The sequence below is a fragment of the Mytilus galloprovincialis genome, chromosome 8 (assembly GCF_965363235.1).
Source record: "Mytilus galloprovincialis chromosome 8, xbMytGall1.hap1.1, whole genome shotgun sequence".
NCBI lineage: Eukaryota > Metazoa > Mollusca > Bivalvia > Mytilida > Mytilidae > Mytilus > Mytilus galloprovincialis.
The window spans coordinates 14,305,707-14,377,795 of NC_134845.1; the positions used below are offsets into that span (position 1 = coordinate 14,305,707).

The following is a 72,089-nucleotide window of genomic DNA, read 5'->3' on the forward strand; positions in this document are numbered from 1 at the left end:
AGATTTTATCCGTGTACAGTGAATTTAAAATTTTAAGTTAGTTGGGGATTTTTTTTATTTTTTTTTAGTGTATAAATTTTAATTAACTCCCGTCTGGATGATATCCGCTGAGGAAGTGTTCCATAACTGGAAGGATTTACGTATAGAAGAAGAAGAAGATTAAGAAGATTATATTTTTTATCAAAAGACATTATTTGCCTACCATCCGCAGGCAATTGTTTCTGACAATGGGGTGGGAGTGGGGAGTGGGAAGGGGGTGGTTTCCATCAACACTTCTACGAAAATTTTAAAATCACGTACGAGTGTGGATACTAACCCCACCACACCACCCCCGCCCCCCCCCCCCAAATTGACATTAACAAGTATATGTGCTGCCACCTTAACCTCTTAATCTTATAGAAATACGTGCTCTTATGTGGTGCCATTGTCAACTTTTAAGCTCGGTCGGGGTGTAATTTATTATTTGGTAAAGATAATGATTTCATGTCATTGATTATAGTTTTTTTTTTAAATTCAGTTACCAGTATCGTTTTATCAGGTAATTGATTAAGAAAATCCATTTTATGAAGAAATTTACACATTTTGAATCAGGCCGTTAGTTTTTTCGTTTGAATTGTTTTACATTTGTCATTTCGAAGTCTTTTATAGCTGACTGTGAGGTATGGATTTTGCTCATTGTGCAAGGCCCTAAGATGTCCCATAGAATTTTTTTACTTCTATGTCATCTGGTCTTTGATGGAAATTTGTCTCGTTGGCAATCATACGGTCACATCTTCTTAACTTTTGATAATAACAATAAATTGATCTATTTTGTGATTTAGCGTGAAAACAAGAACGGTGATTTTTAGTGTAAATTGTTATCGTGTGAACTAGAAAGCTGAAAATCAGATTTAACAAGTTGGTCTGGTACAAAGCAGGGTTCATTTTATTATCATGCATACATGTATCAACATCTATATATCAACATGTTTTCGTCTTTATGATCGTTTAATTTGTCTCTGAATGGTAAATAGTAATCATCATCTTCTTCGTCGTTGTCGTCTTCGTCGTCATCGTCATCTTCGTCGTTGTCTGACAGTCATCATCTTCTTCGTCGTCATCATCTTCGTCGTCGTCATCATCTTCGTCGTCGTTATCATCTTCGTCGTCGTTATCATCTTCTTCGTCGTTAATCATCTTCGTCGTTATCATCTTCGTCTTCGTTATCATCTTCGTCGTCGTTATCGTCTTCGTCGTCGTTGTCTCTTCATCATCGTTATCTGATATCGTTGTAATATATATTACTAATATTTACAATATATGTAAGGCGAAGTATATTTTTATGAAATTTCCTGAATGTGACGGAAGTAAACTGATCGCTCATTCTTTTATATTATAAATGTAAATGATATATTTTAGCTAATTTTAGAGACCAATTGAAATGATGGACTGGTTGTATTTGATATTCTTGTTTATGCTGACATGGTTCGTCATAGCTCTGATAATGATAGTCTTGGGAGACTGTGATCTTTTACTTCAAATCGCTGAAAAATTCGGAAAATCACCAAGTAAGTGCTTGGAGACTGAAAATATCGATCATATAACAATATTGTATTCCATTGTCCATGTATTTACGTAACGTATACACTTGTAAGTGTGTAATTAGATTATAATATATTTTCTAGTGTAAAAAATGTTGAACTTACGCAAGGGGATTCAAGCACTGCTCTTTTAAAATACAACAGTTTTATGTACATAATATCAATCCTTATCATGTATTTTTTTACAGTCTATCTGTCGTTTATAGTGATCAAAACTCTTTGCATAATTTCATGTATACCTGTAATTATACTTTATATCTCCAGCGCTTGACTTTACATCTTCAGCGCTGGACTTTACATCTCCAGCGCTTGATGTTACATCTCCCGCGCTTGACTTTACATCTCCAGCGCTTGATTTTACATCTCCAGCGCTAGATTTTACATCTCCAGCGCTGGACTTTACATCTCCAGCGCTAGACTTTGCATATCTCCAGCGCTAGATTTTACACATCTCCAGCGCTAGACTTTACATCCCCAGCGCTAGACTTTACATCTTCAGCGCTTGACTTTACATCTCCAGCGCTAGACTTTAGATCTCCAGCGCTGGACTTTACATCTCCAGCGCTAGACTTTACATCTTCAGCGCAGGACTTTACATCTCCAGCGCTAGACTTTACATCTCTAGCGCTAGACTTTACATCTCCAGCGCTAGACTTTACACATCTTCAGCGCAGGACTTTAAAGGACACTTTATAATCTGTGTGAGACCAACAGGGCTCCGTAAGATTGAGACAGCTCTCCACAAGAATTAAACTGTTAGCATTTACTAGAATTTCATACTTTTCATGCTTTTGTAATGAACATATTCAAGTATTGAAAAATTGTTTACTAAAATCTGTCGGGTTCTTGTTTATGTGCATTTATGAGCTTTGTTTCATAGGCTTTTCTGTGATTAAAATAAAATGCTATCTTACAAGAAAGGCGAATTAATTCATCAACTCTTATATAACAATGTTAAGAATAAGGAATACTAAATAGTAAAATAAAAAAAAATACTCAAAGGAAAATTCAAATCGGAGAGTCCGCTACCAAATGGCAAAATCAAAAGATCAAACGAAAGGAAAACAACTGTCAAATTCAGATCTCTGACATAGTACAGACATTTCCGTATGTAGAAAATGGTGGAACCAGTTGCATCTTAAGTATGTTTGAAATGCCGCATTTACTATCAGACGACTGTTCTGGCACTAAACTATATAAGACTGCTTAGCATTTCGCCAGTTGTGACAATATCAACCAAATCATAATGGTTACCATACAACATAGGTCGTGTCGATTTCAGTTGTTTTTCCTCGTAACTCTGTTAGAGTAAATGTTTGCGTAAGGAGCACAGTCAACCCTGTTTACTCTGGTAACTGTTGTCTTTTCAAAAAATAATTTGATCTAACATTAAGATATTTATGCATAAGGAGAGATGTGGGGTAAACACCTATAAGATAGCTACTCGGCGACTTAAATTTCCAAATATCATAAACCGATCGAGTTGGGTTTTTGTTGAAGGAAGGCGTCCTTGCAAGAATTTGCATTGCCTTCCAAAGCGTCATAATTATTTTGACTAACAAATTATCAATCATGTTTTCAGTTTTGTGTTCATAAAATGCACATATTGTATAAAGAGTATGTATTTTAGGCTCTTTAAAGAATAAAGTAGTTTGGATAACTGGGTCATCTAGTGGTATCGGCGAATGTTTAGCTTATGAATTGTCTAAAGTGGGATGCAAACTGATTCTATCTGCTCGGCGAAAAGACGAATTAGAGCGAGTCAGAGGACAATGTATTGGTAAGGTTTAAATGTCAATTGTATAGGACAAGAAGTAGAAGGTTAGTGATACAGTCGAGCAACTTTTGGGAGAAGTTTTTTAACCATATTATTTCTTTCGATTTTGTTAAGCTTTTTACAGTAAATATTGGCATGAAAACATCATATGTTAAATTTAAAAGACAAACAGGGCGGTGGACTTGGATATATAGAATACACTTCTCCCATCGGTAAACTCCTGAAGTCCGTTTGATTATTAGGGATGTAAAAATACGCAGCCACGTTCGAATTACAAATAAAAAGATTTAACACAACATATTACTTGCATAAATATAGCAAATCAACTCAACATTCAAGACACAAGTAGCTCGTCCTACGTGTAAATAAAACTGAATCAAATCTCAATCTTAAAACAAGCACACTATTAAACGCTAAATTAAAGAACAAAGCGACACATTAATTGAACGCATAACTATTATATAAGGCACAGTTTTAAATTAAAAGTATATGTATTGCAACCACAATAGATTGTCGATCAACAGAAAACCATTTTTTTTCGTTACAATACAATTATCACAATTTTTATATCAAACTTCGTATTTAATACTTGCATGTTTCTACATTAAATCTTTAGAGAAATGGGGTGTGAAGGCGGATGATATCTTAGTGGTACCGTTAGATATGGTAGAATTTGATACTCATGCAGCAGCTGTCGAGAAAGTCATTAATAAATTTGGGCAGGTGAGTGAAATGTATTAATTTTCAAAATATTGACATCCACACCCATATGTACATTGTTTAAGATCTTACATCGTGTATTTAAGTTGCGTTTATTATGTGGTTTGTATTGTTCTTTTGTTTATAAACTTTTCTTATTTTATTTTGTTTTAATGCTGTTTTTTTTTGTTTTGTTTATCTGAACACGTTTCAGTATATGTTTGTAGATTTTCAGTTGTGTTTATTAATTCTATCACTGTATTCTGACCGCCCAGTGACAAACATGCCATGATGACGAGAACAATTATTGCGAAGAGAAGGTTTTGCAAAGAGAATCTACTAGAATGAACGGTGAAATGAGTGTGTAAAGGATAAGGGAAATCAATTGTGCCATGCAACAGGTCACATACGGACCGTTGCACCTTCGTTACGCATCGATTTTAATGCCCCAAATCCAACTGGACGTAACTATGTATTCATACATCCATCCTCTTCTGCTTTAATGAAAAAATAGCTACCGGGCATGATGGCCATGTTTCTATACTTCAGTTATCTATAAGAGTTCGTTCTTTGTTCTTTTGTCATACTTCCGTGCATACCATAGCGAGAACAACTCTTGTACAGAGGAGACTATTATGCTAACAGTTTTTATGACAAAAGTTATGCCACACTTACTTTCATACATACATTGTAACTGTGAATAACTATACTACTTATTGTTTTATATCAGACATTTATTATGACCACAACAGTTTTTAGTGAACAAATAACTTTAACTTTAACAGAAGTCATGGTGATATGGTGAACACAACAACTGTTCCTATTATGTATAAAAAAGATGTGGTATGATTGCCAATGAGGCCAATAATCAAGATACCAAATGACAATGAAATTAACAACTATAGGTAACCGTACGGCCTTCGACAATGAGCAAAACCCATACCACATATTCAGCTATAAAAGTCCCCGAAATGACAAATGTAAAACAGTTCAAACGAGAAAACTAACGGCCTAGTTCATGTACACTAAATGAGCAAACTACAAATATGTAACACATCAACAAACGACAACCACCGAATTAAAGTGCTTGTTCGAACAAAAAGGATTTCATTTTCGACAATTGACGTATACTTTTAGTGATGATTCTGGTAGGACCTGTGTTTCAGAATCGCTTACACTGTGTTTCTCATGATTGACATTAAAGTCAACAACAATGGGCAATCGCTGGGTTTTTGAATAGTTTCCTTTTTATTTCGGTAGGTTGACATTTTAGTCAACAATGCTGGACGATCACAGAGAGCTGAATGGATAAAGACATCATTAGAAGTGGACCAACAAGTTTTGAATGTAAATGTACTTGGAGTGCTCTCCCTTACAAAGCTTGTTTTACCGTACATGCTCAAAAGGAATGAAGGACATATTGTAAACATGAGCAGTATTGCTGGAAAAATAGGTACATTCACAATACAATTTTCAAACGATGGATGAAACAAAATTAAAACAATTTAAATTACATTAAATTTATTGTTTAAAGTTTATTTTACTGATTTATTGTATGGACACTTTTTTTAACTGTTTGAACATTATATGTCTTCATTAGCTTATCTCTAAAAGAACAATTCTAGATTTACATTTGCTGATAACCGAGCTTGGAAAAAAAATGATAGCAAATTGAATATGTAATGGCAATTTCGAATAACCTTAACGACTAATTTTAAAAATTATGTAGTAGGATTTTACAATTTTAAAATGTTACCAAAACATATTAAAAGCTGTTACAAAATGTGATACTTAGTGAGCCATGACTATAAACATGCAACTGAAAATTGACGACATGATTTTAAAATGTAAAAAGGTATAACAAAAATACTGAACTCCAATTGAGCACTTAATGTGAAAATGATATTTTGACATTCATTCAAAAAGCCAACAGCTTACCTAAGCATTGGGATGCAAAATCTTTCTAAGATAAGTTTTTGAAATCTTTGAAAATGTACATACTCTGAAAAATATGATTTGTAAGGGAAGTTTTATCTCATAACTATTGTTCATTACAATATATGTATATAGAGCTTGTACGAAACATATTGAATGAAATCTGAAGAATCATTGATTACCGTTTCCATTTTACAGGGGCACCGTTTTCTGGATCTTACACTGGAGCTAAACATGCAATTCAGGTAATTAATTCCATATCTACTCAAATGAGGTATCTATTTGCCTGTTTTGATTTGATACATTTTTTTTTATTTTAGTAGCTCTAAAAAGTATCTCTAATCCAAATGTGTTTGTACTCTTATATAATAGACAAAAAACACCATGATAGTGTTAAAATGTCTTCTTTATTTAAAGTCGTTTCTGATAAAGATATGCAAAAATTATCTTGATTATTTTTCTTACTCTAAATAATTTGTTCAATTCATCAATTTAATACATTTTACAGGGTTGGTTTGATGCCTTGAGAATTGAGGTTCTCGAAAACAACATAGCAGTCACAAATCTGTGCCCAGGACCAGTATTTTCAAATCTTTTGGATATTGCTTTCGTAGGGGAAGCTGGAAAGGTAAATATAATTATTGTTCACTGATTAATACTCCCTGTAACCTTTGAACCTTTTGAATTTTACATTTTATTTTCTGCGTGTGAAATGAGAACATGGAGTTAATTGACACTGTATATTGTTATGTTATATATTATAAACACTGGGCTGAAGTGTGGCTTTAAAAAACTTAATACAAATATTTAAGAGGCAACATTTAAATTGCTTGACATTTGATCACATGATGTTACTGTGTTTACACAAATAGGTTATTTTTCTTTTCAAATCACACTGTTTATTCAAAAAGGTATTTGCCATTGTACAAAACTCTGGAAATATATATACAGACATTTTGAGTTATACGTCAACGGGTAGAACAAAAGACATACAGAGGGCAGCGCAGAGTCTTCAACAAAAGACAAATATCCTTATATCATCCCAATTATCGAAGTTACAATATTAAACATCATTGCATTGTAAAATATGTCTTTTAATTGGCCAATGATTGATTGTCCCATTTTTGCTACACATTTCATGTTTAACATTCTAAATTATTTACAATTCTGAGTATGTGTAGATGATACAAACACAGGTTAATTCGTATATAATTCAACATTAAACGATCTGCATTTTATTTGCTGTATAATTGTTATATGTTGTGTCAGAATAACTTTTGTGACCTGTAGGGGAACATTGATATGATCTACAAGCTTAACATTTATCATACTGATAAATAGGTACTGAAGCAGAAAATGGAGCCTACTGACAAACGGATGAAAACAACACGTTGTGCAGAATTAAGTGCCATAGCAATAGCCAATAAACTTGATGAATGCTGGATTGCCTTGAATCCTGTCCTTTTTCTTACATATGCAAATCAATACTCCCCAGTGTTGGGGAAATTGTAAGTATACTATTGGAATCTTGGAAGATGCTTTGTAGGAAAAAACATCACGTACACTATAACATAATTCAAAGATTAAAACTGAAACCAAGGATATTCCAACAATTCACGGAATTTGATGCGACTGTCCTACAAGCGAGAGGTAAAGCTAGCTATAAAACCAGTTTTAATCCACGATTTCCTACATAAAAGAATGCCTGTACCAAATCACCAATTCGTTTGTTGTGTTTGACCTTTTGATTTTGTCATTTGATTGCAGACTTTCCATATTGAGTTTTCTTTGGAGTTCGTTTTTTTGTTATTTTATTTTTTTTGACATGATCACAAGTCCATGTTCACTGAACAGTACAATCTTGGTCAAAACACTCATTTTGGCATATACCTGAATATCAAACAGTTAACTTGATAATGAACATGTGTACAAAGTTTCTGGTTGCTGTGACTTCACAGTACCTTCATCGTTACATTTCTATGATTTGTGAGCTGTGAGAGCTGCGTCAATACTCTTACTTTGTATATATATGTTAAAAAGTTTACTTCATAATGAACATAACAACTGAAATTCAAGATGATCTGATTTACCTTGATAAAAAAAACTTTAAACTGATATTGACTGATGGAAGGCACAGACCGAAAAAAACAATCCCCCATCAACAAGTTTAGCTATGAGCATTATAATACACACACTGTTCCTAGCTGCTAGAAAAGTGGTATGGTTTTAATTTGTGTTATAAAAAAATTAAGATTAACGAAGTAAGCCTTTTTTATGTATATATGTGTAGGTTAAGATGCAGCTTCAAAATCGAATTGCATATAGTTATGAGTAAATACAAATTCCTTATATAATATATTCAAATATATAAGTGACAAACTTTCTTTCTTTTTAGTGTATCTTCTAGTTTGATGTATGAATTTATTGTAGAATTAGGTTTTGTTCAATTTATTTATTTTATTGACTTTTACTTTGTCATATTTATGTTTTAGTGTTGGAAAGAAGTTTGGTTTGAAAATAATGAAGAGATTGAGAGAAGGTCGTTAAATAAAAGAAATGTGTTCGTTACAAACATACAATTCTTGAAAGACTTCAAATTATTTATAAGGGTTATTTCCTATTTTTGTATTTATTCTATTAAATGCATAATAAAAAAAGAAAATTAGAAATTACCTATTCAAGGATTGTTGTGAATCATATGCGGAAATAGAAATATTCCAAAGATCAGCGTACATGAAACCTAAGTGTCTTTTTTTTTGCAATAGCCAAAACGTAAAGGCAATATTAGATAAACAAAAACCGGGAAAAACTAGTATGAGATGAAAACAACAGAATAACAGAAACAATGAAATACAGCAAAAACAAACGCCAACATACATATGCCGTACTTGGTGCTTAGAAAAATTGTAGTTTGAATCTGGTTTTAAAACATGTTGAATGCATCTTTCCAATTGGACTTGAAATAACAAATTCAAAAGGTTATTAGGTCAGCCTCATGTCTTGACTTACTTAATAATAAAATTAACAATAAGGGTCGGTTTAGAACAAACATTTGCAACCTGATGGACGAGGTAAGCCTTCCAATTATGAACTTTCCATTTATCTGAAGCACATTTAGCATCTCCAAGTTGAAACGATATTTCAGAGCGGGTTTCCTACAATGAGTTATTTTTATAACTATTTGTTACAGAAGTAATTGCCTCAAATAATTTCATCCATTCCAACAAATATCAAGGAAGAGTTAAATGAATAATTCATATTTCAACTAGTATTTGCGTCAGATTACCTGTGATATCCTCCAGCTATACAATCCTGTTCTCATTTTCTTGTTTATGATAGCATGTGACTAAACCATGGAGGTTTACTGGCACTAAACACCAATACGGTTGAAACTGGCCGAGAAGATGCAAGTGTATCTCTGAGTTTGTTTTGAGAATTTTGTATGGATATTGCATTAGTGTTCGGTGCTTAATTTTGGAGTATTTTATTCCTTATTAGCTTAGTTTTCATTGTTCTCTGTATTTTATGTATTTTTCTTGGCTAAAACAGTCTTACATTTCAAAACTTTTCCGTTATACTTTATACCTTCAGGGTCTTATGGACCGATGGTTTATGAATTTGTTGATGTCTTAAGTGTTTTACAACATATTTCAACAGTTTTGATGCTTTTCAAAGAATATGATTGTCAACGGATGATATCAGGAGTATCGTTAATCGTCCCAGGTTTTCAGTAGATTTGAAAAGCCAATTTTCACGTACGAAATATTTCTAATGAATTCCAAGAATTCCCTTAAACATTATAAGTGCAATTCTTACGCAAAACATTGTTCTTGTTATCATTGTGAGACAAAAGACAATCTCTCATCAACATCCGATGTTGTGTTTCCCTGTAAGGGCAGAGGATATCGTGGCAAACAATAACACCTGATTTCAGTGAGATTGAGACATAGGGATTAACGGATTGGATAAATAAACTAGAGACTCTAAAGAGCCTGTGTCGCTCACCTTGGTATATGTGAATATTAAACAAAGGAAGCAGATGGATTCATGACAAAATGGTGTTTTGGTGATGGTGATGTGTTTGTACGTCTTACTTTACTGAACATTTTTGCTGCTTACAGATATCTCTATCTATAATGAACTTGGCCCAGTAGTTTCAGTGGAAAATGTTGGTAAAAATTTACAAATTTTATGAAAATTGTTAAAAATTTACTATAAAGGACAATAACTCCTAAAGGGGTCAATTGACCATTTCAGTCATGTTGACTTATTTGTAAATCTTACTTTTCTGTACATTATTGCTGATTAAAGTTTATCTCTATCTATAATAATATTCAAGATAATAACCAAAAACAGTAAAATTTCCTTAAAATTACCAATTTAGGGGCATCAACCCAACAACAGGTTGTCCGATTCATCTGAAAATTTCAGGGCAGATAGGTCTTAATCTGTTAAACAATTTTACCCCTATGTCAGATTTGCTCTAAATGCTTTGGTTTTTGAGTTATAAGCCAAAAACTGCATTTTACTCCTATGTTCTATTTTAAACCATGGCGGCCATCTTGGTTTGATGATCGGGTCACCGGACACATTTTTAAAACTAAATACTCCAAAGATGATTGTGGCCAAGTTTGGATTAATTTGGCTTAGTAGTTTCAGAGGAGAATATTTTTGTAATAAATTACTAAGATTTACGAAAAATGGTTAAAAATTGACTATAAAGGACAATAACTCCTAAAGGGTCAACTGACCATTTCGGTCATGTTGACTTATTTGTAAATCTTACTTTGCTGAACATTATTGCCGTTTACAGTTTATCTCTATCTATAATAATATTCAAAATAATAACCAAAAACAGTAAAATTTCCTTAAAATTACCAATTTAGGGGCATAAACCCGACAACGGGTTGTCCGATTCATCTGAAATTTTCAGGGCAGATAGATCTTGATCTGATAAACAATTTTACCCCCATGTCAGATTTGCTCTAAATGCTTTGGTTTTTGAGTTATAAGCCAAAAACTGCATTTTACCCCTATGTTCTATTTTTAGCCATGGTGGCCATCTTGGTTGGTTGCCCGGGTCACCGGACACGTTTTCTTAAACTAGATACCCCAATGATGATTGTGGCCAAGTTTGGTTTAATTTGGCCCAGTAGTTTCAGAGGAGCAGATTTTTGTAAAAGTTAACGACGACGGACGACGACGGACGCCGGACGCAAAGTGATGGGAAAAGCTCACTTTGCCCTGTGGGCCAGGTGAGCTAAATAGAGGTATTTTTCTAGGAACCTCAAATAAAGAACAACTAATAACAATTTAGACATTGAACACTTTATTTACCATACATAAATAAATCTATTAATCTCAAGTCTATGAAAATAGAGAAAAGACCAAAATGTCTTGATCTAACTATAATTATTATAATAAAATAAAATTAAAATGAGCAAATGATGAAAGATAATAATGAGTCTGTTTTCCTTGTGATAATTGCGATTTGTCTTGAATATATGGTCGTAGTAATGTGTTATCGGTGTTTTTATCCTGACTATAAAGTATTGATTATCTTTTAGTATGATTTTCCATTCTAATATTTGAAGCAATGATTTTGGTGTTATATGTTTAGAACATGATTTATAGGTAGAGTTTGAAGCCTAATGATTCTTATTTTTTTCCTGCTACGTTGTTGATTATGTTCTATATTACTGCTCGTTTATCTGTTATCTTTAGTGGACATATTGTTAACTCAAGTCTTTAAAATTTTAGCTATGAAATATGTTAACACACTGAATAATTGTGTTGTATTTTATAATGTCTGAACCTGTTATTTGGTGATTGCTTTATAGAGGATGTGTAAGTGCTTTTTTTTTCTCTAATGAATTAAAACATTTCAATGGTGTATGTTTATGTGATGGATATTACTTCATTGAATAATTTGTCACAATTTTCAATGACCTATCTATTTATCTTTCATTTCTATCAGTAGTACATAATTGTCAAACTGAACCATTTGTCCATTTCAATCTCTTAAATCTACCCAGTTTAAATAAATAACAATTGTACTTTAACAATACTACAATATCAAACAACAATTAATATTTATGCATTAAAACTAACTCAGGATTAAGAGTAAAACGACTGGCACTTAGAACTTTAACAAGGTTAAAATGACGTAAATTTAACAGACATATATACCCATATACAAAAAGTTATAAACAGTGTTGAGCCTTCATATCTGTTCATTTTTAATCAAGTGAACTTTTATTGCTTGAATCCATCTCCATGTGTAACGAGTTTTATTAAAAATTTGACTTTGGTCATTTACAATTTTTTTGTAATCTTGTAATATGAATAAAAGATTACTTAATTACCTTTGATGGTCTTTATAGTTCCTACTTTAAGTTGTAGATTTTGAATTGAATTTACGATGTTAAAATATTCTCTGTACTTCCATTCACGTTTAGAATGTGCGTATTATAGTAGGAGTTTGATATTAATTATAATAATATAAATTTTATTATATTTTCATATGAGCTTTTAATTAACTGAAATTTACTTTTTTCCTTATTTTTGTTTACTAATTTTATCATTTTTATTACTATTGCCTGTTCGTTTGAATAATCACATAGTACATTGTAGTATTATAATATTTAAAAAGAATCCCGTTTAGGTATTTTTAGATAAAAACTTAAAACAAATAGTTTTACCTCAACCAACAAATGTAACAATTACTGGGTATTAACATAACACTTAAATTTAAAATTGAAATTTTCCTGAATTTTAATCATAATAGATTAAACTTAAACAACTGCCATTTTCTTACAAAGAAATTACCCAGAGGGGCATAACTGTTTTTTCCTGATTTAACTTGTTTAAATACTTCTACAACAGAAAACGTTAACATTACCCTTTTAAAGACAACAATTTAACAGCTATTATCACTTCATTCTTTTTCAAAATAAAATATCAATTCATAAAGTTAAAAATTCAGTAAATCTTTACACAAGTTTTGTAACATATAAAGGCAATGTACATTGTTTCACAATGCATACACGCTTAAAGCACACACAAACACAGATATCTGTACATGTGCTAGGCAATAGAACTACACAGATTACAATTAATTGGAAAGAGACAAATTTGTGTCCTGAAAATTTACACTCGGGAATTCACGAAAGACTTCTTTACAGCTGTAAAATTATAAGATCAAACTATTTTCGTTTTGTAATCAGTTCTTGGCAATAAACTACTTCCAACTTCGTTTTGTGCGCTGTTTTTGCTGACGACCGTAAAAGTCAATATTGTGTTGATAATTTCATATACAACGTTTAATTAAATTGCAACAAAATGAATTTTAAGATTTGTACAAGAAAATATTTTTTCATGAACCTTATTACAGTTGTAAAGAGTAGTCTTGTAAATTTAGCTGCCTATTTGATAACAAAACAAAATAAGAAAAAGTCAATATGTATATCTTAAAATGTCATGTATGTATGTCAATTATTATTTATAAACATTATTCATAACATTTTCTACGTCTGATTCATTACACTTCAGTCAAAAAGACTGTTGTAGATCTATACAACAACAGCATTTGACATACTGCCAAAATTGTGTTAAGTGGGACATTAATGACATTCAACATTTTGTATTTCTACAATTAAGTTCATTTACTGAAAAAACTGAATCCAAATAGAAACATACTACATGTAGGTATTTTATAAAACTTGATAATATTTTATAACAAGATAACCATTGAAATGAAGTGAAGTATACATATATACCTAATATAATGTTGTAAAATGTATTTATCAATAAGAAATCTCAAAACATACAACTATATGTTTAAATTGCATAATATAGTACAAGGAAAAAGGTACAGATCAATGTTAATGAAAAGCTAAAAAAAAAAGATTTTTTTACATGAGATTCAAATTACAAAGTATCTTCATAAAAGAGTTCTTTAAAAAGACTATAAAATACAATACCTATTACAATCAGAAGCAACTCTTTACCTAATTTGTTACACTACAACATTTTGTCAAATTCGAAACCTTTGCATAATCATTCGTAATTCGGATGTTGACTTGACTATATCATACGTTAAGATGTTTAACATCACAAACTCGATATTGTTTTTATTTAATAATTCCCAAAACTTCAATTTCCTTTTTGAGCGTAAAGGGAAGTTGCAATAAAATTTCTAATTCTATTGTTCATTAAAACTCAAACTGTTCCTAAAACTAGTAAATACTTCTCAGTTTTAGTAGTTGATTCCTTATATACGAACCTTCGAAGCATGCCTTTCCCCCTAGCCAACATTAATTAAATATGAGAATTTTTCTAATATTGCACTTAAAAAGAACCACAACATATGCCTATAATGTGTCCTGACAATGGCAAAGAAAACAGAATACTATTAAGCACACTAAGCTGCAAGTTTTCTTTACATGAAAGGGAACGTTAAAGATCATATTGAAATGATCCAGTCCTTGACACAGGCATATGGTTGTTTGTTTAATTTTGCTTTGGTTGATTGCGAATAAAAAAATAAGATCACTAATAGCCAATACGAGTTGTCTTTCTTTACTCACATAATGTTAATATGACAGGTAAACAAGTGTTCATTTCTACTTTCTAGTATATAAATTCAAAGATACATTGTCATCGCGTATATCAACATATAAATTCTTATAACGACTCCTTAAATATATTTCTTGAAAATTCTGAAATAAATGTTTCGAGGATGATAGTCGGAAGCTAAGGTCACATGCATATTGCAAATATCAAGTTTTTTTTATGGTATAACGAATTTTAAAGACATCTGTAAAACCGTTCCTATAAATATAGTAATGCTCATTGAGTATGAAACTTTTTTTATTGTTGTAGAAATAGCATGTGGCCTCAACCAGAGCACATCCATCGAACTATCCCAATGCCGTAATAAAAGACTGGATATCAGAGAAACGTTCCTTCCATGGTAACGTAACGTCACATTGTCGTATCAACCACGGAGTGCTTGGAATTCTGCATCTCTGTATGATCGGCGTAGGCATTCAAGGTGGCAAGTCGGGTATCCTTAAGATGTGTCAAATTAGAACTAATGACGATCAAAAAGTGAATCTGTAATTACAAAGATAGAGGTTATAGATTCATTCAAGTATTTTTTTTCTCTTATCTTCAAGTAAAATGTAATTAAATTAACCGTATGTTACCAATGATTATCAAGTGTTGATAATTTCAAATCAAATGTCAGTAAAATGCGTTAAGGGATTATCTACTATTAATATCAAATCTACACTAATGTACCAAACAATTCTACCGTAACTTAAAAGTAGACTTTGCCAAGTTAAATGGCTAGTTTTCTTGAAAGATTGACCTGAGTGAGCAAAGTCGATTATATAGAGCCCTCTGTTCTGAAAAAGTTCAAGGTCAAAACGTAATGCAATCTTAACTAATTTCGAAAGAAACTTGGTCGATTCAACACAAAATAAAAACAAACTTCATATACTTGACCAAAAGATATGCCACTTTTACAAAATCATTCATATATGCAATGTAAAAGATGACTGTTATCAGTAACGGTAGATTTAGAAAATGCGACAGCAATTCAAAATAACTTGATGCAAAAGCTCTTATCTTTTTCAATGCTACCTGTGAAATGAATCAATTTGGCACAACGTGTTTTGCTTTGTATTGTTTCTATTGACTACTGTGACATTCAAACAATGATATGCAACAGTAACAAAGCCTCATTAGTGACTGGTTTATGCATTAACCAACCAAAAAAGAATCATTCCAGAGATTACACACTAACAAAATATATGCATAAATAACTTAATCGAAAGAGCTTTAATATATCGTAATAAACGAACTTACACATGACTAGGTTACTCAAGATGTTACTTTGAAATCAATTGTAACCGAATCGATCTGTTTTTTCGCAGAAAACATATGAATGGGATTCTATTTGATTTTAATGTCTTAATTGAATTTCATTAAACTACCTTTTTAGATTATGTGCTTAACTGAAGTGTCACTTGAGTAGGTTTTAGTGTGTGTTAACCATGATTAAATTTGTTTATGGTATTTATTTACATATGGGTATTTTAATGATAAATGCTATTGTTTTATATTGTTATTTGACAGTTTGAATCATATTATTTCTGTCTGTCCTGATGAGCACGTGGTTAACTGCTTCGTTGAACTTATAGTTTTGTTGAACTTACTTTTCTTGTTGACTATTATTTGTTAATACTCAAGTTTCATCGTCAAGTCTTTTAATGTAGTCGTGTATATCAACAAAATCAGATTAAATACAATGATTTTGAAACTCATTTCAATTTTTTCCAACACTTAAACACTAATATGTTCTAAGAATGTATACACTACATTATGCTTTATTTTGTAATATTAAGGTACACTCCTCTGTCCAGACAATCATTGGAATCTATTTGAATCAAAATGCTATAAAATCATCGATGATGTCGTCAGTTATGATGAAGGAAAAGCAAAATGCATGAACGAAAATCTCCATGCAACACTGATGATGACTAACACAACACAAGAGGCCCAAATTTTCAATTTAATGTTGTATATGTTGTAAGTATACTTTTCAATCATACTAAAAAATTGCCATGAAATATATATATATAAAATTATTTCAGTGATTAAATTTTACGATCCTTTACGATATATATCTACTTAAGCTGCAATCAATTCCATCATGATGCATAATATATCATATACTTTGTTACAACTTTAGATTCTAATCTTCCGCAGATCTGCAGATTAAACATTGATGTGCTGATATTTACATTTCAAAGTAATCAATACATGTTATTGTTTTACATTCAATAACCGATATGACATTTACGCAGAATTACGGAAATTGAATCATCAAAATAATATGTTAAACAAAATTGATTGATGACATGAATGTCCTGTATTGTAGGAAATTCTTTTTTTTTTTATATAAATCTTGAATACTTAATTTCATCAAATTTTCCAAACTATTCTTTATTATTTCGTTGCATATTCAAGATCATCAAGTAATTTCACAAAATGTATTAAATAAATCGTCAAATAACAAATAATGAAGAATTTCATTTCTTAGCAACTTTAATAGTTTAGATCATTGAAATTGTTTATAAAGTGAATGATATATCACTTGCATAGTTTTCTATTGCTTAACATTTGATTTCATTTAAATGTGTTGTCCATCAATCTAAAATGTTCAAATGCATTGGTGAAAAAATACACATATAACATAAAGCGAGGTGTGCGATATGGTATTATCGCCCCACAAAGGTTTTATCTATATTTCTTCAAATGTTCGCGTTATTAATGAAACCTTTTGCAAGCGTCTTAAAAGTTACCTTACTACACATGCTACAGTGAATTAAAAAGAACTATTTTTATTTGTCAAAGAATCGTTATCGTTTAACGAAATTTCAACTAAGTTAAACGCTGTCATCGAATCAAAATCAAAATATTTCCTACTAAATATAAACATTATATAACTATAACACATAGCTCAGAGGGCGATAGAGCAGGTTGTTACCCCGAGAAAACATTGTCAATTGTGGCGAAGCGAATCATTATTGCCATTTACAGATGAATGTTATTTAAAAGTATTTTCTATAACTTCACGTACATAACAACGTTATGGGTATTAGAGAAATCAACAGAAGTGAAGCAAAATGTCTTTTTTTTTTACAGTCAAATAATAGAATCGGAGCCAAAATGTAGAACTCGGGTTTAGTTTGTTACCCCGATTTTGTTTTTTGTCCATGGATTTATGAGTTTTGAAAAGTTGCCTTTATTTAATAACTTTTAATAACTTGATGTAATTCAGTTCATTGTCTATTGAATTATTGATTTTTGATTGGTCTAGACGAGAGGGTGCCATTCAAACAATTGGTCACCCGCTTAGCCATGTGATAGAGTAAATTAACACCCTCGTATTAGCTTACATGAAGTATAATAAAAGGGTGTGTGGTATGATTCTTAATAAAGACAACAATTCACCAGAGTTCAAATAAAGTTGAATTCAACTTTGTATTTGTTTAGCCTTATAAATATTTTGATATTAGCGTCACTGGTGAGTCTTATGTAGACGAGGCGCCCGTCTGGTATATTAAATTATAATCCTGATACTTTTGATAACTATATAAACACGATAAACAAATTTAAATATATCTTATATAAAAAAGAAAAGATGTGGTATTATTGCCACTAAGACAACCTTCCACCGAAATTAAAATAAAGTGGATGTTAGCAATACTACAGGCAACTGTACGGCCTTCAACAACGAGAAAAACCCATACCGTAATTGACTATATGTAAAGGCCCCACATAAAAAATGAAACGAATGAAATTTGAAAATTTATAACATTACATTTGTACATCTTTATTTTACGACAAAAAAAACCATGCCAACCATAAATCAACGACAACCACAGATCTACATGTACAGGCTCGTGACGTCGAACATTTTTATAACCTTGGACAGTCATGTAACAGTATAACATATTTTCAAGAACTGAGTGTAACACGAGTTGCACTTTTGTTAATTTAACGGATAGGTACAAAGCCCAAAAACAAGTAATATAAAACAATATACACGAGGCAAATCACTGTAAAGCCATAAGATAATTTTTCTATTTGAATTTATCGTTTCACAATTGTATAAAATTGCTTATCTACCTTACCACTTTCTATAGTTAAAACTTTTCGAGATCATGGGCTTTCTCTGAATGAATATGCTCATACCACACATGTATCTATGTTCATGTTAAATTTATATTTTTTTACTAAGATAATAATCATTTTGAATTCGTAAATGATTGCGTCACAAGTATTCCTTTATCTTCATGATAATAACTTGGCATTGTGTTCCTGGTCATTTTTCAGTTAGTTATTTTGAAAGCCAAAATGTTGGTGGACAATTCAACTCAAGTTATTTTTTTTATTTCGTATCCAAAATTTAACGGTGAAAATGTTTATGAAGATAACAGTTAAAGGACTTGTATTTTAGATCGGTCTTCTTAATTTTCTTGGTAGACTTTGGCCGTGTTCACACCAAACGACATGTACAGTAAACATGTTAATTTAATGTACACTGGTTTCACATTGAATTTGTTCACATCTTTAAACCTTGTTTAGTTACCTGTACATAAGATTTGTTCACACTTTTAAACTATATGTCATTTAAATGTTCATTACGTAGAACTGAATGCAAATTTTTCGGCAACTTTTCTAGCAGTCCGGGAACGACCATTTGACTTAAAAAAAGGGGAGGGGAAGGAATTTTCCCTTGAAAACTATGATATTATGACCCCCAATTAGATACAAAAAAAATATATTCTGGTCATACAGATGGAAAAAAAATCTGAATCTAGAGTTTCTCCAATCATTATAATGTTAAATATTAAAAAAAAAATGATTGCTAGCATCGAAAAAACTGAATAAAAACGTTCGCGCGAAACATATTCTGACTAGATCAGAATAAAACATATAACCACCCCCTTTTTTGAATTTAAGTGGTTGCTACTTTATGAAAGCTATTTTGATGTTTTGCAGTAGTTTAAAGATACTATAGATGCTTGATTATGCATTAGAAAAAGTAAGCCGCAGCAGCGTGCTTACAGACGAATAAAAAGGAATTGAGGTGTTAAGGATCACTACATTTCTATCGTTTCTGTTTGGTTAGAATGGTATTTTTCTCTAAGGAGTATTTAGCAATGGGAGGGGGTATTGTTTTGATTTCTGAGTATATTTTAATGGATCTGAGATACAAGACAAACAATACAATTTACCTAACACATGTATATAAATGCATTTATGAGTGAATCGTTGTTTAAGTAAAGACCAATGGCAAATATTTCCGTGTACGTCCAGTCGATTCGGGAAGACCTTGTCAAATAAATTATGTGTTTGGCAATGATGATCAGGATTCTTTTAGTCTCGATAAGGGGCTAATAAAGCTACCTAAAGCTTTTTTTTCTATAACAAATTAATATATTTAAGTCAAAGTTTTGACAAATATTACTGTAAAGAACTTTATTAATAATTGTTATAAATATCAATTTTATTTAAAAATCGTTTCTTCCTAAAATATACATGGTAAAATTAATGTTCTAAATGCCTAGTTTTATGTACACTAACCTACATAAGGCCTACATTGACTATCGACTGTATGTAAACTAAACATGATTTACACTTCATGTAAACATTGAGCTTTATCAAAGGGAACGTAATTAAGTTAAGTTGACGTGTGAGTTACACTTACACAACACGAAGTTTAGGTCAATGTGAACACGGCCTTAGTGATAGTGGGTTGACTTATACTGACGTTGAACGGATTCACTTTATATCAATTCGATTTTTATTTTTTTCCGGCATTGCATTTAATCATGACTTCCTGTTCTTTCAATGATGTTGATGTAGAAAATTTTTCTATGGTTAATAGCAACCGATTTTAAATATATGCTTTCTTATCAACAGAAAGCATTCTATAATACGGTCTTATTTGTAATACATTTTGTGTTTTTGTCATTGTTAATACATGTTCCAGGTTTTTAAAGAGACACTAGCTGTCAAAGTTAATGTTTATTTAAATCATTTGAATGCCGCGTTCACACAAAACGCCATGTTCATTAAACATGTTTACAATTAGTTTAATGTTATGTACACAGGTTTCACATACAATTTGTTCAATCTATACACCTAGTGTAAATACCTGTACATAATATTTTTTCACACTTGTAAACTATATGTCATTTAAATTCTCATTACATCAAATCGAATTCAAAATTCTCGGACAACTTTTTCTAGCAGTTATGAAAGCCATGTTGATGATTTGCAGTACTTTAAAAAAACTGAGGATGTCTCAGTTACCAGAAGCGGCTCCAGGAAATTTTCAAAATGGGTGTCCAAGTCAGGATAAGGGGACGGGGATTACAACCATAGGTCCCGTTAAAATCCATTGATCGCCTAAAAAAGAGGGTTACAACATCCGAAATTCTCCAGGCCTCCAAATTTTTTGGAAAATTGAATGATAATCCCAAGAACCGTTTGGCCACAACATAACAATTTCAAGTTTATTTACAATTTACACAGTGTGTAAATGTTCAGTATGTTAAAATGAACATATGTTCCATAGTTTAGGACTTTATTCTTTAAAGGCTGAAAAATACAGTGTCCTATATTTTGACTTTAGTGGAACCTTCAAACTGTAATTTAACAATGACATAAGAATGTAAGGATTTTACGGGAAAATGCACGAATGGGAACCTGAAAGCTGACAAAAAATTAAAATATAAACAAACGTTGGTAAGAATTTGTAAAATGTCTATACCTTCTCAAATGAGAGTAGGGTAGTCAATTGAATTTAGCCACATCTTTCTTATCATTAAAATAATTTTGTATATTGTTTAAGAATGTGACGTATTCAATATTCTTCCTCGTTTACGTCAATATTAATAGTGTGTGCTATTACGGGAATAATAAACATTTCCCATCACATAGAGCCCGTCGATCCACAATTAGAGCAGTCTGACCAATTAGAATGAAAATAATTCATGTGTGCGTGAATAAATATAAATTTTGCCAAGAGTTGGCCAATTATGCTGATATTTTACCCCTTGCGACATATTTACCATAACGGGCAAACCTATGGTAAAATCACAATACATTCAATGCAAGCCTCCAGGATTTATTTCTTAAAAACAATCCATGGACTCACAATAATGCATCAGTATTTCGTACATATTTTCAACAAGACGCCATCTAGTTATTTTTAGCGATAAACTCCGAATAATAAGGACGTCCATTTTACCCGATATAAGCATAAATGTTCATATTCATGCATTCAGATGCGCATTCTAGAACTACGATGTACTGTGAGCACAAGGGTTTCTAACACATTCCATAACCTAAAGTTGCGCATGATTCAACCTCCTTGCATGACAAATATGTCATTGTTTGAGCAGATTCAGTCTCCACTAATATTTTCTTCGTATGTAAAAACCATTATTTGCAGTGTCTAAAAAGAGTAAAATCACAAAAATACTGAACTCCAAGGAAATATTCAAAACGGAAAGTCCCTAATCAAATGGCGAAATCAAATGATAAAACACATCAACTGTCATATTTCTGACTTGATACAGGCTTTTTCAAATGTAGAAAATATAATCTGGTTTTATAGCGCTAAACCTTTCACTTGTATGACAGTCGCATCAAATTCCATTATATTTACAACTATGTGTGAACAAAACATACGTTATATGTAACATTGTCAAAATAGGGGTACAGCAGCCATCACCGTGTCACAATTCCAATCAGAAAAAAAAAATATTTAACAAAGAAGCACAAAAAGCAAATCAAATTTAACAACCACGTTCATTGCTTACTTATTTGTTTATTTTAAATCAACCCATAAAGGATTGAAATATTTGAAGTCCTGTGACTGCATGGCTAGGTTCATATCAACTAAAGAGCATGAAATAAACAACACAACTAGCCACTGTAATCAAACATATCATGTAACATCATTCTCAAAGGATAACATTTTTAAAAATCACAAATCTGTCCTTCTTTCAGTACTTGGTACAAACACTTCACAAAACTCCGTATAAAGAAGATCATGAAGATGTTCGATTAAACATCTTTCTAAAGGGTTGATTTCTATTTTTTTAGTAATGAAATATATTCAACTAGTGTTGTCAATCAGATGTGGATTTGAAATAACAATAAAGTATTGCTGAATCTTAGATTACACTCTCTGCAATTTTACAGCAACATTAGGACCTTTTATTTTCGACGCTTTACCCAACTATTCCCCATGCTCAATTACAAGGAAGCTATGTAACCAAAAGTGCTGATGTTGATATGAAAAAAACATGTGTCTTTTTACGCATTGCAAGTAAAGGACACATAACGTGATATCAAAATGCCAGTTAAAGGGCGTGATTGTGGCTAGCACAATTGGACCATATAGGTGGTCAACCATGAAACATATATCAGAAACCGTCCATAAACTGGCTTTAACTTTACCACAATGGCAGGCTATGTATACTTGGGTCCATTCGTTATTCGTTTTAAGAAATCATAAAACAATAATGGTAAGAAATAAGTAACATGATATATATTTTAATGAAATCACAATGAGAGTCTCACCGATAAGGAGCTCGTTATCTACCAAAAATAACAACAAAGGCATCAATACTATAATCACACAAATACATTTACAAGCATTGGTTTGTTGCAAAAAAGATATCAAAAATGCAAATGATCACGAAAAAAAAGAAGTTAAAGAATCAAGTTTATCATGAATAGAAAAGAGATGTTTTCAATCACCGTTTCTTAGCCGATTTGATAATATGTCAATCTGACCTATATAACAATCAACGTTTTTGAATTGTTAACATTCTTGACTGTGAAACTAAAGGTAATATATTCGTATATATTAACTTTTTATTCGCGATTCTTTGTTAATATATAATGAATACATCTGTAGGTTTTCGAAATGGCTAACGTAGATTTGATAGTATGTTGGTGAACCCAGCGACCATCACTACAGTATTATCATAGTATCTAACACTTGGTTAATGACGTAACAACTGAAACGAGATTGTAAACATGGTAAATAAAATTGAGAATGGAAATGGGACAAATGTCAAAGAGACAACAACTCGACCATAGAACAGACAACAGCAGAAGGTCACAAGCAGGTTTGCAATGAAGCGAAAACATTTCGCACACGGAAGCGTCCTTCAGCTGTCCCCTGAACAATTATATATACTAGTTCAGTGATAATGAACGCCATACTAAACTCTAAACTATACACAAGAAACAAAAATTAAAAATAATACAATACTAAATGCAATGTTATAAAACTAGATACATCAGGAATTTACCATGTATAACGTTGTGTGTATTCAAATAAGGAGATGTGATATGATTTCTAATGTGACAACTATTTACCAAAATTCCAATGAGGTGGATGTAAGCAAATATAGGCTTCAACAACGAAAAACGGCAAAACCTTATAATTGGCTACAAAAAGCCCCGACATTAAATATATAAAACAATTCCATTGGGTGTTTATCAATTCTTCATCCCTAACAACAAGAGGACACTTAATACAGATTTGAGATTACTTACAATTACTATGAAATATTGACTGCTATTTAAAACAAATTACAACAATTAAATAAAAATGTACATGAAAATTAGACAAAAATTGATTACACATTCAATATCCAATGAATTTAATTAAAGACATCAGAGAAATACACAACCTTGTGCCCTGTCAGCATACAGGTATCGACAGGTTGAAGTATCGTAAATCTAAATATGTGTTTTAACAGTAATGTTTTATAGGATGTTAATTTACTAAAGAAAAAATAAATATATGTAGGACTCGGGGGTGCGATAAGGATGATGAAGTGTGATGATTGTGACGCTGAAATGCGATGGTCGTCGCCGAAGTGCAACTGTCCTTATACTAGTGTGCGATGGTGTACATGTAGTACAATTTACAGATATTTAGTTATAATAAAGCTTACTTTCTCATAAGTTAGTATATAAATACCAAACATTCATTTTTTTCTCCATTTGCAGTGAAAAAACATGTGGTCTATTTTGATTTTTTTTTTTTTTTTTTTTTTTTACAGCAGCCGTTTGCATGATTTGTTGATTTTGTTTCGTTTTAACTAATTAATATTAGAGGATAATTAGTTCCAGTCTTTAATGGTTTGACCAAAAAAAAAGAAAATTTGTAGCTGTCTTTATTACAATGAATTTGTCTGTAAGATTCTTTATGGGTGGATCTTGTAGTAGACTGACTCTGCTGTTATAAATTTTACGATGGAATGGCAATATTTTCATTTACAATTTTGTGAAACATTATAAGCCTTGTTCTTTGTCATGTAATGCTTTCCAATTCATGGTGTTTAACATCTCAGGCACACTGCTGGTATTGTAATGTCTGTGAACAGTATTCTAACTTTGGTCTTGTAAGTGTATGGTATGCTCTTTAATTGTTTGTGATTTTACTTTAAGATTTCTTCTGATGAAGCATACCTGTAAGAATTTATTTGCTTTAGCGGAGGTTTGTTGGATGTTGGTGTTCCATTTTAGGTTTGCAGCAATGGTGATACCTAAGTATTTTGCATGGTTTACTGTTTTTAATATGTGTCCATACAAGTTGTTATAAAAATGGATTGTATTTCACTTTGTTGTTATGTTCATGGTGCTACATTTGTCTGGATGGAAATACATAAGCTAATCTTTTTTTCCATTGTATGGCAGCTTCTTTGTCCACTTGAAGCTTGATGCAGTCGTTTGGAGATTTTATTTGTCGGTAGATTATACTGTCATCTGCAAAGTGTCTGATTTTCTATGTTGGATGTATTCTGGGAGGTCGTTTATGTAAATTAAGAATAGTATCCATCGGTCCTAGTACTGTACCCTGTGGAACACCTGATGAGACTGGTATTGTTGAAGACGACATGTTTTCTAAAAGTACTGTGTGTGTTCTGTTGAAGAGAAATGATTCAACCCAGTTGATGATTTGATCTGATATGCCTTCCTTTTTAGAGTTATCTTTTGCGGTACATGTACATTGTCGAAAGCTTTATGAAAATCCATGAGTATAAGATCTGTTTGTATGTTCTTGTCATTGTTTTGTGATTATTCATGTATCAGGGAAAAACTTGGGACTCACATGAACGCTTTGCTCTAAATCCATGTTGTAATTCATATAGTGTGTTATTGGTTTCTAGATGGTTCATCATGCTGCTTACAAAGATGTGTTCTAGTAACTTGCAAGCTTTGCATGTTAAGGATAAAGGTCTATAATTGCCTTGGTTGTGTTTTTGTCCTTTTTTAAATACAGGTGTGATGTTTGAATGGTTCCAGTCAGATGGTACTTTGCCTGTTTGTAATGGTCTAGTCAAAATTAATACGAGTATGTCTGTACATATTTCAAAGTTTTGTTTTAGTACTCAGCCTGCGATGGTGTAAGGACCAGTAGCTTCATTAGGGTTTTATGTTTTTGATAAATTTGTTAACACCATCCCTAGATATTGTAATGGGTTCCATTTTCGGTTCTTTTACTATCTGGAATGTTAGAGTTTGCTTCAGATGTAAAAGAAGACTGAAATTGCTTTCTAAGATGGACTTGAGTGCAGTGTACCCTCACTTTGCAGAGGAGCTATGCCATTGTTTTCATTTTTCTGGATTTTAATGTAAGAATAGAGTTTTGTATGTGTATTTTTGAAGCATGGTTGATTTGGCTTCTTTATTTCAAAACCAAAATCATATTTTCTATATATCGCCAAAACGAGTTTCTCATTCTTTCTGGAGCCTGGTTTTAATTTCGTGATATGTTTTTTTATACTTGGGATTTTCCTTTTTTTTTATGTTTGTTTTTCTTGTTGATGATCTTTTTCAGTTGGTTATTTACCAAAGGTAGTATTGATTTGTTTCCAATGCTTTTTGTTGGAATATGCTTACATTTTTGGACGTTGGTTTTGAATGTGTTCCAAAGTTCTAACAGACTCAATTGATGATGATTTTGTTTTAGATGTTTATAGGTGACAGTGAGGTTTTTTTCTATTTGGTCCCAATTTGCCTTTTTGTAGTTAAGTACTTTATGAGCCTGTTGTTTATTTCGCGAGGAAAATTCCCTAATCAAATGGCAAAATCAAAAGCTCAAACACATCAAACGAATGGATAACAACTGTCATATCCCTGAGTTGGAACAGGCATTTTCCTATGTATAAAATGATAGATTGAACCTAGTTTTATAGCTAGCTAAACCTCTCACTTGTTAGCTGAGCCAAATAACATTGGAAAAGTTTTAAAATTTATTACAAGTAATTTTACAGTGATCATGATCCCCTATATGTTCGATTTAAAACTAACTATGCTATGCAATGCAATGATCTAAATAAATTCAAATTTAATGGATGCTGACGAATCTCAATTTTTCAAATGGAATGATGATGAATTTAGGCACTTATGTTATAGAGTCCTACAACTTAATGCTGGTGATTTAAGTTCAACAATAGATAACATGGACATATTGTCTCAGGATGGTATGGGCTTGTGCGTAAATAATTTCACTCAGTGCTTAACAAATGTGACAGCTCCTTTTTTCAAACAAATGCCAAAGGCAAAATAGAAATTAAAGCGATGTTGCAAAATACAGAAAATAAATATTGATAAACCCTAGTTTGAACGGAAGTGTAAAGAGCTATATGTTGATTACTGTAAAGGATTACACACTTTTAACTGTAAAAAAACCATTTAATAGTCATATAGATTTGAACAGTGCTAAAAAGGTTTATAAGAATTAGGAATGTAAGCTCAAACGTATCTACAAACGACAGGAAGGCTATATGTTGTGTAAACTAAAACAAGACAATCCAAGAAAATTATATTCATTATTCAGGGGCAAAAATCGGAGGAAATGTGATTTAATCATTACTGACTTTTTTTTAATATTTCGAAGAACTTGTATCAACTGTGCCGATCAGCAACAAGAGACCTGAAGTGATTAATAACGACTGTGTTCTTGTGGAATTAGATGTAGATATCACTGCTGATGAGATTTTAAATGCAATTCATGAAATTAAAAGTGACAAAAATCAAGGTCTAGGCTGTTTGCTGAATGATTATTTTATTGAAAACAAGGATTTTCTTATGCCACATTTATGTACTATTTTTTAACGGCGTATTGAATAGTTCATATTTCCAACCACCAGCATGGTCAGATGCGATCCTGGTTCTAATTTTCAAATCTGGTGAAGGTAACGATGCAGCAAACTATCGTGGTATAAGCCTTGTCAGCAATCTAGATAACCTTTTCAGCACAATACTAAATAAAAGATTGTTAAATTGGGCAACTGTTACTAATATCTTATCTGATGCACAGTTTGGTTTGTAAATGGTTATAATACAGTTGATGTTGGTTTTTTTCTACTCTGTTATTTAAAATACAATAAAAGATTATACTGATGCTTTGTAGACTACTTCAAAGCTTTTGATTCAATTGATCGTTTATGTTTATGGTACAAAATTGCCAAATTAGGTATCCGGGGAATAATATTAACTAATTTAATATCTATTTATAGTAATGTTAGAAACTGTATTAGATTCAATGGGCTAAACTCTGATTACTTTTGTAGCAACCTTGGTTTAATGTAAGATATATTTTATTTTATTTTTATGTGAATGATTTTGAAAATGAATTTATTGCTTAGGGCAATTGTGCCTTAGAGTTTCAAGACATAACATTATTTTTGTTGATGTTTGCTGATGATATGATGATATGATGTCTGAAACAGTAGAAGGTTTACAGGAAATGTTGAATACTTTGTCAATTTACACAGAAAAATAAGGCTTGTCTGTTAATACAAAGAAAACAAAAGTTTTTGTATTCCGGAAGGCTGGAATTGTACTGCATAATGAGACATGTGTCTATAACGGCCAAACAATGAATATTGTGGACCAATTTTGTTATTTAGGTGTATTACTACCTTATAATTTTAAATTCTTAATACACAGAACCATTGTGCAGAACAAGGTAGAAAAGCAATGTTCAGTACGAGGAGCACTTCGTCATCACAATATTTAAATGTATTTACAATGCTTAGTCTATTTGATACTTATGTTAGTAGTATATTAATGTATGGGTGTGAGATATAGGGAGTACACAAATCTCCTATGATAGGAAAGGTCCATTCGGACTACTGTAAAATGTTATTAAGTGTCAAAAGAACGACATCAAATGTGATTGTCTACTTTAAATTAGGTAGATTTCCATTGCAGTATGAGCGTAATTTTAGAAAACTTAAATTTTGGTTCAAAATTTTAGTGAGTTTTAATTGTATATTAAGGTCTTGTTATAAAGAGCTTGTGCTAAATTGTTCAAAATGTATGAATTGGGCAACATATGTAAAAAGATTGTTATATAGTCTTGGAATGAATAATTTGTGGGATAGTAAATGCTTATTGAATGTAGACAGCTCTGTTTACCCTTAATATAACAGCGTTTGTTTGATCAAGCTAAAGAGGTGCATTTTTGTTAGATTATTCTGCAATTGTAGATTATATATGTATGTGGTAACAAATGTAGTTTTTCAATTTCATTTACAGAAATGCATCCCTGTATTTTTTCGTAAATATATATATATATAACAAGGATTCGTTTGTCTTCACATAACCTTGGTATTTACACTGCGCGTTATGTTGGTATTATTAGAAATGAAAGAAATTGTATTTTTTGGTATTTAAGAGTAATAGAGGATAATTTACAAGGGATAAAGGACTTTATGTTTTGAATTTTCTTTGAGTTCCGTATTTTTGTTATTTTACTTTTGATTAACTCTTAAGCATCGGTCCCACCTTACCGGATAGCACGAACGGACGCCTAAAGCCTCGGTCACACATTACCGGATAGCACGAACGGACGCCTAACGGATGAAAATAAAGGTTGTCCGTTGACAAAATCGTTATCCGTTGGGAGTCCGTCGATGTACTGACCGAATAAAACGGACGTGTAACGGATGCATAACGGACACACACTGGATGTGCAACGTACGAGAAACGGACACGTACCGGATAGAACGAATGTCGAACGTACATCAAAGGGAGGAGTACCGTATAAAACGGACACCTAACGGAAGCGTACCGGATAAAACGGATGAACAAGATAAACGGAAAAATCTAAGGCGACAATAATAATACATGTAAATCGCATATAAATATTCAAAATGTTCTGTGTTACTGGTTTTGGTTTGTTCTTCAAAATTCCGCAAAAGGGAAGGGTCTGCCCTGAATATGAACTGCTTGATTGTGAAGACGTGCCTATACTCTAAGATCGATTATGAATAATAAGAATTCATGAACCTTAAGAAATCTGAACTACCGATAATTGGCATTTCTGACGCAAAATTTTCAATTGACATCATTGTTCATCATCCGCTTTATCCGTTATACGTCCGGTAGAAGTCCTTTTCTCATCCGTTCAACATCCGTTTTATCAGTTAAACGTCCGGTAGAAGTCCGTTGGTGAATTTATCTTCCAGACCTCCAACGGATGTATAACGGACACGTAACAGATACAAAACGGAATCGAAACGGACGAGTACCGTACAAAACAGACGCCTAACGGACGTTCAACGGACATTTTATCCGTTTGACGTCCGTTCAAAGTTTTGAACATGCTCAAAATTTTCCACCGGACAGAACAGACGTCAACGGGTAAAACGTACGCTTAAAGGACATGCAAGGATATGGACGGACGTTTAACGGATAAGAACGGACGTCTAACGGACATGAACGGATTGAAAAAATTTGTTATCCGTTAGCTGTCCGTTCGAGCTATCCGCTAAGGTGTGACCGAGGCTTAACAGTGGAATGATAAGAAAATAACCCTTAAAATCACGATGAGATGAAATTTGAAAATTTACTCTCGTACATTTTTATAGTTTTAAATGCAAAACAAAAAATGCGAATGGATTTTGTTCATTGTTGGAGGCCATACGTTGACCTATAGTAGTTAACTTACATGTCGTTTTTAAGATTCTTGATTTCTAGATTGGGAACATATTTGTTACGTTTAGAGGACGTGTTTTTCAACAAACCATCTGCAGTCCCATGAAAAGCTGTGCTTCTTGTCGACTAGTTACTTCATTTGTATGAGGCTGACTTCATACAGGAGCTGGGGGCCATGGTGGCAAAGTTATCTTAGATGTTCAACTACTTTAATCACTAGCCAGTCAACACTGATGTTTTGAGTTTATCTCGCTCGTGCGGGTGCACTCGACTCCAATCTTTTTTATTAAGATTGTCAGTTTTCTTACCGAATGTCCGTGGTTTTCTCCGGGCACTCCGTCTTTCTCCAATAATAAAAACTGACTGCCAGGAAATAGCCATCTTCCTTAGCCAAGGGTTAGCGGGAGTGGATCGTAACCCTTGGCTAGCGAAGATGAGAAATAGCACAACAGTATTAAAAGAAGGGTTACATACCGTTCAATCAATCAATCAATCACAAAGGAACGTCTACAGAAGAATGATAAGAAGCTACCATTATCACGTTAACTTCACGTTCTGCTATTCATATGATGTCCTCTCACTAAATAATTCAAAGTGTTGTGGCTATTTGAACGCATCTATCCTATTAAACCTGAAAAAAGCACCAAAAATACAAAGTTTGCCTTATATCTTGATTTAAATTTAGAGATAAACCATGATGATTTGATGTGAACAAAGCTGTACGACAAATTAGATTATTCCAGCTTCTTAAAAGAACTTTATTTTTCTATGAGGCATAATTTCAGCTGCACCTGCATATGAAGTATATCTCCAAATTCATACGATATTCCATAGCTTGCATTGCCTATCATAATTTTCTTGATGGAGGTTTTGTGCTTACAGAAAAGGTTATAGAAAAGCTATTAAACCAAGAGATTCAAGTAGTGAAGTTGAAATCATCTCTTCGCAAATTTTATAAATGTCATCACAAGAAGGTTGACCGTTATGGAATATCTGTTTCACAGATGACGACGGATATATTCTAATAGACCACTTTCGTCTTACACACGCCACCGGTAACTCGTCAATTATGCACGTCTTTATGACGTAATTTATCAGATAGAGGGGACCTCCTGTATCCCAGTACTATTAAAGTTTATCAAGCGTTCTCGTGATCGTCATCATGGGGACTAATATTGAAATAAAGTTTGTTCCGTAGGTACTTAATCACAATTCCCTAATGACAGCAATGCTGATTATCAATTAAAAGAATTTGATTTGCGAATAATTCGTGCAATATAGCATTATAGTTTTTCAACTGCTCGCTTAAAATGGGAAGGAAGTGCACGAAAGATGTCCACTAAAACCAAAGATTTTGATGGAAATACAACGACTCGAAACGGGTATTTTGTGGTTGCATTTACCACAACCCTGTCCTCTTAAATACGATTATGACCTACCGAATAAGACTGATCACTGGATATGTTCTTCCAAGAGCAAGACGAAGGGTACCACAAGTGGAGCAAAATCTAATAACCCTTCCGGAGCACCTTATATCACCGCCGGTTTTTGAGGGTGCGTGTTACTCGATCTTTAGTTATTCTGTATTGTGTTTGATGTACTGATCGTTTTTGTTTTTGCCGTGGCATTGTTAGTTTGTTTTCGACCTATAGTTTAAATATCACTTTGGTTTCTTTTGCCTCTCTTAAGTCTATGGTAGAGCATTGTCTCATTAACAATTATACCATATATTCTTATTTTGTATAGCCTATATTTAGCAATCATAAAATTGATTTTGTTAAAATATTGCTTGTATATAACCTACGAGATATATAAAAAATCTAACATATGATTTTTTTTTTGTTCAATCATTAATGAATGTGAAAGAGTGAAATAATTGTTCGTTTTTAGCAGCCAGTATGGTTCAATTTTGTCAAAATAAGGTAAGAAAAATTGATGATGAATTATTCACTTGCAAGTGAATAATTCGACCTCATTGAATCCGTATTCATGTGAACTTCAATTTAACCCCTTAGCTGGAGATGGATAACTCGTGAATTATATGTGTTAAGTTATTTAAAGGAAAAGAATGTCAACATTGAAAGTCAAACAAAGGTAAATCATTTGATTGACTGATTCGATCCGCAAAAAATCATTCTTATACAGGTAAAAACGAGGATAAGCATATATTTTTAATCTATTATATGAAATTAAACAGACCTAGAAAAATCCAAAAGCACGAGTTCGCTTAATCTATTTATATCTTTGATTATGTTTACATCGCTTATATGTTCATGGGATGAATTTAGAGGTCAACTCGATGGTTAATGAGATGGCGTCTAGACTCAAATACACACGAAACGAAGCTACGTATTACATGTGCCCTGTTAATTGTTTATTTTAGACTTTTAATAGTTTGGATAAATGTTTGATATTGTTATAAATCAAATATGAGAATTTGAGTCGAATCGGTGAAAATGAATTTGATAGCTAGTGCCCCTTTAACGTATTTTCATTGTATTAAATGACATAACTTAATATTATGAGCCCATATGATTATGTAGACGGTTACCATACGACCGGTACGAAACCTATTATAACAATGAGTTGGTATATAGATATAACTAACAGTAAATCAATAGTTTCAGCATGTAGATGTATGCACAATGTGAACTCGCATAACTAATTAAGATATTATATTTCTGCAACTAATGTATATTAGTTAGGTTAATAGTTATAAAATAGTCCAATTAATTTGTTCAAATTAAATATACTCATCAAAAGCTATCAAGGGAGCAATAAAACTCTTTCTTTCACTATTTAATTAAAATTAAATATTTCATTAAGTGCAATGACGTATTTGGACGTTAAACGAGTTTGATTAAAATAAAAATTGTGTATTTTAATATTTTGTAACAGCAGTTTTGAAATACAAGGTATACAGTCCGTATTTTTATTACATTTATTTGTATTTGCTAAGAAAGATATAATCCTTTTCAAACAACGTACTATACAATGTCATTGAAGGAGATAATGACCAACTCAAGTGTATATCTTGGAATGACTGATTGAGTTTTGCTTGCTGCACTTCAGTGGCAAATATATCATTTATTTTCAGGACGAAAAATATAATCAATAAATTCAACTATAAGGTCCTGCAATAAGGGGTCGACCTGTTTAACGGAGCGAATTTTTTGTCAATGGAAAAGTGGGAATATTGGATAGGGATGGAACTTAATCCTTTCAACAAGCCGCCTACATGCCCCTCCTATAGCAGTTTCAATGGTTCTTAACGTGAAAACAGCGTGGCACTCTCAATTCACGTACACCAATGTAGCGTCCTCATTTTGATTGAACGTGGCATCGAATATAAACATCCCGCAATACCATACGTATGCGCCCCTCTTTGGCAAGACTTCTACTACCGTAGATAGAAGAAGAACAATGGACCACCCTATTTCTGTACTCCAGTCAACCATTAGGCCGTATTTAATGATGATTTTGGTTGATCAGCCATGTATTCACTTAATGAAAAAAAGTTAATATAAATTAAAATAAAATTTCAAACAGCATGAAATTTTATCTCTGATACTCATTCCTATGTAATTCAACGAAAATGTACATAAGTGTCAATTCAGAGCTTGAAAATATTGTGTATGACAATAAACGCAATTGTTAAGAGAAAAATTGTATACGCGATGGCTATATTGCAATATCAATCTGTGAATCTGCTTGACAGCATAAGATATTTTATAAAGTTCATGATCATATATGGCGATCAAGTAGCGGGATTCAGCAAAACTTCTTAAAAGATTTTCTTTGGTCATATTGAAGCATCTTTTTCCTAATATAGATCGTATCACTTTTTGCAATATAACCTATGTTCAGCAAGATAGCCACGTCTATACTTTATTGTTTTGGTTTTTCAACTCATCCAACTTAAAAAAAAACACAGTTCATTCCAAATTAAAAATAACATATCATAAATTGCACGTGTCTGGAGCGCCTTTCTGGATTTACCTACTCCAGGAACGATAAACACAAACATTTGAAAGGCTAGAAACGTATGATTTACAGGAACACATTAAGAGCTACATATGTACAAACAATATCCATACCTTTAGATCTTTAGTTGAATAATGATTTCTAAATCGAACAACGTAGAATTTAATTAAGGTATGTTATCATGACCGATGCACTGACATAAAACTTTCGAGTACGATGTTTGTACTCAGACTCGAAAATCAACCAATCAAAATACTGGATTTGGTGTTTCGAGCACTAATTTTGTACTCCAAGTTCTGAGTAAAGTTTTATGACCGAGGACCCAGATCAGGCCTTGCGGTCATAAAACTTTCGAGTCAGTTTTTTGTACTCGTACTCGAAAATCAACAAATCAAAATGTTAAATTTCATGTTTCGAGCATGATTTTTGTGCTCCAAGCACTGAGCAAAGTTTTATGACTTCAACCCCTGATGATACTCTCGGGGAACAAACTTTTTAGACTCGATTAAACCTCAGCACATTGTTCCTGTGCTTTTTGTGTTTTTTGCATTTACTGGTTTGGTGTCATGGACGGATACCCCTTATTCTTTTTTATGTTGTTGTATTATATTCATTGAAGGGTGTTAACAAGACTTAGTTGGCTAGTTTCCCTTTTCAAAGTGTTTTAGTTTGTTTGTGTCGTTGTTATTGACGTTGTGCAAATATCACAATTTATTTATAAAATATGTAATAAAAGAACAGAGACTATTTTGATTTTATTTTGGTTTCAATGATAATTTCCTTGTTGAACTAAATTTGGGGAGATTTATGTTGGTTTTTCTGCTTTTAAACGAATTAAGATATTACGAAGAGCATTTTTAAGTATTTAGTGAATCAAGTGTCAATTGAAAAAGAAAAAAACGAAGACAAAGACGACAATCGAAAATAATAACATTGTATTAGTAATTCGAATTTCATATTTGTTAGCTGATTTGATATATTATATGTCTCTCCTTTTTCTTGCTTTTATTCGAATATGTTTTGCATTGATTGTTCAGTTCTTACTACACAAACGTATCTTGTTATGTTTATCATCATATGAGGACATCATTTAATTATTATTCGCAATACATAATAAATAAAAGTTTATCAGGTTGAACCTCTTTGATACTAACACTTTACTCTAGGTGAACAAAAAATAAGACCAGTTGCCATCATTGTTAATGTTTTTCACTCCATTACTGGTAATTTTGATTGCCAATAAAGCTTTCTTTTATATCATATAAAACGTCACCTCATAACTTCTATTGTAATTTCTTTACAAAATATAATACTTAAACTTGGAATAGTTTTTTGGTCTTTCAATAGCCATCGCTTAATGCGTGATTAACTAACTAATTCAGTTAAAATGATACGATAGTTTTACAATTAAGAATACCTACACTGCTCTCAAAAATACTGCCGATTTCAATAAAATGTTACGAAATGATTTTATTGTTTTCATAAGCGACAGTATTCAACAAGCAGTGACTGAATTGTCTGCAGCGAAATAACGTGCTTTTTGTATTTCCCTGTTTGAATTAGTGTTTGTCCAGTTAGTAGCTCAAATGTTCTTTTTTTTATTTCCGACTTTCATTATTCTCGTCTTGTTTTCGTTTTCAACGTTAGACTGTCTGTGACGAATTCATGGCTGTTGTAAACATCTTTCTAAAGGTCTTACCACAATTATTTATACAGGGAAAGACAGCCTTCATAAACATTGTGATAGGTATATTCAACCAATGCAACTGTATGCATCATGTGTTGGAATCTTAAACAATCTATAGATCTGCTGCAAAATCTTCAATTGATATCATTACTATTTTACAATAATCTCAAACCGTTTGTTTTGTCTATGCTTTACTCTACTATTTATCATGCTCAATTGAAATATAGAATAAATCGTCTCATTCATCAGAGCTTTTTCAACATAAATGGAAATCGTAGATAAAAGAACGAGGTTCACTTTTGTGAATATTGCCTTGAATTTTAACTTTATCAAAATATCAACAATGCTATAAATTGGTTTTTAAATTACTCTTTTTTCTAGAGCCTTCATGAAAGGTAGAAGAAGACTTCATACGCTTAAAAGTCTTAAGATTTTGTATATATTGTCAAAATAGGATGATTTTTTTTTTTATTTAGTTTTTACTTAAAAGCTTCCGGACAACCTTGGCCACCAATTAAATTATGCACCTTTTTGTGATGTAACGTCAGTGAAGGTCCAATGTTCAGATACTTTTGACTGTTTGTGGCATAATTAACTTTGGCTGCAACCCCTGCTCCAGAAAGTTGTGTGTCTAAGGGATAGATTTAATTGTTGGCACCGTTTGGTTATATAATATTTTGAATCGTACTTGGCGGCCAAGGTTGTCCGGAAGCTTTTCAGTAAAAAATAATAAATAAAATCATCCTATTTTAAATACGGGTTTGTATTTTTTTTAGTTCGTTGTTTGAAAAGGATTATATCTTTCTTAGCAAATAAAAATAAATGTAATAGAAATACGGACTGTATACCTTGTAATTCAAAACTGTTGTTACAAAATATTAAACTCGTTTACCGTCCAAATACGTCATTGCACTTAATGAAATATTTAATTTTAATTAAATAGTGAAAGAAAGAGTTTTATTGCCCCCTTGATAGCTTTTGATGAGTATATTGAATTTCAAATTTTGTTGAAAGATTCGTTCAACATAGTCACCAAATTTTGTATTATCTAATGAGAGAACATCATCTACATAGCGGAAAATAAAGTTAAAGGATATTGATAACTTTTTATCTTTCTTCCTAAGAAGTTGCTGTATGAAGTCAGCCTCATAATAATAAAGAAACAAGTCGACAAGAAGAGGGGCACAATTTCCATTGGAATTCCGACAGTCTGTTGAAAAGTACGTCCTCCAAACGTAACAAATATGTGGTCAATCAAGAAATCAAGCATCTTAATAATGTCAGTTTCAGACAACTTTTTGTTTGAATCAGAGTGATACTTTACAAAGTAGAATGTATCCCTCCCCAAGACAAGATACTTATATCTACGTTCGCCATTCTTTTTAAAGAAACAATTACCTTTTACCTTGTAAACATCAAAGGAATGCTGATCCAATTCCATCATCAGGTGGAGTCCTCCTTCCTTGGCTGTTTCGGCGCTATTCCGCAACAACCTCCAGAGGTGCGCCGGCTCAGGTGATCAATCTGAACCTGGAAATGGATGGCCTACACGGCTCCGATGTCTCAGCTGCTGATGTCATTGCTGTTCTTCTGTAACTGAATGCTGTTCTGTATATCTATATCTGTCCATTATCTACACAATAACTGTTCATTGTTCTATCACTTTGCACTTTTCCACACTTCGTCTCTTTTCCTCCAAATCCACTGTGATGCCACTTCTGCTTCTCTACACACTTCTGTAATCAGTTTCTTCCTCTCTGCTCCTGCCACTCCCAAGGTCCTAAGTGCCCGCCACATTGATCGTCCTGCAAAGCCCCTACATCCGACGTCTATTGCCATACACCACGTCCTCCATCCCCACTGTTTGCAATCCTCTACTAGCTGCTGGTATTTTGCCATCTTTCTTTCATAAGCTACCTCTATTCTGTCTTCCCATGGGACTGTTAGTTCCAGCAATACCGCCTGCCTAGTTCCCTGCGACCAAATGACTATATCTGGTCTTAGCGATGTTGCTGCTATTTCTGCTGGGAAACTCATGCGTTGATGTATGTCTGCTGTCATCTGCCAGTCTGATGCTGTTCCAAGTATCCCTAAACCTTCTGCCTGGTTGTCTTTCTTTTCTCCAGCCCTCACAAAATTTACAAACGTGATGTTCTTCTGCATCTTTCTCTTCTTTCTCCTGGTGGTATCCAACTTTGCTGCTATTGTTTTCAATACAGTGTCATGCCTCCATGTATATCTTCCATCTTTCAGTGCGACTGGACATGCTGACAAAACATGCTGTAGAGATGCTGGTTTGTCTTTGCATAAGGTGCATGTTGGGTCTGTTTAGAATGGGGAATACTTGTGTAAAGTGTAGAAAAGTCAAATGTTTTAATACTATTACAAGATGAGAGAGTCTTTAAGGCTTAGAGTGTATGTACTCGAAAAGATCTTTTGAATTTTTTAGTATCCACATCTGATTCAGATGTGTGCTCCTTACAAAATCACTGCCACAATAGAATTATGAAGAAGAACCACTGAAATCGACAGTACACTAGTTTTACAGTTACCATCACGAATTGATTGGTACAATATGCATATGTCTCAACTCTTTAGAGACATGTTTTCGGTATTAGGTAAACTAGCCGTGTAATCTGCTATTTAACCCATAACTCTTTAGACACCAGAATAACCATGTAGTCTGCTATTGTACTATAACTCTTTAGACACCAGAATAGCCGTGTAATCTGATATTTTACTTATAACTCTTTAAACACCAGAATAGTCGTGAAGTCTGCTATTGTACCTATAACTCTTTAGACACCAGAATAGCCGTGTAATCTGATATTTTACTTATAACTCTTTAGACACCAGAATAACCATGTAGTCTGCTATTGTACCTATAATGTCAACTCTTTAGACACCACAATAGCCGTGTAATCTGATATTGTACCTATAACTCTTTAGACACCAGAATAACCATGTAGTCTGCTATTGTACTATAACTCTTTAGACACCAGAATAGCCGTGTAATCTGATATTTTACTTTCAACTCTTTAGACACCAGAATAGTCGTGAAGTCTGCTATTGTACCTATAAGTCTTTAGACAGCAGAATAGCCGTGTAATCTGTTACTTTACCTATTACTCTTTAGACACCAGAACAACAATGTAGTCTGCTATTGTACCTATAATGTTAACTCTTTAGACACCAGAATAGCCGTGTAGTTTGCTATATTACCTATTACGTCCTATTCATAAGGAGACGCAAACCCTGTCTACAGATCCAGTCTCGCTTTTTTTTTGGAGTTCATGTGATTCCTAAAGTTTTTATTACAATTTGCTGTGTCTTCTGAATCGATTTGTTATATTATAACATCGATACACTACTGTTAATTTGCTGTAGTTTTATCCTATTCGACGCGCTTTGTTCACTCTTTGAAATAAATGATCAGAAATTTTAATCTTCAAAGAAGCATACATACTTTATAAACGTAAAGTAATGAAATGTATTATGAAAAGTCTTAACTGCATGCTCTTTGAACATTTTGTTTTAAAGTTTTTTATTTATCATACTGTCGATCAAAGATTAAAAAAAAACACTTTTATTAAGTGTTCGAAAAAATTAACTCATCATGAGAAAAAAAACAAAACAAAACGAGGAACGGTTTGTTCAAAACCATTTGATAGTTGTGCAGTGTCATATAGGTGTCGTTTACAGCCTCGTGTTATGGTCTCATGGTTGTCTTATTGGCAGTAATGCAACATTTCCTTATTTCTAAATTACAAAGAAACTGTTATATCAAATAAATGCACCAATGATAGACTCATATCTAACCAGTATTAATATGTCTATTCATAATACAGAACAATGGTCTTGAATTGATTGAATTACTGCGCAACTAATTATGTCATTGTGTAATGTATCTTCAAGCATTGTTAATTAGATATATGCAACCTTTTAAAGGCATCAGAGAATGATGAAGGGATTTATATTTCTCTTTCCTTTTTGCTTATTATTCGTAAACGGTAAGATACCTTTTTTTTCTTTTCGGTCGTTTTTAAATAAATAATTGTATTCGTGACTACGTGTATTTTGATGAATTGTATAATTTCCTATGATAATTTTAGAAAAGATATTTTTACTTTTATAATTATAAACGTTGCTGAGTCTTTAAGAACTCTATGGCAATTTTACACACATTTAAGCTTTCGAAAACAGCACTTTTATGGTTTTAAAATGAGAATTTATTTGGCTCATTCGTCGACTTCAGTATAAAGTATAAATTGTAATCTAGATAGCCTTAAAATGGCTTACACTTATGTTATTTGACCGAGCTTTCGTGGCCTGGGCTTTCCCAAAAAGTGTCCATGAGATTCTCATATATGCAATTGATATTTTTTTCAATATTAAAGAAAAGATTAAAGAAAAAAATAAAAAGAAAATCATGTTTTAAGAATCTTTAAAATATTTCTGCTTACGATCAAATTCGGATTTGTATTTTTTATCTGTTTTTATCATACGATGCAATTTAGATAGATAAAACATACCCAAGTCTTTATAGACAATCCCATTATGTTTATTTGTCGTTGATGTATTACCTCAACAATAAAAAAAATGTGCAAATTATAAGCTTGAACACTGACATTCTGTAAATTCATATTATTGTTTTTGAATTAAGGCACATTTACATGCACAGAATCGGACTGGGTGTTAGAAAGATCCAAGTGTTATAAAATGGTCCCTGGTAGCCCTAAAGATGGACAGGCTCAGTGTAGCCAGGAAGATCCAAATGCAGTATTAATGCTAGCTCCGTCCGAAGAAGTGGCAACCAATCTTATCGGTGTATTGTTGTAAGTAGATGATATTTTACACTGTTGTAGGAAGATAGTAGATAATGTAATAGTTAAGATTGAACTTTTTTCATTGAATTTCTGTCATTTAGGCAACTTAATGTTATCCTCAGCGATATTTTAATCTTTTAATTTCTATGTTGTGTTTTTGTTATGTTGGTTTCCCTTCGTCCGTTTTAGTTTTATTCCAACTCTTTGTTGGTTTGTGTTCAATTTGTGAGTTTTAATGACCCTATGGTATCTTTCGCCTCTCTTTTAGAAAACTAAGGCAATGTTTGCAATGAGCTAAACTGAATGTGGTGTTAGTGTCATAACGCGTAAACTAATTTCTCTCAGCTCAGCTAATAGAGTGAACCACGTAGAGATATTACCCAATCATTAGCATTAAAGTTTGTCAAAGAATTCAAACAAAGGAGAAAAGCTACTAAATGTATTTATTTTGTCTTAATTCTTCATATAAATTACCTTAATGTGTGATTTTGATATTTGTATTTTTGCAAATTAATACATACAAAAAATATTCAATGTGTTTTACATTTTTCCAATCATGCATCATACCATTGTTATTTGATAAAATTCGATTGTGTGCAACATTTTTTCTTGAGTTAAATCTACGCATTATATAAATCGCTTGTCCATTCTATAACACCTTGTTATTATCATATCGTACTAGGAAATCAATAAATAAAAAAACTATTTTAAACAGGTTTGTCTTTCCAAATGTTTTGAATGATTCGAGTGCAACTGATGAGTCTTATGCAGACGAAACAATCACCATCTGTCGTGTGTAATATTTTAGTGTTGTGTTTCTGTTTTGTCGTAGTTCTCCTCTTATATTTGATGTGTTCCCTCAGTTTTAGTTTGTAACCCGGAATTGTTTTTTCTCAATTTATGAATTTCGAACAGCGGTATACTACTGTTGCCTTTATGTACCAAATTATAGGCCTGTTTGTTATCTTTGAAGATTTTTTTGTAGAGTTATTGTGACTTACGGTATCAGCAATGTATCGAAGTTCAAAACTTATACATCGAATAAGAAGCACATGATTAGTCTTTGAATTAATTTTATAATTTTTTTTTTAAATTAAAGAATATATCTCCTGCATGAAAATCTCTGATCCCTTGCAAGGACCTTTGTCCGACTTTGGGTATATTTGTGTGTCCTTTATGGTTTATGAAATAATCGCTTTTATCAAAAAGCTTTGGATTTTCTAACATTTTTGCCTCAAACCACACTGAATAGCTATTTAATGTCGAAATTTGCATCTGGTGTAGACAATTGGTATCGTTAATGATATGGTTTTAATGAATGTATAAGTATGTTGCAATTTAAGGATCGTTTCAATCAAAGAAAATTGCGAATGGAATATTTCAGGATACAGCTTTATAACTATCAAATATTTAAATCAATTAAATTACGCTATGGTCACGTTTTACATCAGAGTTGAAGTGTAAGGATATTAAAAAATAGATATTTTATCTTTAATTTGTTAAAGTGTGACCGACAGCGAATAAAGTTTAGATTGAATTTCATCAGAAATGCTCAAACTTTTAAAACCTATTGACATATGAATATGTAGAAATATAAAAAAAAGCGACATGACATACAGGGACCAACAGTGGAATAACTAAAATTAGGTTATCGAGTACAATGACATACATGTATGTTTATTGTAGCATATTTTAATTTCGAACCAGATGGAAATTGATGTAAATCAATCCTCATTTAACTGAAAGGAACGCACCAATTTAAACCATCTTATCATCAAATATCTCCATAAGAATAATTTTTAGGTTATACATAATTTCCATTCACTGCACCAACAGTTCATATAACATAAATAATGTTTTGTTGCAATTAAATGAACATTTCGATCATAGAAAATTGCAACTGAATTATTTGAGAGTACAGCTTGATAGATATTAGATTATTTTCAAATATCTTAATTGTGCAATGGTTCAGTTCTACAAAAGAGATGAAGTTTAATATTTAATTTTTCATTTATTCTATGCAACAGCGAACAAAAAATGGAAATGATTAGTATGTATCGACTTCGCTGATACATTGTTTGTAAATTAGCAGTTTCTTTTCATATTTTGATTCCAGCCCGATTATTTTTTTAATCAATATTGTAAGCTTTGGGGATCACCTTTTTAGGGACAAACAAAATGAACAAAAGGTTGTAAATAATTATCGTGTCCCGTAACTTCATTCTTAACAATAAACATATACACGATTAAGAACGCAATACGTACACAAAAAGCAACACAATAAATGTAAACCGAACAGTCATTTTGATTTTATAAGGGCTAGCAAATCTGGGTCTTTCTTTCTTTTTTTAGATAATTACCTTTAATTGTTTTAGGATTTGTAAATAAACAAAGGCTAGTGACTATCAAAAGAAATTTTCAGAATAGCAAACAAGGGAACAAGTATGATAAAAAACAGAAGTATTGATTTTAGAATTCAAAGAGAAGGAAAATGGAATAATAGGCATGAATCATTTTCATGATGTTTACAATTTGTAAATTTCCATTTCCCGAATCCATAGAATAAAACATAAGACTTAGATTTTTTGTAAATTCTGCCGATGTCGAACTTGGATTTTGCATGTTTTCTTTTATTATTATTAAGATAGCAACTCTCATTGCAGTTCTTTTGACAAAATATGGGTTGGACTGAAGTTCCGCAATGGCACAGAATGGATATGGGATGATGGATCGACCGGAATCGTTAACTCGGGAAGTGAGTATACATTTGTCATCTTGATTAAAGTAGTGAAAACCTCTTAATTATATCTTCATATAAGAATGTTATTATTAAGGTCTTTCCTTTTTTAAAAGGGAAAGACCTTACTGTATTTCTTCAGTTTATTATTATTATTCTTCCGCCAAACTTTGACGAAGTTAGCCTCCGTAACCGTAAGACGTGTCGCTTTCATGTTCACACTTTGTATCGGTGTCATGAATACCTATCTGGAACTCACCCTGTGAATTGAAATATTTTGTCGGTTCGGAGTAATCCCTCCGAAACCCAAAAACCTTGTTATCGTTCCAACACCGTAACCGTAATAGGTAGAAAAAAAACAAAGGGTGAAATTTGTTCAGGACCAGACCCCGGTTCTTCGTCACATTTGGATCGAAAGGATTCAACGACTCATTGGTAGGGTTATGCCCCTATGAAAATTAACCGGTGTCGGTTGGCCACCAAAACTCAGAAACCGTAAGTCGTAGACCCCTAGGATCTTCACCATTCATCATCAATTTATGTGACTTTGAAAAATACCTCAAGGTCAAATGTGTATGTTGACCTTGACCTTTGACCTAACACCTTGATATGGAATAATCTCAGAAACCATTATACTTACAGAATTTTGAATAGTGGAAAATGTTTGGGTCATTAAGGCGAAACTTTGTTACATTTTGACCGAAGAGATTTGACCTTTCTGTAAGGGGCATAACCCCTGATTTAGGTTTTTGAAAAGACAAAATCAGCTTTTACTATATAACCAAAGGTCCTAGACCCATAGGGTGTTCAGAAATGACATTGGGGACTAATGACCTTGACAAAGGTCACAAGGTCAAAGGTCAAGGTCATGTCCCAGATAGCGAATTATGTCTTTTTGACCTTATTTTAAGGATTTTTAGTGTGTTTTAAATGTTTTTAAGTTGACCTTGACCTTTGACCTTTCAACTTTTTAGTCGATATCTCAAAAACGGTTAATCTTACAGAAATAGTAAACAGTGAAAAATGTTAAAGTGACTTAGGCACAACTTTTTTTACATTTTGACCGAAAGAATTTGACATATTCTTAAGGGGCATAACCCCCGTTAACGGTTTCTGAAAAGGTAAAATAAGCTTTAACTCTTGAACGAAAAGTCCTAGACCCATGGGGTCTTTTACAATGACATTGTGGATTAATGACCTTCACAAAGGTTACAAGGTCAAAAGTCAAGGTCATGTCCAAATTATCGAATTTGTTGTTTTTGTCATTTTTTAACGGTTTTGTGTGTGTTTGAGAGATTTTCAATGCATTCTACGCCTATTGGAACATGTACTTTACATTTCGAAAAGGAAAGACTTCTCAATTGTTCAAGAACAATTGACATTTTAATTATTATTATTATTATTCCGCCAAACTTTGACGAAGTTAGCCTCCGTAACCGTAAGACGTGTCGCTTTCATGTTCACACTTTGTATCGGTGTCATGAATACCTATCTGGAACTCACCCTGTGAGTCGAAATATTTTGTCGGTTCGGAGTAATCCCTCCGAAACCCAAAAACCTTGTTATCGTTCCAACACCGTAACCGTAATAGGTAAAAAAAAACGAAGGGTGAAATTTATTCAGGACCAGACCCCGGTTCTTCGTTACATTTGGATCGAAAAGATTCAACGACTCATTGGTAGGGTTATGCTCCTATTAAAATTAACCGGTGTCGGTTGACCACCAAAACTCAGAAACCCCTAGGATCTTCACCATTGATCATCAATTCATGTGACTTTGAAAAACACCTCAAAGTCAAATGTGTATGTTGACCTTGACCTTTGACCTAACACATTCTTATGGGATAATCTCAGAAACCATTATACTTACAGAAGTTTTGAATAGTGGAAAATGTTTGGGTCATTAAGGTGCAACTTTGTTACATTTTGACTGAAGAGATTTGACCTTTCTGTAAGGGGCATAACCCCTGATTTAGGTTTCTGAAAAGACAAAATCAGCTTTTACTATATAACCAAAGGTCCTAGACCCATGGGGTCTTCAGCAATGACATTGGGGACTAATGACCTTTACAAAGGCCACAAGGTCAAAGGTCAAGTTCATGTCCCAGGTAGCGAATTATGTGTGTTTGACCTTATTTTAAGGATATTTAGTGTGTTTTAAAGGTTTTTAAGGTTGACCTTGACCTTTGACTTTTCAACTTTTTAGTCGATATCTCAAAAACGGTTATTCTTACAGAAATAGTAAACAGTGAAAAATGTTTAGGTGACTAAGGCACAACTTTTTTACATTTGACCGAAGAGATTTGACCTTTCTGTAAGGGGCATAACCCCTGTTTTAGGTTTCAATACATTCTACTTCTATTGGAACATGTATTTTACATTACAAAAGGAAAGACCTCTCAATTGTTCAAGAACATTTGACATTTCAATTTTTGTTGCATTTCTTAAAATTGAGAAAGGAAATGGGGAATGTGTCTAAGCAACAACAAGCCGACCATTAAGCAGATAACAGCCGAAGGCAACCCATGGGTCTTCAATGTAAAGAGAAACTCCCGCACCCGTTTATATATCCATTCTGCTTTCGCTAAGTTCGCAATACATTTGCGATTATCCAATTGCAGAAAAAAATCTGTTTTTGCCTGTAGTTTTGACAGTCAGTTAAAGACATAAAACATGTGTATATGCTATGTATGAGTACTCAAGATCAAGTTGCTAAAATAATCAGACATATATTAGTACGGGATATTTTGAGGTAGGAAATAAAAACACATATTGTCTGGAAACAATTTAATGCCCATTTTCATAGTTAGCAAATGAAAATCATGATGTATTGTCACTCGCTGTGGGATAAGAAACTGCAACGTTTGTCGAGATCAATCTTTTTATTTAACTTATCTGAGCAATATTTTGTATTAAATACAATTGTAATTGAATTGTTTCGCGAAGTTCTCTGACTAGAAGATGTACACATATGTACGAAAACTAATATATTTGACCACTGTTACAAACATTTGTTGGTGATAATCATCTTTCACTCCAGAAATTGATGAATTAAAGCAGAGCAAATTAAGTCGATTTATATAAAGGCAGTATGAATTCAATATAAACGTCAGTATATAGACTTTGTACTGCATGCAGCTGTATTTGTAATCTACTCGTGTATTAAACAATACAAGCTGACCAACACAATCTTTGAAGAGACCATGAAAACAATAAATATAATAAAAACAGAAATTTTACTACTATTTAACCATATGCAAAAAGACAGTCATCCTGTGAGTCGAAATATTTTGTCGGTTCGGAGTAATCCCTCCGAAACCCAAAAACCTTGTTATCGTTCCAACACCGTAACCGTAATAGGTAAAAAAAAACGAAGGGTGAAATTTATTCAGGACCAGACCCCGGTTCTTCGTTACATTTGGATCGAAAAGATTCAACGACTCATTGGTAGGGTTATGCCCCTATTAAAATTAACCGGTGTCGGTTGACCACCAAAACTCAGAAACCCCTAGGATCTTCACCATTGATCATCAATTCATGTGACTTTGAAAAACACCTCAAAGTCAAATGTGTATGTTGACCTTGACCTTTGACCTAACACATTCTTATGGGATAATCTCAGAAACCATTATACTTACAGAAGTTTTGAATAGTGGAAAATGTTTGGGTCATTAAGGTGCAACTTTGTTACATTTTGACCGAAGAGATTTGACCTTTCTGTAAGGGGCATAACCCCTGATTTAGGTTTCTGAAAAGACAAAATCAGCTTTTACTATATAACCAAAGGTCCTAGACCCATGGGGTCTTCAGCAATGACATTGGGGACTAATGACCTTGACAAAGGCCACAAGGTCAAAGGTCAAGTTCATGTCCCAGGTAGCGAATTATGTGTGTTTGACCTTATTTTAAGGATATTTAGTGTGTTTTAAAGGTTTTTAAGGTTGACCTTGACCTTTGACTTTTCAACTTTTTAGTCGATATCTCAAAAACGGTTAATCTTACAGAAATAGTAAACAGTGAAAAATGTTTAGGTGACTGAGGCACAACTTTTTTACATTTGACCGAAGAGATTTGACCTTTCTGTAAGGGGCATAACCCCTGTTTTAGGTTTCAATACATTCTACTTCTATTGGAACATGTATTTTACATTACAAAAGGAAAGACCTCTCAATTGTTCAAGAACATTTGACATTTCAATTTTTGTTGCATTTCTTAAAATTGAGAAAGGAAATGGGGAATGTGTCTAAGCAACAACAAGCCGACCATAAAGCAGATAACAGCCGAAGGCAACCCATGGGTCTTCAATGTAAAGAGAAACTCCCGCACCCGTTTATATATCCATTCTGCTTTCGCTAAGTTCGCAATACATTTGCGATTATCCAATTGCAGAAAAAAATCTGTTTTTGCCTGTAGTTTTGACAGTCAGTTAAAGACATAAAACATGTGTATATGCTATGTATGAGTACTCAAGATCAAGTTGCTAAAATAATCAGACATATATTAGTACGGGATATTTTGAGGTAGGAAATAAAAACACATATTGTCTGGAAACAATTTAATGCCCATTTTCATAGTTAGCAAATGAAAATCATGATGTATTGTCACTCGCTGTGGGATAAGAAACTGCAACGTTTGTCGAGATCAATCTTTTTATTTAACTTATCTGACCAATATTTTGTATTAAATACAATTGTAATTGAATTGTTTCGCGAAGTTCTCTGACTAGAAGATGTACACATATGTACGAAAACTAATATATTTGACCACTGTTACAAACATTTGTTGGTGATAATCATCTTTCACTCCAGAAATTGATGAATTAAAGCAGAGCAAATTAAGTCGATTTATATAAAGGCAGTATGAATTCAATATAAAGGTCAGTATATAGACTTTGTACTGCATGCAGCTGTATTTGTAATCTACTCGTGTATTAAACAATACAAGCTGACCAACACAATCTTTGAAGAGACCATGAAAACAATAAATATAATAAAAACAGAAATTTTACTACTATTTAACCATATGCAAAAAGACAGTCATCAATGGTGCAACCTTCGGCAAACGCATGGATTGGCTCTGGAACTTTTCCATTGGAAATAGAACAAGGTCGTTACAGAAACATTCCACTTAATCTGCGTTTATGTAAATTGTGTAATTTAGGTTCGGTTGAAGACGAAACACATTTCCTCATCTATTGTGACCGTTATACTGATACACGAAACAAACTGTACAAGAATTACCATCTATTCACCCAGTAGCCATTGATAAACATTGATGAACTATCCAAACGAATCCATTACAGTACTCTTGAATGCTTATAGCAAACTTGTTGGAAACTTTATTTTAGAATGCTCCAACATAAGACGTGAATATATATGACTATTGCAAGTATCAAAGTAGAGACAATACGCATGTCTACATTTTTAAATGTTATCATTTTTACCTCCTTTATTTATGTCTGTTATATCTGAAGTGCATCATAAACTTATTTGGCTGGTTGAATCATTATGTTAATACTCAATGTACATTATATTGTATATATTCAGATTGCACTGTAATAAACTATTAATTCATTCATTCATATAGATTAAAAAAAACACATAGCGTAAACATTTATAGAGCGGATTGTTTCGAAAATATATTGGAAACACTGGACATTAAATACTATGTCTCCCTCTAAGTAATATGGAATAAGATCCATAATACCAGTCCAGTGCCTGCTGATGAAATCCTTTATAAAATATACTTTTTTTTAATATGATAGTGTACTGATAGAACAAATGTATTATGTTGTCTAATTGTATGGTAAATTTAGCGGTATTTCTCACATTTTCAACTTCTGTAAATATTTTTGTGATGGTCTGAGAAAATTGTTCAAATTTGATTTTCAATTTTAACCAAGAAGTTAATAAAATCACCGTATTAATCATCAAAACACTTTGCTCTCTTTAATGTCGATAATGGTCCTTAGTGAAAACTGAAAAAAAACATGATGGGAGCTATAAACATCTGAAACCAATTAAAATTTTAAAGTCAGATATAAGGAACAGAATTTGTCGTTCAACTAATGATATATCCATTGAAATAAAGGGGAAAACTTTGGCCCCCGATCCGTGTTTTGTATATATATAAGTACTGCGTCATACAGTATTAAAATAAAAAGTTTATAACATTTTGTACGACAAGAAAACTTTAGCATTGAATCAACTAAAAAGAATGTATGGTCACAAAAACTAGTCAAGTTCCTATAATGTATGCCAACCCTTATTTGGGGAAGTAAACATAGGCTTGTACTAAAAATGCTCTCAAGGATGTACTTAGGTGAGGTTTTGGAATTTGACACAATGTTCGGATTTCTTGGTGTTTTTCAATACAATACAATGTAAAATATTTTGCCCCATAACACCCATCTATTTTTTAATATAAGACTTAATAGCTCATGAAAGGTCATTTACCAAAATTTTAAAAGATTCTTAATTTTCTTTCTTTTGTTTTGAGACCCAATAATACCAATGCAAATATAAGGTAAAAGTCCGAGTCAGCCTTTTCCCGCCATATTATAAATCTCAAATATCTCGAAAAGGAGGTCCATGACCTATCAATATTTTTAGCTTATTTTTATCCTTAATTGATGCTCTACCAGCTTATAGTATCAATTTTAACTTCCTAATTTATTAATTTTCACCTAACCTCAACTTAGTACATCCTTAAAAGTAAATATTAGGTTTTGGATTTCCAATATGGTGCCTTCTGCATCATTGACGATACATTAATTGTATCTGGTGCTAAATTAAAAAAAAAATATATTTCTCATCAAAGGATTTGGAAATAAAATTCGAAATTCGAAATTATCAAAATAAAAAAGCCACTTTTCCAAACAGAATATAAACTAAAACTATTTACTAGTATATGGAATCGGTTGCGACAATCTTGGCAGAAACAGCTTACTATTCCATTCCATTCCATCTACGGTAATTTCCGGTTGTTGGCAGAAACAGCGTACCATTCCATTCCATTCCAAATAAGGTAATTTCCGGTTGTTGAAGTTCGCTTGTACAATCTGTTTTTTTTTTCCTTAGTTGTTTAAGTAGATTTGTGCTTTCTTCTATTCCCATTATTGTCTAAGATGTCTTGTTTGTTCGACTGCTAGTTTTTGATTGCCTCAATGGAGTTGTATCTCTGTGTTATCATCGGGCAAATTCCTTAGATTTTAATCAATATTATATATTTTGTAATCCAAAAAATAAATAACGATGGGTCTTAACCAAAGATTAAAATACCTTAGCTGTTTGTCAATCTTTGGAATGCCCGGAATGTGAAATTTAATATGAAGATTGACAATGAAACAATTTTCAACAAGAGACCAAATGACGTAGAATTACGGCTTTTAACATTGAACAAAACCATACCGTACAGCAAGCTATAAAAGTGCCCGACTAGATAAATACAAATAATTCAAACGAGTAAATTAACGGAAACTCCTAGGATAGTGGTGTAACAGCACAACATGACAAGAGACTATAAAAAGTAGGTTAAAAAGTTTTAACTCGTCAGATCAATACATGAAACGCAAATACAACTAACAAAAAGACATAAGATAGAAAATACAAATCTTGGCATACTCACAGTTACTGCAAGTTAGTTCAAAGCTATTTAACACTTTAAAAAGTATCCAAGACTAAAATATCAATCACTACATTACTATGGTATTGTACATGTTTAGACGCATTTATATATATTTCTACAACATGATAATGAATAATTAAAAAAGGTGAAATACAAAGTGTCCCTCAGCTGTGTATCAGTGTTTTTGGAAACGGTGAGATGTGTGATCGGTACTGCTACAACACAGATGGACTGATTTGCCAGAAAGAAATCAACAGTCAAGGTATATATGATTATTTAACTGAAAAGAGGGTGAACACACCAAAATCTCGGCTATCAACTGGAATATATATTCAATTTGAAGGAGCAGATTGATTGTTGTTGAAGAAAAATTGAAAACACACAATTAATCTATTGAAATGTTCTCTCTTTTTTTTTTCGTAAAAAAATTATCAACCGACCCTCATTGTCAATGTCTTAAGTCAGGATATGATGAAGACAACTATGCATTGAAAATAGCGAAATCGAAGAAATAGCAAACACTGTTGTCGCTTCTATCAAGTCTTTTATAATGCAATTATATAAATCCTAATTCCAATAATGTTTGTTTCTAGAAGAGAATCCGTAAATTGTAAATTATCACCAACAAGAATAAAGATAGATTATCATTGGTAAAGGTTTCAAGTAAATGATAAAATATTTAAAAATATTCTACTTTTATATAAACCCTTAACTCTTATCTCAATACAGGATTATGTGAAAATGGTTGGACAATTTTTGGAACCCTGTGCTACAAAAGATTAAGACACAGTAATTCTGGCGTTAATTTCAGAGATGCAAGGAGTATTTGTAATAAAGAAAATGCCTACATAATGATGCCACAGTCAGAAAGTAAAGCAAACAAAATTGTCACTACTTTGAACTGTGGCACGTAAGTAGTTTGTTTAATCTTCTGATTAAAATAGGTTGAAGAATTATAAACAAAATACAGATATATTAGCATATAAATGTAAATATTTTTAAAAGGATACATTGTATGAAGTTTTAACCTTTGGGTTTTTTTTTCCTGGGGAAACAACTCCTTTTAGCAACGTAACGTCTGTATACGTTTTATCAATGGAGAAGACCGGTCTTCCTTCATAACTTGCATAGAAGTGTTATTATTTATGAGCACAAAGTTCAGATTTGGCCATTAAGAAAGAAAAAGAAAGATTGTACAGCAATTCGTAATGCCATACAAAAGCAGTAAAAATGTATGAATTTGATGACATGCAGACAAACAGATGCATTTAAGATTTCATTCCAAACAGATGCATTTAATATTTCATTCCAAGTTCAATACTATTAAACATCTTCTGAAATTCACCGTTTTTTGAATAATGTGCAATAATGACACAATGACTGTTTTATCAAAACTAAATACTCTCTTTAAAACACGAGAAAAGATAAAATAAGTATTTATTACTTCTTTGAAAATCAGTTGTCTTCGTGCTGACGTCATAGCTTTTATGGTTTTTAATAATTCTATAAGGGCGAAACTGCTGAGTTTTTTTCTAGACGACAAGCGCCTATGGCGTACAAAATTCAAATCCTGGTATCTATGATTATACGTTACTACGTTTGTCATAACATGAGCAACACAATAGGTGCCACATGTGAAGAGGGTCTGCTTTTTCTTTTCCGGAGAACCTGAGATCACCCCAGTTTTTGGTGAGGTTCGTGTTGCTCAGTCTTTAGTTTTCTATGTTGTGTTTTATGTACTATTGTTTGTTTATTGGTTTGTTTCCTCTTTAGCTATGGTGTTGTCTGTTTATTTTCAACATATGAGTTTGAATGTCCCTCTAATATCTTTCGCCTCTCTTTTACTCCAGTATCGAAACATGTAATGCATTGATAATCTTAGATTGGCGGCGAAGAAGTTATGTAGTCATGACGTTGATGCACCAAAATCATTCATGACATTTTGTGGAGTTTTATTTTATTTAAAGTTATAATCTTAAAATTAAGGTCTTACGTATCATTTTTTTTTTTGTTATGAATTAGAATCAGAATTACAGTTTTATAGTTTTTGAAGATTGTTTCTTTTAGACGAACAGAATGCGACAGGTTAAAACTATAATTGTAGTTTTTGTTGATAACGAAGCAACCCATCAGTACAAAAACATGCAGGTCAAATAACAATTAACAATATGTCGAGCTTTAAATTCCATATAGTCTAGAACGTTAGGTCAATAATTTAATGGAGATAGGCAAAGATCTGCCCTCAACACCAAATTTCAATATAAGAATACAAGCTGTTATCCTAATTCGAGTCCTTCCATATAATAGCATTGTTAACTTTTAATTTTTCATACAGATTTTGCTGGGTCGGAATAACTGATTTTGATGCTGATCATACCTACACGTGGGAAGATGGCACTGAAGAAAGCCAGTCAAATCTGTATTTCAGAAGTAAGCATCCGTTTTATCAAATAACACTTATCTCTTTATTTATTTATTTACAAGTATTATCGTTTATATAAATATACAAATTGATTTCCGTTGCCTCAAATAACCAGGTCCAATCTAAAATGTTCACCAAAGAATAAACCAGAAACAGATTTTTACTCTAATGGCCTTCACTTTACTTTGTTTATATTTAGAAATGAAAATACTTAACATATGCAAGTTTGCCAATATTGTCTATGATATTTAATTCAATGACTTTTTTTATTTAAAAGTGAATTAATGAAGAACAGATTCTGTCTTTTTTCAATTTTAAATGTTTATTTGTCAAGGGAAATTTCAGCAGCTGTTAAACGTAATGATAAAGATTTTAAAACGCTACATTTTTTTGTATTTGTATGGATTTCACTGCATTGTAAGAAAAAACTCATTAGGCACCATGCTGATAATTTTGCGCGTCTCACGCGCTTTTCGTCTTGAAATTACTCAAACCAAAATAGTAATATGCCAAATATATTACCAAGCTGTGAGGATTGAAGACCCGTAATTTGGAAACGTTTTGTCAAATACAGCCAAGGTGAACTACTATTGCACTCTAGTGGCAATGTTTCTTTTGGGATACACATCAGAACACACCAGCACATAAAATAAGTAGAGGAATATCCTAGGCGCACAATTTGGATTTTATTGTGCGATTTATTTTTTTAAAAACTGTATGTTACTAGTATGGCTTTATATTCCACTGCTGTAGAACTAGATTGGTATTCAAAATAGCAAAAACTCATGTTGGATTATTCCAGATACATTGTGTTTAAATATACGAGATATCTTACGAGAAAAAGCTGTGTTTATCTATATATCATAGTTTCATTTTAAACTTTGACTAGTGGTGTTGGACATCTTGAATTTGGAGTGGCTACACATTCAAAATTTGTGTCAGGCTATTTTTAGGGCAAGGTGATCTTATACAAAATAGGAGCATAAACTAAAATTGCATTGCGTTTCTAGAAACTTTTCACATGCCCCTAGACTCCCATGCTTTGGTTGAAATTATTTGAACTAGTAAACACTTTGCTTAGGGACCATCTAAAGCCCGCTTCCGGGTGAGGGATTTTCTCGCATTGGTGGCCTTCGACTGCTTTCTGCTTTTTTGTCGGTTACTATCTTTTTGACACATTCCCGATTTCCATTCTCAATGTTAGGTTCAAATGAAAATAAAGTCCTTTAATTTCCGTGAAAAATAAAGAAAACATTTATTGCTTCAGTAGTACTGTTATGAATATGGTATAACACCAGTTTACTTGGAACTACATATACTTGGGTTTACTATAACCAATATAATTCGAAAGACTACTACGTCATATAAAGGAATTCCGGGATTCCCAATGCTATATTTGACAGTCATTACCCAAGTTGTTATCCTGATCGGATGTCCCCACACTGATGAGCGGCCTGATAGATGACAAATGAAATAAGCCTAGGATTGTTTTATTCAGGTACACATACCCCTATTAAATCATTACAGTGTTGTCAGAAGTCGGCACGATTCCACTGATTTCCACTGCGGTTTAGCGGTTTATGATTTATTCCCGCAGAATTTCATTTTTTTTTCTGTGTTTTCGCGAGAGGTAAATCTTTGTTTCTTGTCTCCCGCGATTGTATTATTTCATGGCGCGCCGATTTATCAGTACTTTTGATACTTGCGCGAGTGATATATTCGTTTCATTTTCATATTGTGATTAACAGACTTTCCGTGTAATAAAATTCCATTCCCCTTTTTTGTAACACATTTACAAAATACACAGATTTGCATACACCTTGAGAATAAGACAAAATAACCTTATTAACAAACTACTAGTGGATAGTTTTTGATTATCTATTTGGTTTATTTCAGGTTTCATTATTCATATTAAAACAAATCAACACATTTTGTTTTCATTCATTGATATTCTGTTGAGCGTCAGATCTTCTGATGTCAGATATCATTTGTATGTTTTTCTTTTGTTTTTCATAAATTATCTATACAACTGTGTGCGTCAGATCTTCTGATGTCATAGTTGTTATCAAATTAATTTTTTTTTATTATTTTGTTTAATTGCTTTGTCGGTGTTACCGTCTGAAAAATGTTCACTCATTTACGATAAAAGAATGTGTTGATAATATACTTGTACTACTTGTATTTGTTTTGAATTGTGTATACATACGTTATTGTTTACAATTTCATGGTTGTGTTAAAAAAGTAATTTTTCTGAGTCTATGAATTTGTATACTTGATATTTAAAAAAGACAAATATCAACATATTTGCTTGTGTCAATTATATGTTTATTTACATTTATGGAAGTGCATATTTAGGTCCCTTGACTTGTATAATATAAACAGGGTTATTAAAATTATTTAATTTCTGAAACAGCTTTGTGCGTCAGATTCTCTGAGGTGTTGGGTTTTGTTTTTTTGGTTGCTATTCTTGTGTTTTCATTGTCAAAAGTGTTTTTGTATATGGTAGTGTTACACAGTTTGTGTTGCATATATTTTGTGTGTTATTTGTGTTTAATTTCTTGTAATTTTCGTTTTTTTAACGCTTTTATTGTAATCTTAGTCTGTAAATTACAATTTAACTCAAAATATGAGTCACTCAAGTAATTTTGACGGAACAGCGCCGCTCGCATATAGCTCCTGCTAAAAGCCCATATTGAGTCTACTGCTTTTGTGAAAGGATGGAATAGTGAACAAAAAATACTAACATTGGTATCAAGAAAGCCCTGAAGTTATATCAGAATAGGTTATATACAGTACAAGCAGACTACGAGACAGTGTGGAAACTCTTTAACGACCGATTTGACTCAGTTGGCTACCCATTACTCATTAGGGAAAATCTAGAGAATATTTTGCCATATCCAGATGAGTAATTGGGCAGGATTGAAGAGTTGGTAGAAGGGGCATTCCAAACTGAATCAGAAAATGTAAAAGAACATCTGATTATAAAATACCTCACTAATACTTGTTGTAAGGAGGGAAAGAACTAGTGAAAGCTGTCGCCGAAGATTCAGTGTACGAAGCCAAACGTTACCTCTGTACATTAAATAAAGATACTAACAGATATTTAAAGCTGAAAAGTTTATTGAGACCTTAAATGACAAATAGAAGACATGATATTAATTTCAAGATTGAAAAGACCGGAGACCATGATGTTATTGGGAAAAGCCAAGAAACAGATGAAATTGTTGATTCCAAAGAGACAACTAAACGTTTACAACGATGAACCAGAATGTTAAATCCCATCTAAACATTTGAGTGAAGTGGAATGGAATGAAGCAATGGAATAGAAAGGAGCTGATACCAATTTGATAGAAAAGACAGAAGACCTCAGTCCGGTTATGATAGGACAAAGCAAACGGCTCATAAAGGAGAAACAGTCGAGAAAGTATCAAACTCTGTAATAGAATACTATAAATCACCATGCAATTGTAAAGATGGGAAGGAAATTGCAGTTTACACAATGGAAAATCCCAGTTCCAAGTACGTAACAGATTGGTTTGGTTAGCTGATGATACAATAATACAGATAGAGGAATGTCACAGTACCAAACACGAAACAGATTGGTAAGGTGTAGCTGATGATAAAATAATACAAATAGAGGAAAGTCCCAGTTCCAACTACAAACCAGATGTAATATGTGAGGCTGATGAAAAAGGGCAAACAATACCTACCATTTCCCACTGTTTCAACTAACTAAAAAGTGATTGTGATAAGGACAAGAATCATAGTAAAGTCAGTGCAGCTAAGTCAAAAGAAACATCAAGGTAAATAACTCGACACAATTTCCATCCACTTGTACAATTAATGGTAAAAGAAAATAATAACTTAGATAAAAGGAGGTCAGCAAGCAGACCGGAACATATTTTAAAAGAAAACATAAATGTCAATGAAGATTCACAATGTATACGAACATACGACCCGGTCAGGTTTCAGAGAAAATAAAGACTTAAATCAGGTAATCAACAGAAATTCATACCAAAAACAGTTAAGTCAAGCAGAACTGCAATTGCTTAGTAACATCATTGACCGCCTTACTCCGAATTCTGTATACTGCCAAGATAACCTGTTGACTCTTGAACTTAAGGAAAAGTAATATCGTTACTGGATGACATCACATGGCAATACAGAGACCCATAAACATGATGAAGGAGATGGTAGAGAACGAGATAGTAATAAAGAGGGGAAAAGTCTTCAAGTTACTTGCGATAAGACGTGTCACGGTACTTGTCTATCCAAAATTCATGTATTTGGTTTTGATGTTATATATATATGTTATATTTGTTATTCTCGTTGGATTTTGTCTATGTGTGTTACATTTTAGTGTTATGTCGTTGTTCTCCTCGTATATTTAATGCGTTTCCCTCGGTTTTAGTTTGTTACCCCGATTTTGTTTTTTGTCCATGGATTTATGAGTTTTGAACAGCGGTATACTACTGTTGCCTTTATTGGAGTAGCTACGTCAAAAGACAAATTCTGAAGACAGAACAATGGATACAAACTGATGAAGTATCATCAGGAAAAGAATCACATCTTACAAAAAGAAAGGAGGTGAAAGATCAGAGAACACAAACTACAGATGATAAACAAACGCCAATACACTTTGATCAAGACCATAAATGAAGACTCGGAACTACATATACTTGGGTTTACTATAACCAATGCACATTCGAAAGACTACTACGTCAGATTAAGGAATTACGGGATTCCCAATGCTATATTTGACAGTCATTACCCAAGTTGTTATCCTGATCGGACGTCCCCACACTGATGAGCGGCCTGATAGATGACAAATGACTCAAGCCTAGGATTGTTATATTCAGGTAATATAACACATACACATACCCCTATAAAATCATTACAGTGCCATGTGCTGACAGTTGTGATAGATAATGCAAAATGTTTCAATCATCATACGGCTTACATTTCATTTTATGGACATATAGATATGGATGGTCTGTTTTTAAATCTTTTAAAAATTCATACAGAAGGTATACGCATATCAATAAACTGAACTCAGCGGAAAGAACCTTAAAAGTATACTTAGACAGAGAGCTCAATCTAGTGAAATAATTTGTTATGCTGGTCACATGTAACTTGAAATATCCCTGTCTGTTACCAAACAGCATTAAGATCCTGGAAAAAATATTCAAATTACTTCTATTAGAAGTAGACCTCAAGGGAAGTAAAGAAGCTGTTTAAATAATTGTAGAATATGTCTATGGGCCACATATGCCCCCTTTTAAATAAACATGAGTAGACTTCCACATCAAGATAGATGCAGGATTCAGGTCCATGTAGTTTTGACCGATTTGTGATCATAAGCATAGTGTATAAGTTTCATTACATTTGGTTGAGGCAAAATTAAGAGAACGGAAACAACAGATTTAACTATTAATTCTAGCATTTTTAGCTTCGTGTTGAAGGCCGTACTTTGAACTATAATTATTTACTTTTTTACAAATAGTGATTTGGATGGAGAGTTGTATCATTGGGCAAATGATTATATGCATGCCCTTCACAAGCAGTGTCAAATTTTACAAATTTATTGTACATATACATTTCTGCAATATGTTATAGCTTATTTTTCAACTAATTAAAGCTTACAAACTTAAGTTAATTTTCTTTATATGTCTTTTTACATTCTGTTTTGAACAAAACGATTTGTTACATATACTGCACATGTATTTCTATCAAATCTGATATTTTAATTCACAAAGCCAATTAAATAAAATTCAGTCTAACTTGAATATAAATGTTTAATCAAAAATATATGCAAGTCGTCAAGTGGATAGATGCACATATTGTTGACCAATTGAATGACATGTCCTGTTTTTAAAACTTCTAAAAGCATTAACGGAAATGAGAGATTAGTAGTGGAAACAATGAAAAGGAACAACTGATTTAAATCAAAAGGATGTTCGATAAACTGTATATTTCGGGTTTTTTTTTAAATATACGATGCTTTATTTTTGTTTAGTTTCCTAATCAAAATAATTAGAAGATAAAGTGAAGATATTTACCTTACAGCTTCATCGTCAGGCGATGCTGAAATGTATAATGAAATAAAACAAGATAAGTGTCTTTGACCCACTTTATATTTTTTTTCGGATACTTGCGGATATCTTCTCAAAGTTCAACGGAAAGATTAGAAAAGAACCCGGATAGAACCAAAAAGTTGGGCTGCTATAACCAAACAACCCAAATATTGAACCAGTTACCATTATTGCGAACCAAAGAACCCGGATAGAACCAAGGTTTAGAACCAAAAGACCTGGATGGAACCAAGGTTTTGAACCAGAGTGCCCGGATAGAACCTAATTTCATTCGGAATTTTAATAATTTTTTATACCTTTAACGTATTTCCCAAATCATTTATTTATTCATTATATTTATATATAATTTATCGATGTTGTTGTTATAGTTGTTGTTGTTTTATAGTCAGTTGTAATAAAAGTAGGCATAATATATGATCTAATAATGTATTCATTTCAACTTACTCTCTGTGCTCTCAGATCTATCTAGATCTGCAAATTAACTAAGCGCCATATTATATCTTTTTTAAAGACTATTACAATATAGTCATATGTAGATTTATTATGGTAAATATTGGTTTTAACCATTCCCCTATTTATTTGCAAATATTTATATTGTATCGCTCTATCTGGACGGTCTTACCAAAAAACCGACGATGACCTTTATATAAAATTGCAAACTACTACCACAGGCTGATGTGCGTTAAGGTTGACAATATGTCCTGAAATATAATGGCAACAGTAGTTTACCACTGATCAATACGCATAAATCGAATAATCGAAAACAAATCCGGGTACCAACACAAACCCAGGGAAACATATCAACTATAAGATGAAATCAACGGAGCAATAGAACTCTGAACTGCAACAAAAACAAACGCCAAAAATACATAAAAACGGACTGTTTGATAATAACTGTCATATTCCTGACTTTGTACAGTTAACTTTGAGAAAAAATGGTGGGTTGAACTTTTTTATGGCTAACCAAACCTCCTACTTATATGGTGATGTTAATAATAAAATGACAACATTACGGGACACAGGAATACAGAACAAATAAACGCAAGAACACTCAGGACAGAGAAATACATAAATATATAATGACAAATTACAATACTACATGTAAACTACGAAATAACAAAGGACACCTCTCATTTTATGACAGTTCACCAAGACACCACAATAGAATTATAAACTGTGCGTCACACAAATGTATCAACGCCACAAAACGTGACATCTTTATTTGACGTCTCTTTAATCACATGTAAATTTCTAACAAATAAGAATTTAGAATTGGGATTGAGTTTGTAATGGTGTCATTTTATGTATTTTCGATCCATGACAAGAATTTATTAAAAAGAAACTGTGTTTGTAATATTGTAATTATTTGTATTTTCTAACCATGTCGTTTTTTTTTAAATCAAAACTGTGCATAAACAAACGTAAATCCTGGGTATATAGTTGCTTCCAACTTAAAATCATATAAATGAAAGAGCTGATTAATTATTTAAACTTTTACATGTTATATATCAAAAATAAAGATAGAATTCAAACCAAAAATGATAAGACATAACACATTATCAAACCGACTAACAAACGAAACATCATTACTAAATACATGAATGATGGCTGTATAAATACCGGGATACGTCGTATAGCAATGTGAATTCACACTCGGCAAACCAGTCATATTCGTGAATAGGTCACGTTCGGTACTTACATGGAGTAGACTGACGACGTAGATGGTAAACCAAAATCTAAGACGAGGTAAAAATGTCGTTAATTAGTTTATTGAAAAGGAACTATGTCTGTAATTGTGTAATTATTTGTATTATCTAACCATGTCAGGTTTTTTTCGAAATCAAAACTCTGCATTAACAAAAATAAATCCTTGGCATATAGTTGATGGTGTCCATAAAATTAACGGAGTGTCATTTCATATCTTTCCTCCTCCTAACTCTGTTGGAGCAGTTTCTGTGTAGGCACTGGCTACAGTTACTTGGAAATGTAACAATAATAAAATAATTATTATTACATTGGAGACTAATTGCCGGAATACAGGGTTGGGTAAGGAACCGATAAATTACGAATATAACAATAATATTGTGTCTACGGTTACATTGCGTTATTGCTACATTTAAGAATGCCACGATGATGAAAATTTCTTAAACTTTAACCTCTGTAGTTTTGTTGTTATTACCCTTTTCGACGAGGTTTATCATTTTTAAGTGCTTAAAACTATGATAGATAGATCGAAACTGTAATGGCAAACTTTAATAGCAAGAAAAGATCTATAAATAAGTTAATGGTTGAAATCATCAGTCGACAGCATTAGAATAGTTTTAATCAACCTGAATAAAAGTATAGATTTGATATGTGATTATCATTCATAAACTGAAATAGTTTACGACTAGTACATGTAGTACTTTTTAAAAGATACGATTTCATAATATCTTTTAAGCTTTAGTGGGGGCTTTCTCAAAATGCAATTGTACTGAAAAGTATCCCGGCGTAGTATAGTTCAGCTTTGTGGTGTGTATGATACACTATGATGCGAACGATTAACGTCGAATCCAAATTTTAAGAATATTAGGCAAAACCAAAATGAAGGAAATCGAAACAATTGTCCGACATATAATTTAGCAGACTTTGCAAGAGGTGTGATAGATTATTCCAAAATTTTTCAAAATATTGTCCTTACCCAAAGATAATTGAATTATCTTCCTTCTCCATATGAAAGTTTCACGCCACTTTCAACAATATCCCATTAAATCGTGGTGTGCTGTGTTGTTTGTGGAGGAAGCCAAGACACCAAAAAAGAAAAAAACTGCCGACCCTTTACAGAAATGTAAATTAAACATGCTTGAATAATGTCCAAACGTTGTAATCTTTTAAAATATGATTCAGTGACCTCGTTTGTCCAAACAACTAACCCACGAAAGTTGATAGAGAGAATATGTCAGTTAAAATGTGGACATTTTAGCGTTCGTTTTTTTTTAAGCTATTGTGGCTTTTCAATATTACATTAGATTGCCAATGACCTTTCTAGATGAAATAAAAGATTAAGATAATGAAATTGAAAACGTTTTTGTTTAATTGTTTCATTTTTTAGTTATCAAGTATAGGTCACCGTATGACCCCCAACATTGAGCAAAACCCATCCCAAATAAAAGCTTAAAGACCCACCATGACAAGTAAATTATTTTAAATAGATATCAAATAAACGAACGTTTTGAACAAAAATCGGCTTCGGATGTGATTTAATGGCAGATTTTTTTTTATTCATTTATTTTGGTGACTTTGTAGATTTTCCTTTTAATCGTTCAACAACAAAGTAAGAAATGGAGGAACAACGAGCATAAAAAATAATCAATGTCTACTATGAAACAATGCAATTTTATAAATAATGATCGTGTTGTTTTGCTTGATCCCCATCCGTGTATTGCGGGATAAATTGCAACTATTTTATTGTTTAAAATCATCTCAACATTATTAAACAAACCCATACAGGTAACTATAATGAATGATTTTGATGTGCTTTTTGATATGGTCCACACTATAGACTGTAGTGGTATTGGTATTTAACATTAGCGTCAAAACCGTATTGATTTTCCTAACACGTCTATCATATTAAAGGACGTTGTCCTTCGTGCTGTGTTTGGGCCGTAATCATTTCCACGTCTGCTTGATTGGTATGCTTTTATATTTTTACATTTGAAGCTATGGCGTATTTATTATTGAAATAACTTTTAATGTTGTGCTACTTCATTGTGTCGTTGTTTGTCAGTTTGGTTTTCGAAACTGATTTGCAGTCCAGCGAATGTCTTCCCATATTTACAAGTAAACATATACTAAATAGTCCAGCCTATATATTGGCGTTTCTATTGGTTATCTTAATGTTTGTATAATAAGGTTGATTTCAAAAGAACTATGAATAAATTCAAAGATGCCTTTTAAAAGATTTCATATATTAGTAAACAAACTAAGAAACGTATTTTTGTTCTAGGATTTCAGGTTAAAAAATTAGACTAGTAGAATAAGGTTTTCAAAATTTATTTCTAGTATTAAAATTTTTTAAAAAAATTAGATACAAACTTATAATGTATTTGGGTCAGTCAAAATGACATTTATTTGTATAGAAATGAAATATCGACGAATGTAAATAACTTTCAAAATTTGTTTACTATTATGCCAGACCATATCAGAAATAATGAAACCTAAAGTTATATCGCAAACCATAAAATACAAAAAGGTAAATAACCATCAAATGTTATAATAGAAGTAATAAAATGCTATGCCCAGAAGCAAAAACTAAAAAAAAACTCTTAAAAACAACACTACAGGTTGCATTTCTATAAATATAGACAATGCAATTTCCCATAAGAACCCCTTTTACGGCTAAAACTTTACCACTTTTACTATGAAGTTTCGAAAATAAATATTTCCTGGAATGGAAAGCTCATATGCACTACTATTTTTTTCAAAGGTCAAAATATAGGGCTGTGCGGCATATATGCCCCGAACTTCTAAGAGTTTAAACTTATACTAAAATTCTGTACTACCCCTACATTCACTTTTGGTCTACCTCAGAATTCAAGGCCGGCCGCTAATTATGCTTACTTATATTGGTAACATTCCCAAGTTATTTCTCTATGAGAAGATACATAAAGATCATATCTTGGAACTAGTACGTAAGCAAAACAAACTATAGTATCTATGAATATTAATTATCTCCCAAAAAGAAGCGTGGTTTGTTAAACAGCTGTATTTACAAAATGCAACCTATAGATAGATAAACAATTAATAGTTAAAAACACGAATGCAAGGAAATGCGGAGTTGATTTCCGGACTTCCGTTAATTGTCTTTTATTGCAATATTTTGTTTTTGTATATATAGGCTCTGAACCAAACAAAAGAGATCATGATTACATCTGTGCATATATACAAAATGGTTTCTTCTATAATGGAGAATGTACACAAACACAGAGAGTCGTTTGCAAAATAGACGGTAAGTAGTTTGCATTGTAAGTACTTTCTTTTTTTTTTATTTTCATGATTATTATTATTATTATTATTATTATTATTATTATTATTATTATTATTATTATTATTATTATTATTGTTAATAGTTATATTGTATCATAATGCATTGAATGTCCAGAGCAATTAATGTCCAGTACGTTTATTCAAACAAATAATATAAAAATAAAGATATGTGGTATGATTGCCGTTGAAACAAGAACACACCAGAGTTACAATGACATGGATATTAGCAATTATAGATTACCGTACAGCCTTTAACAATGAGAAAAACTCATACATTATAGTTATATCTATAACAGGCCCAAAACTGTAAAGTGTAAAACTATTCAAAATGGAAATCTAAAATCTTGATTTATAAAAAATACAATTTATGAAAAACAAATATGACAGACATGAAACAAAGACACCCACTGAATGAAACTGACCGAGTTTGAATCATTTATAAAAAGACATTTTTCTGACATTAAATTCAAGCGATTGACAATTTTCCAGCCACAACAGTCATCCACATTTCTACAGAGATGGAAGACACATCAGCTTATATACAAACAACATTTCCCTCATCTGAAATAAGTGCTTCCGTTATAACAGATGTATCATCATCTTTAGATTCGACTCACATTTCTAGTACTCATCCGAAAGGACCAGGAACAAACAAAAAGGCAAATTACAACGATACAATGGCGGATCAAAAATACACAGAAGAAAAAGAAAATGTCACCATCATTCCAAGCACGTTTCCAAGGCCAACCATTTCAGCATGTGAGGTGGCATGCATCATAAAGTGTAAAGGTTATAGGTCCCAATCCTCAAATGGCAGTGTTGATGCTAACCCAGATTATCTATATAGAGTTGATAAAAAATCGTTATCCTCTTACCAAAGAAGGCATTACAGCGCCCCTGACTCACGAAAGTCCTCATTTTACATAGGAAGTGGAGGCATTGCTTTCCTTGTCATAGTCGGGCTTTTCATAATAATGCTGGATGTTTTACCAAAAGCATGATTTAGAAAAAATGCTTATAGAAGCGGGTGTCAAGCAGTGACGTGGGTGTCCGTCCGATCGTCCCACACTTTTCAAACTAACTCATATGATGTACTTAATTTTGCATCTCGTTTATTGTTTCTTCATCCGGGTTAACTTGACTTTTCAATTCAACACACTACAGTGCAAACAAAAAAGTACCAACAACTTCGCCTAAAACCATATTCATAATATAAGGAAACTTTCACAGAATCGTCACCATATGATGCATATATGCCCATCCTATTTTGTTCATGATGCCAATTGATTTCGGACTTTGCTGTTGCTTTATGAGAGGTACCAATTAAGTAACAAGAACTTATCCTAAATCCTTAATTAAGATGTATGACATTTATCCAGAAACTTGACCATGTAATGCCTTTTTTCACTTCTTCTTTTATTTTGTATCAGACTTTTTTGTGGGTTTACCAATAGAAAATCTTAGAATTTGCGCATGGAAACGGGGTATCATTTGTGAGCCTTTCTCACAAAGCCTTAGGTTTGCCTTCATTTGTTACTAGCAAGTATTAAAAAATATCACTTGTTTAGTTTCATTAATGGAAGATAATTTGTGCCCTTTACATATATATTAAACGAATTTAAACTTCTTGCGACATCTTTTTGTACTGTATATCCATATTATTCAAAATAACAAATGCACGATAATCTGGTCTGACAAGACCGAGCCGTTTGTCGTCTTTGATATTAATCTTACATTTAATATTAAAAAAACAATATGGATTTATTTTCTAAAATTAAACGATTGATCCGTCCGAAGAAATCCGATCGTCACCCTCCCCTCTCTGCAATGCAATTGTCATATCCATACTGACACCCCGACATATTGAATTTTAGTTTTGATATTTTTCAGTACAAACTCATTGCTGTTATTCTTAGGTACTTATCTAAATGTCTTATGATATTTCAATCATTTTAATAAAAACACCAATAAGTTGAATAAACAAGGTACGTCTATAAGGATTCAGCAACAAACAGCAAATACACTTGTACATCCCGGATAAAAACTATGGTCCAAAATTGTGAATCAATCAATTGAAATCCGAGAAGAAAATATTTTGAAATCATCTATACAGACAGTGTCGACCAGAACTTTGTCGTTACTACGAAATTCAAAACAGATTAACTATTCACAGACTTTTACGTCTTGCCGTTGTCAATCCGCATTTGAATTATAAACTTGTAGTCATGGTTAAACTTGGATCAATAGCAATAAAGGATAGCCAGTGCTCTTTATGCGGTTGTTATTCTACAGATGTCGTTCAACACTTAATGTTATACTGTGAAAAACTTTTGGATGCAAGAAATAACATGTTTTACGGAATTGTTCATGTATTACCAGTCCAGGAATCTGTACGCTTTTTTTAGCAAAATGATAGCGATATAATCGTAGCCTTTCTTGGTGGTATTACAGACTTTATTCAATCTGTGAACTCTGACAACTGGAGAAACATGATGTGTTGCTTGGCAGATCATATATGTCATCTGTACGGAAAATTTAAAGACGAATTATCTGAGCATAGGTTTAATTCTGGTCACTAAAATATCTGAACTTAACAAATGTAGCATATAGAGATATACATAGATATAAGTAACATGGTTTTTGTTGTTTGTTTGTGTGTGATTTAATTGTAGTCTGTAATTATATCTTGTTCATTTCTTGTAATTAGAATATTTGTTTTATAAAATGTAAATCTTCAGCATAATGGAAGAAATAAAGTGAATCAATCAATCAATCAATCACCTAAAACAACTTTATGTGCAGAAAGTGAGAAACAAATTAAGCTTTTTTTTTTTTTTTTTTTTTTGTTATTGTTTGTGTTGTACATATAGCGTTGTTACCTTTGTTTTATTAATTCGAATAGCAAAATGTGTTATATTTGCCAATATTTGGTAGATAAGAACTAAAGAAGAGGCTTCAGTAGTTTATCAATGATCATCAATGTACAATTCTCAAAATGTTATTTTGAAAATATAAAAACTGATAGAATCACCTTAACTTTATTCAGCAACCCCATTAGTCGGTTTCACAAAATAACTTACGACTAGGATTGATCATAAGTATCATGAGTATACTGAATTGTTCATGACTGACATGATCAATCTTAATCGAAAGTTTTTTGTGAAACTGACTTCTGGTGCAGAGACCGCGTCTCCTACGCATGCATCACCAATCATGCGAAAGTAGTTTCATTCATTACTTCACGATTGGCACATTAATGAAATCGGTAAGTTTTGAATTAAACGACCATTCGGATAACTTAAGATCTATTACCACTCCAACGTACCTGGTGTCAGACCAGAAACAGATACGTCATAATTGTTAAACAATTCATGATGGTGATCATTAAACATTAAAACATGTATACTGTTGAATGAAAGCATAAATCCCATCAGGTCCTTTTGGATTCTTCTCAGTTAAAATAGTACTTATGAAAAACGTTTTTCCCCTATGAGCTTACTTCAATGGTGTTGGTCAAGGTAATTTACCATGAGGTTGTGGGCACATCAATTTGGAATACGATGCACATGTTGATTATGGTGTGAAATTTTATGCAAAGATAGTGTTTTGGTCCCGACTTCACGGTTCACTGAACAAACAGTTACAGTGCGAGAAGGCATATTGCTTTTTGTGCAAATAATCTTGTTTTTAATTAATTATTGTCTGTATTGAATAAATAACATCTCCTATCAATGTTTTGTTTGTAATATATTATTGAATCCATGCTGCATACTTACGTTTGCATTTTATATGTTTTGTATTCTAATATGCTAACATATTGACCTTCATAAATATATTCGTGTAAACATATGGGTTTTATTTTAAAAACCAATCATACATATGCATTTCTCGAATTCATCTAAACTACTGTTTGGATTTTTCTTTATTTTTTTTTTATGTTGTATGCCTTAGTTGCAGATGAGACATAATGCTTTTCTACAACAATCTTCCTTGCTTAAATTTCAAATCGTTGATGTCGTTGTTATAGTTGTTGCAAAAACAGGCTGCAATATATATTCATGTATTTTAATATGATTCTGGTACACTCCGGGAATTGATTGTTACACATAAACCGCACTCTTTTGTAGTATAGTTTTACACATAAAACACCTTTAGACTGCTTGAAATATGATTAAGACCTTCATCTGATAAAAATGTATTAACCTTTTATGTTTTGCCCTCCATTTCTCTATAAATCAAAAGCCAAGTTTTAGTATGAGAATTATAATTCTACAGAAAAATTATTGCTTAGTTGGCAGGGGACTTACAATAACGTGTGTACCAGAAGATCAACCGAAGAAGAATATTGTCATTATTTTGCATCTTTTTCTTTTAAATTATTTTTTTTTAGAAATGTTATTAATTGTACATGTATTCATTAATTTTATACATTTTTGATTTCGTGAAGCCTATATGTGTCATTATAAAACAACTTGCAAATTTCGATTAGGACAAATTTGGAAAATTATGTCATTGTTTTAAAAATTTAAATATGTCCTCCTATTCTATAATATGGTAGCAAATACTTTCAGAAATATGCAATGGGAAAAATGAAAAGTTCCTAAAATATTAACAAATCGAGGTCATCCTCTGATAGGACCACTTCAATGGTGTTACCACAATAAATCATGAATTAAATTACTAAAACAAATTGTTAAATACCAAACAACGGTTACAATTTGTTGTTAAGGTTTAAATTACTACTTATTGCATGACAATATTTTTATAGGTAAGCGTTCTATTTAAACATAACTTTCACAATAAACTCCTACATTTGGATAACTACATATTAACCACGATGAAACACTTAACTTAAAGTTTATATATTAATATGTAGTTATCCAAATGCAGGAGCCACCAAGGGTAGGTGCTTAAACAGTTAAAGGACATAGTAATATATTGTGTAAAATTTCTGTGTAAACATATTTGGATTTGGACGCAGCCTCTAGTACAACTTGTTCCAATGCTCTAAAAAAAAAAAGAGAATACACAAAACACAGAAACAATGGAATGAATTATTAGTATTTTTTTCAATTTTTTTTTTAAAAGCACACATTTCTTACAAGATATCATTGATTTCATTACTCATTAACCAAATAAACTGGTCTTTAATTGTCAACATATCAAAATTTGCAAAATATTTCCTAGCACAAAGTATTAATTTACGTCTCTCATTATTTAATGAGGTACAATTAAGAAGAAAATGTAACTCATCTTCAACTTCAGAACTTGAGCATCTGGGACAAGTTCTATCGTGTCGAGGATTACCCCGATACCTTCCCTTTTCAATCTTTAGGGAGTGTGCTGAAATACGCAGCATTGTCAGATTTTTTTTTATATTTTGTACATTGTTACGTAACATGTTTTCTTTACTTTGTTATTATCATTCAACAATAATCATTGTGGTAAATAGTTTGTATTTTTGCTGATATTTGTAATTATGCTGTCCTATGGAGAGTCTTTAATTGACAATACAAATACGTATTGTATAGTGTTTTGCTGTTATTCCATTGTAAATATTATGTACACGTCGCAAGAAGTTTGGGCCGTTTCAAGGAAATCCTAGTAAACCTAGTGATAGATATAGAGACATTTTAACTTGTTCAACGTGATATCACTATATTACAGCTTCAGCGATGTATGATATGCTTACATGTATCAAAAGACAATCTGTAAAGATACGATAGTTGTAAATTTATTAACAATTTGACGTCTCAGAGTTGTTTTATTCAAGCCAATGACTGAAACTGGTTTATATACTAAATATTGAAGAAGGTGGAGATGTTGTAGCATTTGAAAATCTTTTTAGTCAGACAGGAGACAAAATATAGGACATTTCTTAACCAAATTATAGTAATTACTTTGTCATAGACTTATAATTGTTTATATGTATATAATTTTAGAGTTATGAGATAAAACAAAATCAAATTATGAAGTTATTTGTTCTTAATAACAATATTTTATAAGTCGCACGCCCTCTTTCTGGATCGAATTTTGTTATTTTCAAAATACAGTTACAATATAGTTATGTTCCAAGGGTTTATAAAAGCACTCAATTTATTCGAATAACAAGTGCCAGTGAATTCAATACAAACCTGGACCATATTAAAAAAATCTTCAGTTTTTTTTGTTTTTGTTTTAATTTACATTACTGTAGTGTTCTGGAAGGTTTTAACAATAATTTTAATTCTGGCGTGTTTTTTTTGTCAAGGGTAATTTAGTAACCATTGATAAATTATCGTTAGAAGTATGTTATGTGTTGATAGACATTGACAAATTTTAATATTCAACCAATAAATGCTATTTACTCAATTGTTACGATATTAGTTTATGAATATTATAATTTGCCACTGGACGTTAAGCAACCAACAATCAATCAATGAATATTATAATATTTCTACAGTTATGTATTCTCCGATTTAATGAAAGATCTTCTTTTGTTATGCAGACCTTCGAAATGTATTGTATATTGAAGAAGAAAAACATAATGATCATTTGTATATCTACAATGTAGTCTTATGACGAAGATTTTGTATATTTATTAAGAAATGAAGAACTTTGTCGGGTAGTTGCTTAATCCTACTTAAATGTTTTCTGAAGCAGAACAAATTTCTTTATTTATATATAGCTAGTTGATGTTATTTAATCTCAAATAGTTTTTAAAATCAGGTAAATTATTGTATATACTAACATTTATCATCACCCATATGTAAATATGAAATTTGTTCTTTTACACAAATATTTAAGCAGGTTTTAGAAACTATCGACAAATTTCTTTAAATAATTAAAGAAACAAGAAACATGGCTTCCAATGCTTCACTTTTAGACTTATACCTTGAGTTTGACCTGAGACTTCTGTGTTATAGTAGTCTCAGGTTTGACATATTAAGCGGTCAACTCAGTACCAGAATCTATAACAAACGAGACTTTTTTTAATTTTAAAATTATTAATTTCCCCACCTTAGCAAAAATATTATTAAGAAGCCAGATTATTTAATTTCACTTTCAGATATACTGATGATGTTCTTTCCATAAACAATCCGAACTTTTCTGATTGGGTTCCATTTATATATCCCCCAGAACAAGAGATAAATGAA

The 72,089-nt window shown here is 32.2% G+C and overlaps 2 protein-coding genes across 2 annotated transcripts; one reads left to right on the forward strand and one right to left on the reverse strand.

Moving 5' to 3' along the window:
• The first annotated feature begins 1,364 nt into the window (after nucleotides 1-1,364).
• LOC143085137 (dehydrogenase/reductase SDR family member 7-like) lies at nucleotides 1,365-8,655 on the forward strand. Its single transcript, XM_076261321.1, has 8 exons — nucleotides 1,365-1,547; nucleotides 3,211-3,360; nucleotides 3,974-4,080; nucleotides 5,317-5,509; nucleotides 6,190-6,236; nucleotides 6,500-6,619; nucleotides 7,333-7,499; nucleotides 8,484-8,655. The coding sequence occupies exons 1-8, from the start codon at nucleotides 1,421-1,423 to the stop codon at nucleotides 8,536-8,538; spliced, it is 966 nt and encodes a 321-aa protein (XP_076117436.1). The 5' UTR covers nucleotides 1,365-1,420; the 3' UTR covers nucleotides 8,539-8,655.
• Nucleotides 8,656-37,885: 29,230 nt separating this feature from the next.
• LOC143042966 (uncharacterized) lies at nucleotides 37,886-38,389 on the reverse strand. Its single transcript, XM_076215468.1, has one exon. It carries the CDS (start codon nucleotides 38,387-38,389, stop codon nucleotides 37,886-37,888), a length of 504 nt encoding a protein of 167 aa, XP_076071583.1.
• Nucleotides 38,390-72,089: the final 33,700 nt, after the last annotated feature.

What these genes read in the sequence shown, in the direction of transcription:
- LOC143085137 (XM_076261321.1), top strand. Translation starts at nt 1,421, where the DNA reads ATGATGGACTGGTTGTATTTGATATTCTTGTTTATGCTGACATGGTTC. An exon ending in TCATTAATAAATTTGGGCAG is followed by an intron (nt 4,081 to 5,316) that starts GTGAGTGAAATG and finishes TTATTTCGGTAG; the next exon opens with GTTGACATTTTAGTCAACAA. An exon ending in TCCCCAGTGTTGGGGAAATT is followed by an intron (nt 7,500 to 8,483) that starts GTAAGTATACTA and finishes TTTATGTTTTAG; the next exon opens with TGTTGGAAAGAAGTTTGGTT.
- LOC143042966 (XM_076215468.1), bottom strand. Translation starts at nt 38,389, where the DNA reads ATGCAGAAGAACATCACGTTTGTAAATTTTGTGAGGGCTGGAGAAAAG.